This window comes from Argopecten irradians, chromosome 8, assembly GCF_041381155.1.
Source record: "Argopecten irradians isolate NY chromosome 8, Ai_NY, whole genome shotgun sequence".
Taxonomy (NCBI): domain Eukaryota; kingdom Metazoa; phylum Mollusca; class Bivalvia; order Pectinida; family Pectinidae; genus Argopecten; species Argopecten irradians.
In genome coordinates, this window is record NC_091141.1 from 2,558,334 (window position 1) to 2,630,422 (window position 72,089).

The following is a 72,089-nucleotide window of genomic DNA, read 5'->3' on the forward strand; positions in this document are numbered from 1 at the left end:
AAAATTCAAAGCAAAGCGTCACTTTCAAATTTTCGGCCGTGCAGAACAGATCGCGCTTGTTCGCAGTGAAATTCAACAAAAATTCTTGCTGGTTTTGGTACATTCGGCCTCAATATTCTTGCTATATTTTGGAACATTTTATCACAGACGATCTAAGCATTCAATATTCTTGCTATTCAATATTCTTGCTGTATTTGGATCATTTTATCAAAGACGATCAAAATTTGAAAACTTAAAAATGCCAGAAAAGGAAATACGTTCATTCTTTAAAATTCCAAATGACGTTTCCTTGGACACATACATGATTCAGAGGTTGGAGAGCATCATGAAAACGGCAACATCCGTAGAGCAGGCATTGTTTGCCATTCAGCTGGACTGTGCGGCCTTTTGTGACGGCTGTTACTTTTGTGGTCAATTTTAATTTTGGAACATTATCAGTCAATTTTATAAGAAAAAGAACATAAATTCAACTTTAATTCGGCCTGATTTTGGAAAAAAAATACTAATCATGGATTCCTCTGATTTGAACGCGGAAATGAAAAAAGTGGAGATCTGGGCAACACAGAAAAAAAATAACTGAGGATTCACTAAATTTACTGTTCAATTTGGGATTTTGTTCAATGGAGGCCCTATCTTGCCTCACTTCTGAGGACCTGGCCAAGTCCAAGATCCCTGTAGGCCAGGTCAAACTCATTGTCAAAGCTGTGAAACAAACTTTTTCGACGGATCCGGTAGAGGCAGTACAGCGTAGAGCAGAAGGAGCCACAGGCGGCTCCACATCCCAGATTCAGGAATCGGCTACAACTGATGAGAATTCCCAGGATGAAGACTTACTGATCAGGGAAGTGTTGAACAACCTGCAGAGAGGTCAACAGACAACAGCTGGATGCCGTGAAAATACTGATGAAACACTGCAAGGTGGGTTTTCATGGCAGGACCCTCAGGTACATTTAAAATCACTCGGGCAGGCCCGTGATAATAACTATTTAGATATCACAGATTTTGTTAATGGGGGTATGCAGACTGAGAAAATTGTGTCTGAAAATGAGGTCTTTCAATTTATTTATAAAGCTGGGCCCCAAAAACCTAAATTAGAAAATATCTCTTTGTCACAATGGTCCAATGCTAATTTGGCTATATTACATAAACTTGTACAGGATGGTACTCTGTCCAAAGACCACATTTTTGATTACCTATCACACACTTCTAGGATATATCGTTTAATATCAACACATGATATGATATCTGTCTTCCTATATGATAGGGAATACAGACGTCTCCAACATGTCCACAAGTTCCGTTGGGGTACAGCTGTCTCTCACCTATCGGACGAATTTTTGCGCCTCAGACCATATCAGTCATCAAATTCTCAGTCTGCAAAACAGAGGAAAAAACCTTTGGCCCCCGGTACTCAACAGAAATTTGCTAATTTTACACCCCAAGGGAAGGAAATATGCAAAAGATTCAATTCTAAAGGAGGGTGTCAGGCACAGCAGTGTCGATACGAGCATGTTTGTTCAATACCAGCATGTTTTGCGTCTCATGCTAGAGGAAACCATAGTTTAAAAAACTAGGTGTAGCTAAGCAACCTAAGCCCTCTGCTTGTTTGAACATAACGGCCTGGGAGAATGAATTAGGCAATGATTTTGACAAGTCTTACATCTTAAATGGAATTAGGAATGGTTTTGATATTATTGATCCTGTATCTAGTCCTGCCAGAGCTTATCTAAAAAATCACCCATCAGCTAGACCCTCAAGTCCTTTATATCAGAAAGCAACAGAGCAAGTTTTGACCGAAATTGAGAACGGTAATTATGTGAAAGTGCCCTTTACACCCAAGATAGTCAGTCCTTTCGGGGTCATACCAAAGCCTGACGGAGGTGTACGACTGATACATGACTGTAGTAGACCTGAGGGATTAGCAGTGAATGATTACGCTGAAAACATTCCTAAACATAAGTACAGCACGGTTGACTCTGCTGCGAGACTAGTATCCCCTAATTGTTACATGGCCAAAGTAGATCTCAAAAGTGCATATCGTGTTGTCCCAATCAGTGACAGCAGTCAAACAGTAACGGGGATTCATTGGGAATTTAAAGACGGAATTCGTTACTTCATTGATAAAAAATTACCATTTGGCTCTCGTTTAGCACCTAGTATTTTCCATAGACTTTCTCAGGCAGTGGTTCGGATTATGAATCGTAAGGGTTTTAGTAACATAGTAGCATATCTAGATGATTTCTTTATTTGCGAGTCTTCTAAGGCTCAATGCATCCAAAGCCTTAACACCCTAATTTGCCTCTTACGAAGGCTAGGGTTTATGATTAGCTGGAATAAAGTTGTGGATCCAACACACAAGCTGACCTTCTTAGGTATCGAGATAGATTCCCTCGGAATGCATCTCAGACTTCCTGACGAGAAGTTACACGCACTAAAATATGAGCTAGACAATTTCAGCTCTCGCTGTCGTGCTAGCAAAAAGCAACTACAATCTTTAATAGGGAAACTAAACTGGGCATCGTCGGTAGTATATGGCGGGAGAGTCTTCCTTCGCAGACTGATCAATGCTATGTCTTCCCTGAAAAAAGATTCCCATAAACTCCGGTTTAATGCGGAAGTCCTCCGGGACTTAGCCTGGTGGCATACCTTCCTTCAAACCTTTAATGGCAAATCCCTCCTCTTAGAGAAACGAGCTGTTACAAGTGTATACACAGATGCTTGTAATGAAGGGGCGGGGTGGTCATTGGGGTAATGACTGGTTTTATACAAACTGGTCCGCTGACATTCCTACTGCGTTACATATGCACATAAATGAAAAGGAAGTTCTAGCTGTATGCCTCGCAGCACACTATTGGGCTCCGGCCTGGGCAAATAAGCGTATTATTGTCTTCTCTGACAATATGGTCACAGTATCTAGTATAAACAAATGTACGTCTCGCAATTCTACAGTTATGCATTTTCTAAGATACCTCTTCTGGTTGTCAGCCAGATTTAACTTTCATTTATCTTCCAAACATATCAAAGGTAAGCATAATTGCTTAGCAGATTGTGTGTCCCGTTTGCATGAGGGCAAGGCATACACTTCATTTGTCTCAACGCTCCAAATGCCAACCCCTTTATTCTCTCTGTTGTACCATATGTCTATTAGGTCTCTTTCCCTTCTTTTATCTAGGCACGGCCCGAAATATGCGGTTGCTGGATGATCAAGTGTCCCTGTTACGTGCGAATGCTTTGGCGCCATCAACCAGACGAACATACCATACCTACCTAGATACCTATCTAAAATTTTGTTGTGATCATAGTATAAAACCTATCCCAATATCTTATATCAATTTAGGGCGGTACATTGCCTTCCTATCTATGAGGTTACAGTTTTTCCTCAATAAGAAATTACCTGTCGGTTGTAAGGCTTTTACATCTTGAGGTCGGGTTAACTAATCCTGTTGACAATTTCCATATAAGTAGAGTACTAAAGGGAGCACGTAGATTGTTGGGGGACTCATCCTGCCAGAAACTTCCGATTACTCCCATTATTTTAATGCAAATCTTACCCCAGCTTGATATTAAGTCCCCTCGTGATATTTGCTTTTGGGCTGCTTGCTTGGTTGCCTTCTTCTCCTTCTTCAGGAAGTCTAACCTTTCCCCCCCCCTCCTTGAAGGATTTTAATCCTAACATACATCTAAGTCGTCATAATGTGTCCTTTAGTCCTAATGGAGTGATCCTACATGTGCATTGGTCAAAAACTATTCAGTTTAGAGAGAGGTCACTCTCTGTACCTTTACCATTAATTCTTTCCTCTCCCCTCTGCCCCACCCAAGCCCTCCTTTTGCTGTTCAGGCTGTGTCCCTCAAAAAACTTAAAGATACCGGTCTTTATGTTCCCTACTCCAGGGGGATGTAGGTTGCTTAGCTATGATATTTTCCTCTCTCGTCTTCGAGAGTGCCTTGGACATCTCAGGATAGATCATTCAAAATACTCTGGGCATAGCTTTAGGCGGGGTGGAGCATCCTTTGCGCTTGAGTGTGGCTTACCACATGAAATCATTCAAGCGCAAGGGGATTGGCGTAGTGATGCATATAAGAAATACATAGACACGTCTCTCGCATATCGTCAACACCTCAGTACTTCACTTGGGGAAGCTATAAAGAAAAAATTCTGAATTTTTAAATATGTCTGTGGTCAGCCATGAAGACCCATCTCTGTAGTGTGCATGTAATAACAGTGACTCAAAATATATTTGTACAAACATTCTGAACAGTGCGTGGTCTGTTCGATCACAGACAGTACATGGACATCAATGGACCTCTTAAACCGAGTTCAGGAGAACATAATGTTAATCAGTGATTATTTATGGTGTCGACTTCCCGTGCTGCTGGTTATATCATTGAACTTCATATTGTTTCATGGATTGACTTTGGATTTATTTTGTGTTATACCATGTGGAACTGTGTATGATATATCGTGATGGATATGTGTACGTATATACCATGGACCTGTAATTATATGTGTCTTATCGTTGCAGTAACAGGCAGTACAGACTGAATTCATTAATGGTCACTGTGCCTACTCTCCTTTGAACCTTTTTTAAAAAACTACTTTATACAAATATGTAATTTTACTTTATATACTTACCAACTCAGGTTTGGGTGTTTGGACAAATTACTACCTGGTTTATTACATGTGGTTCTTCCACTTACTGTAATCATAATTATAAAAAATATGTTATGCAATAATATTTTGCAATATTGTGTCATGATTATATCATCTATCTATAATTATGTAACATTACATAATACGATGATACAGTAATAATAACCTTGGCTACATTATCACCCAAACCTGAACGACTTTAGTTTTTATTTATTGCTTTGTAAGGCAGAAAGTTCGTTTTATCAACTTTCTGCTTTGCAACATGACGACTGTACTATTAATGTATGTATTATCTAGATAATATTTTATTAATTGTAGGCGGAAGAATCATTTGTAATATGTATACAATATTACATGCAATACCCGTCTCGCTACACACCACACTTGTTCTTCGGCAGTGTACTGTACTTACACACGTGTGTCGCGTCTGTGTATATTTACGTCTGTGTGGTGTAACTTCCGGTTTGGTGCGACTCCTCATTTTATTATCTTTCGTTGTACATGCCCCCCTTTTAAATTTAGACTACAGTTTAGGAATTCGCTTTACATGTACACACTTTCTAGATATTTCCTTTTTAACGAAATTAGTGTTTATTAACAATGTTTTACCAAGTCTCGCAAGGTCTCGTTAACGTGGTTTACTGTCGTTCGAGTCTCTCGGACTTTTCCATGCGTCGTAGATATGTAAACTAATGGAGAGCGTGTTGTGATTCCCCTTGGGACACAACAACTCTACGATAGGGTAGGTAGCATCCAATCGTTTTAAAACTTGCTCCAACCTCTGATATGTATAAAGAAAATTCAAAGCAAAGCGTCACTTTCAAATTTTCGGCCGTGCAGAACAGATCGCGCTTGTTCGCAGTGAAATTCAACAAAAATTCTCCCTTCCCTTCCCGCCCGGTATTTACGTTAACTGTGTAGGTTGTGTTAAACTTTGTACCTTTATATGTGTAGAATAGCTTAGAATAGATTACTTAGTTTAGTCCTTAATTAGTCGAGGTTAGTCGGTCCCTTAGACGGACAAATTACTACCTGGTTTATTACATGTGGTTCTTCCACTTACTGTAATCATAATTATAAAAAAATATGTTATGCAATAATATTTTGCAATATTGTGTCATGATTATATCATCGATCTATAATTATGTAACATTACATAATACGATGATACAGTAATAAACCTTGGCTACATTATCACCCAAACCTGAACGACTTTAGTTTTTATTTATTGCTTTGTAAGGCAGAAAGTTCGTTTTATCAACTTTCTGCTTTGCAACATGACGACTGTACTATTAATACGAGTAACTCCCAAAAAGCCACATGCTAGGTTATTTAGTCATAGTTTAGATTGTAGGGTTTTATTTGTAAATTTCATAGTATGATTTAATTGCTTTTGAATTAGATAGATGTATCAGTAATAAAACAATTGGAATATAATTTTGCCTCATTGTATTGTGTGTAAAGTGAAATAGAGTCACCGCTTTTGTATAAACAAGTTCTGTATATTTTACAGTATATTTAGTGATTAACAAGTAACACAGTGCGCCTCAGTGGCGGCCTAATCTAACAGTATCCAAAGAACGATTATATATCAATATTTTCAAAACGTGAAAACACATCTTTATTGTGCTTATTTTTGTCCTTATGCAGTCTTGTAAATGCATCCTATACCTTTAGTTTCATGGCCAAAAGGACGCAATTCGAGTTGTCTTCGTGACCGGGCGCGATCGTGTATTTAACTTTGATGACAGTATTTTGATGGCAATATTTCTGCCATTTTGTATTATATGACCTTGCAACTCAAAACTGTTTTAGACATCGTTCCATAGTATATACCTACATGATAACTTTGATGACAGTATTTTGATGGCAATATTTCTGCCATTTTGTATGATATGACCTTGAAACTCAAAACTGTTATAGACATCGTTCCATAGAATATACCTACATGAATGTGCGACAATTGGCCATTTAACAGCAAATTGTAAATTCGCTGAGTTCCCGTTAAAATCATCCAAATGTATGTACCATATTAGTTCTTGTCTTTACGCTTTATGTATGTTAAGATGAGAGCCTTTGTGAAAAATGTGTAAAATGACCGACAAACTTGTCGATTTAGCTACCTACTGGGTCTAGACAGTGCCCATAATTGTGGTTTAGTTGATGTTATCTGTTAAATGTTTCTAAGTTTTAAAAGATTCTTTAAATTGCACTTAAATGGAAATGATGCAATAAAATCAACTGAATGGATCACTACCTGTCGTGTCTCTGGACTTTCAAACTTCAAACTTTATTATTAGTCAATTTTCAAAAGACAACTGTGTACAGAAACATATTTACAACATTCAACAAATGCAACATAGATAGAGGACAAATTACAATGTATGTAACTTTTTGTGAAACATACATGTGCATTGAACGGATCACTGCCTAAGATGGGGTAATAAGATATACTATATCTATAAATGAAACCTCAACATTTTGTGTGGTTTATGTGAAATGAAGCCGCCACTTTTGTATAAACAAGTTCTGTATATATATTTTATATGTGGTTATTAACACGTAACACTGCGCGTCTTAGTAACGGGCAGATCTAACAGCATTCAAACAACGATGTACATGTATATGTTAATATTATGAAAATTTGTGTCTTTATGCAATTCTATACCTTTGGTTTCAGTAACTAGTAAGCAAGTTAAATGATGGTCAAAAAGACACAACTCGAGATGATCTTGGCGAACGGTCGCAATCATATTTAACGTTGATGATCAAATTGCCAATTTTATGAGCCAATATCTCTGCCAATTTGTATGATATAACATTGAAACAAAAACTGTTCTAAACATCGTTCCATAGTACAGTATATATACCTACATGTATGTGCAAAAAATGACCATTATACACCAAATTGTAAATGCGCTGAGATCCCGTGAAAATCATGAAGCTTTATAGGCACTCGTTACAACACAGCATTTATGCATCATATTAATTCTTGTCTTTATGCTTTATGTATGTTTAGATGAGAGTATACGTGAAAAGGTCACTTTATAATTACTGATACCATTGTAAAAATGTAAAATAAAATAGCAGACCACAACTTAGCTCATGGTCGGACCGTGTGTATTTATTCTTCCGCACTGAAGTGGCAAATATCATCACTTTTAGGCAGTAAATATACCGCAAAAATTAATTTTGAACACTTATTTGACTTTGTTAAATTAAATCCTGTGCATTGTAAATATTGCAATTCTCAAAATGTTGGTAACTATTGGTGGTGAATAACATATTAAAAGCTCTTCTTGTTTCGTGAGTATGAAACTTACGACACATATAACTTGAACTATGTTGTGCTCTTGGGGCAAGATTTGACCATTGTGACCTTGAATTCATGTCAACGTAATTCGATTTTAAGCATATACATTTATACCATACATGAGCTCAGCTGATGTTTCAAAGGAATTGTGTTAATGTAAAATGATATTTCAGCATATATATTGTAATTCAACATTTTACTATCGTGACCTTCAAGAGTGATTAAGGTCATACAACAAAAACTTATTTTGACATGCGGCAATCAGTCTTTGATGTAAAGATGTTCTACAACAATTGTACTGATGTAGCATATGTGACTTGTATGACCTTGACTATAATTTTAATTTTAATCTTAATTCATGCAGGCACACATGTATGCCATAGGTGTATGAAATATGAAATATGTATAATCGAGTTTGATGACGTAACATAGTCACAAAGTTTTGGCGTAAAACTGTTGTAGATATCTGTCCATGCTATGTCTATGCAAAATTAAGGCATGTATGTTAAGTATTAAAGGCGCTGAAATCTTGTGCATTTTTGGCGGGGAAAACGGCAAAATCGCAGTTTTCCAAGGTCTATATCTCTGCCATTTTGGTTCCAATGAACTTTTCTGTGGCAATTTTCGCTTTTGACATTTGTTTGACACCGTAGCGAGCTCTTGACCTTGTCACCTTGACATAATCTCTGATAACATGTGATGAACAAAAATCGCGCTATGTCACGATCTACCTTAAAGACAAAACGGGGACAACGTACAGCGTACGGTTATGAAGTAAGGAACGTTTAAAATTTGGTCTAAAAAAAGTAGTTTTTTACGTTTGTGGCCTTGACCTTGAACATTTTTTACAAAAAAAATCGAACGTACGTTTCAAGATCTCATGTACCTACATAATGTGTCAAAAGTTGAGCGTCGTACTGTGTTTCGTTCGTGAGATATCCTGCTAACAAGATTTGTGGAAATAAGGGGGAAAAAAAGAAATAATAACTCGTTTTGATCGCGATTCAAAACACGGGGTTTCCACCTATGTAATGATATAAGTAATGTTAGCGAACAGACGATTGCTTTAATACTCTTTTCCTTCGCTTCAGGTCGAATGAATAAACGAACGGACGATCTCACTCAATATTAATCAAAAAGCGTTTCTTACGAAATTAGGCTGGTCCAACCGTAAACAGATTAAGGGGCAGAAGATTTCATAGAGAGGTGAATATATCGGAGCCTGCTGATTGGATATATTAAAGGTACATCAGTTAATGGTTAATGTGTGGGTCGGGCAATACATGTAGATGTAAAATTTGTAAAGACTTTTGATATGAATTTGTTTAGTTCTGTGGTTTCAAAACTGCCGGGTATTTTCCCCAACATAGCAACGGTTTTGCTTAAACATCCGGTGTCACAGGTGACAGCTCTGCCACACACATACAAGGTTTTGAACCTGTCAGTTATTGGGTTTGTGCATTACCTTTGTTTGATTAAATGTACGTCCTATTAATAGCTAGGTTCACGTAAGGACGGCCTCCCATGCATGCGGTGTAGCTACACATGTACATGTACGTGTATTAACGCAAACAAGGCGATTGTGTACATTGATCGTGTAGAACTTAAAACATCTCGAAATTAAAGTATTCACGTTGGGTATAGGTAACAACCAGCCAAATGAAAAAAAGACCTTCGAAACGGCCCGTGTGTAACGAAGATTGAGCACAGGACAGAATTTTAACCCGGCCGCTGATTGGCTAGCTAATTATGAATTTCAAAATTAAAAATGTTTTCTGTTTTCATTTTGAATCACCTGACGTTGAAATTAGTCATTTTCTGTGTCTGAGATCATGCTCTTTAACATCCAATTCAAAACATTTCTCTTTGAAATTTCATAAATTACGGTAAAATTTACGTTAAAAATTGAACGAAATGCCATATTCAGAGGGCTATATTTCCGCCATTTTCGAATTCATTTCTTTAAAATTAAAACATTGTACAGAGAATATGCCAATGTCTATATTTACAAACAATCAACACCTTACAATAAATGATAAAGGCGCTACGAGCTCAGAAATTACGGAAAAAAATAAGGAAATGAAACAAATTGCCATATTTGGAGAGCTATATTTCCGCCATTTTTCTATATAACCCCTTGCAATTCATAGCCTTTGAAAACAAAAGTTCCTACAACACAGGTACGAAAAATCAACACTGTACATACAGGTGCTGAAACGTCTCGCGCAGGGACAAATATAAACTAAAATTTCGATTTTTGATGTCCTATATCTCCGCCATTTTGAATCTTATGACCTTGAAATTGGTCATTTTATGTGTCTGAGAGCATGCTCTTTCACATCCAATTCAAAACATTTCTCTTTGAATTTTCATGAATTTCGGTAAAATTTACGTTAATAAAATGAACGAAACGCCATATTTAGAGGGCTATATTTCCGCCATTTTCGAATTCACGATTTTGAAATTATCACCCTGTACAGACAATATGCCAAAGTCTACATTTGCAAAAAATCAACACCCTACATTTAATGATAAAGGCCCTACGAGCTCACAAATTTCGGAAAAAAATAAGGAAATGGAACAAATTGACATATTTGGAGAGCTATATTTCCGCCATTTTTCTATAGAACCCCTTTAAAATCCATAACTTTTAAAGACAATTGTTCATACAACATAGGTTTGAAAAATCAACACTGTACATACAGGTTAAAAAGCGCTGAAACGTCTCGCGCAGGGACAAATATATAAACTAAAATTTCGATTTTTTATGTTCAATATCTCCGCCATTTTGAATCATATGACTTTGAAATTGGTCATTTTATGTACCTGAGAACAAGTTCTTTCATATGCGCCCTTCGAAACATTTCTATTGTAAAGTTCATATTTGACCTTTGTTTGACCTCATTTGACCCTCTAGCGAACTCATGACCTAGACATAATCTCTGATAACATGTAATGAGAAGAAAACGTTCAATATCGCGATCTACCTGAATAACTAAATATGGACGATGTATAGCGTATAGTTATGAAGTTATGAGCATTTAAAATTCGTTCGAAATTAGTAGTTTTTTACGTCTGTGACCTTGACCCTGACCTTTATCGTACAAATATCGAACGTACGCACTCCAAATTTGAGCGTCGTACCTTGTTCCGTTCGTGAGAAAAGGTGTTAAGAAGGTTTCGTGGAAATATTAAGAATAATAAGAAAAAAAACATAACAATAACAATAGGGATTTCCATCCTGATGGAAATCCCTAATAATAATTAACTTACATTATATATGATAATAATAATAAAAAATACTGTAAGAGATATCTTCATAATTCCAATTGTTCTGAAATCAGTACGATTTTTTAAGTGTTCCAGCAAAATTAATGTAGTGTAACTTACTTACTTTTGGAGAAAATCGTCTTTTTGTCTCCCAATTTCCCTGATGCAAATTTTCACTTCGAAGGTATTTATCACTACGGTGTTTATTCACGTTGAAAACAAGCGTTCTGACGCCCTTCGCGGGTTAAGTTCATTTTACGAATTTAAAATCAACAAAAGGAGCGGAATAATATCAAGAAACAATGCATTTTCAGGTGTAATATCGACATTAGTCGGGCACAAAACCCGATATCGGATAATAAGAATTTCCTGTAATAGTTGCAATAGGAAAATATTACGATGTCAGCAAATAAATGTTTAATTTCTTTCGTTTGATTCAATTTCTAAATTTGATTGACTTGATCCCCAACATTCCAGTGACGTCACTTTTAGTAGGAGTGAATGAAACGGCAGTCAGTCCCGCCAAACAGTGACGTCACAATCATCGGAATGACGTCGCTTACATATTTCCCACGGTAGTGAAAATGAGTACACACTCATTCGGTTTAGTGAATGCAACTTTTATTGATCATCAAAGAAGCGTTCCGCTTTAAGCGAAATCGTGTAAATAACAGACAATTTGCTTTCGTTTTGAATACCATCTTCTGTATGTATAATGAAAAAGTTACAGGATAAACAGAATGCCCGGTCACTATCTTACAATACAAGTTTTATATTGGTGTCGACAGGGAAAACAGATAACTCTGCAAAACCTCCTCATCTCATCTCATCGCAAAAACGATAGCAGCATCGATATTAATCATAACAAAATAAAAATGTCCAACGTTGGAAATATTGCAAGTACATTCATTATTTACATAAACACGTAATTAGAATAATCATTTATTTCATCTAGACTAAATAATTTACGAATCCCATACACCGCCTGCATGGAGACGACCTTGGCCTATCGCTAGTCACGATGCTCTCGATCGTAGTCTTATATTATGTAACTTTTCATGGGATATTGAATATAGATATATCTGTTTTCGACAGTTAAATTTCTATGAACACGTGTAAAACAAGCAGTTTCAACTGCTATTCCGAGGCCGTAAATGCAATCTTGATCACCTCAGCCAAAACACAGGGGCACGCAAATTATGACAGAAACGTTTACTAGTAATTTGATACGTATGTCATTTTAAAGTATTGGAGACCTTTTGATATGCACGTGTATATATCATGACGTTTCAAGTGGCTGCCCGTATTATTTTTTTGTGAAAAATGAATTATATGTATTATATATATGTTATAAAATTCGGTTAGCTTTTTTATTGTCATTATTGTTATATACACTTACATAATATCAAGGATTTATAAGTGAGAAGGATTCGTGTCTGTCTCTTTACATTACTAAACACCACGCGAGACGCCTATGAACCGGGAATAAAAACCGTTTTTTCTCAACAAATACTTGTCTTATCGAGTCAAACGAAACACCATTGTAAAGTTTATTAAATTTCACGACGTTTATAACTTGCTTTAAAGACGGAATGTTTAGGGGATATGTCTTAAATTTTCGTTAAAAAAATCGACAGCTCATGAAATGACAGCACCGCTTCAGAAAGTAAGACGGTAACCCTCGCACCCGCAAGCTACATCAAAGGCTGCGCCGGCGGATATCAAAGGAAAATCAGTCGTCGCCCAACGTCACGGTCAGTGCACAAACACAAAAGCGCCTGCCTTGGACTTCCATAAAACCCAGTGTGACTTATCCTTCTCATACACTCTCAACTGCTGTAATTATACCAGTTTATAAGAAAGGAGACCGTAGTGACCCTGCCAATTATAGAGGTATTAGTCTTCTTAGCTGTATGGCAAAACTTTTTACATCCATTTTAAATAATCGTCTTATACAATGGTCGGAATCAAACAGTGTTGTTACTGATGCCCAATTTGGGTTTCGCCCTGGATTAAGTACAGTTGATGCTATTTTTGTGCTCCATTCTATTATTACTAAATCTCTTAATGATAATAAAAGATTATTTTGCTGTTTTGTGGATTTTAAAAGAGCTTTCGACTCTATAGATAGATGCAAATTGTGGTTTAAATTATCTCAACTTGGAATTAGAGGAAACTTACTTAAAACTATTAAATCAATGTATAGCCAAGTAAAATCTTGTGTAACTGTAAATGGGAGATGTTCAGATTTTTTTGTAAACAATATGGGCCTCGCTCAAGGAGAAATTATGTCACCGATAATGTTTTCGTTGTATGTTAATGACTTTGAAAACTATTTTATAGAACATGGAGTAAATGATTACCAATTTGGTGAGTTAAGCCTTTTTCTCATGATGTATGCTGATGATTTAGTTTTGTTTGCGGAATCTGCCAGAGATTTACAAAACATGCTGAACAGCCTACATAATTATTGTGAAACGTGGAATCTAACTGTGAATGTTGAAAAAACTAAAATAATGGTTTTTAGAAAAAGTGGCAAGTTACGTAAAGAAGATTGTTGGTTTTATGATGACAAACAGTTGGAAGTTGTACACCAATTTACGTATTTGGGAGTTGTTTTTAAATTTAATAATAAGTTTAATGCATTACAAAAAAAGTTGTCAGAACAAGGGCGAAAGGCTGTGTTTGCTTTGTTTTCAAAATGTAAATCTATGCAAATGAATTTTGTTACTCTTTTAAATTTATTTGATACATATGTTAACAGTGTATTAAGTTATGCATCGGAAGTCTGGGGTGGCTGTAAAGCTCCAGATATTGAAAAGATACAGCTTGAATTCTGTAAAAAGGTATTACATGTTAAAAAATCCACATGCAATGTAATGGTTTATTTTGAACTTGGGCGTTTTCCTCTTTTTTACACCAGAAAGTATCGAATGATAAAATACTGGTTGAAAATTATAGATTCTAATAACTGTATTTTAAAAACTGCTTATAATGTTTTATTGAATTTACCAAAATCGAACAATGTATTTAATTGGGTAGAATGTGTTAAAGATATATTGTACAGTCATGGTTTTGGTGATGTTTGGGTAAACCAGCATAAAGTTGTTCCATCAAATATTTTACCAATAATCAGACAAAGAATTAATGATGTAGCTTTTCAAGAGTTGTCATCTATATTAGAAAACTCTTCTAAGTGCTATTTATATCGTCACCTGGTGAATCAAGTTGTTTTACAAACTTATTTGACAAAGTATATTCCAAACAAAAATCGTATTGTATTGACAAAAATAAGGTTATCGGCACATAACTTGTGCATTGAATCTGGACGTTTTTCAAATTTAGATAGAAGTGAGCGTGTTTGTCAGTTTTGTGACCCTCATCGTGATATTGAGGACGAATATCATTTTATTCTCATTTGTCCAATTTATCAAGATATTAGAAAGAAATTTATAAAAAGACATTATTGGGAAAAACCATCTGTATTTAAATTAACCAAACTTTTGAGTACTACAAATATAAAAGAATTAAATCTACTTAGTAAATATATTTATAATGCAACTATTTTGAGAAAGTCATTAATGTAATGCTTTGTCCATTCTCCACTTATCCTGTATGTATGCAAATTGTATTTTGATATTATTCTTTGTAAAAAGCAAATAAGTTGAAAAACTTAATGCAAATAAAGAATTTGAATTTGAATATACGTCCTTGATAATATATAATAATAATAATAAAAATACTGTTAGAGGTATCTTCATGATTCCAACTGTTCCGAAATCAGAATGTTTTTTTTATTGTTCCAGCAAAATTAATGTATTTTATTTTTCTTACTTTTTGAGAAAATCAACTTTTTATGTCGATGAAAAAAATCCACTTGGAAGGTCTTTATCACTACGGTGTTGATTCCGGTTGAAAACAAGCGTTCTGACGCCTTTCGAATTTTCGAATTCAAACTCAACAAAGTAGCGGAATAATATCAATAAACCAGATATTTTCAACACTAAATATCGAGATTAATCAGGCATAGAACTCGATACCAGGTAATAAGAATTTCCTGTAACAGTTGCGATATGAAAATATTGCGATGTGAGTAAATAAATGATTAATTTCTTTATTCTGATTACCATTTCTAAATTTGACGATTTGATCCCGAACATTCCAATGACGTCACTTTTTAGTCCTCTATATATGAGCCCGAATGATTCGACCTTGCAAGCTGACGTTTTGAAGGATTGAATAAGCACTCATTTGCGGTATTATGGTGACAATTTGCACTCATATACAGCTTAACATAGTTTTAAATAATGGTGTTACTTTATCTTGAAACATTTCATTATTTAAACGTCACTTTGACAAAAAGAAACAGTAGGCATACGTAGGCTACAATGTAAATCTTACAGCGTTTGTGGATACAAGGCTTCGTTTAGTAGATGAATTTCATGAAATATTGCACAAAAAACATCATTAACATGCTTCTGACACATATAATTAATGAGTTGAATTGAATATGTTTGACATTGTGTGTAAAAAATCTATTTTGGTCTTTCGCCGTCGAAAACCGATGAACCGCGGTACCACTGGGTTGCGAGCAGCTATCGTGATTTTTTTCGTGTTTATTTCTTCTTATTCATTAAAAAAAGCGATCTTTGACTATCTCTGAGTTCAAAAGGTTTCGGCTATTGCATTCATTTCTTTATATTTGAGTTGAATGCATCAAATCGGATCTGTTCTCGACATCGACTGTGCATTGTATAACATTAGGCCTACTATACCTGTACCTGCAGTTATCGTGATTTTTTTCATGCAACTTAGTAGAATTTTACGATGCATACGCAGTAGAAAGATATAATCTAAAAAAGATTGTATTGTACAATTTCTCAATGCATAATATAACTTTGATATTCCATGGTATAAAAATGAAAACTGTCGTTTTCTCCGTATCAACGTAACACGACCTGTGCTTCGTCTCGGCGAAATCTAGCTCATTCCTCTCAGGGGGTGTCTTCAACGACGTTCGAGCATATCAGAAAAAATCAATAAAATAACAAAGATTATCGTATACCAGGTATATTAAAGAACAACAAAAAACTTTGTGATTTGTTATCAATGTGTTATTATCCTTTTTTCACTTTTCTTCATGCTGAAACAACAGCTACATGCACATTACATTTACAATTTTTTATTTTTCCTATAAGGAAATACTCTATCATACAACAATGTTATCTGCTTCTTATAAAAAAATCACTGTATATAAAAAAGCAGATATCTGGTTTAGTGTTAACGTGCAGATCTTCTGATCTTTCGATTCTCCACCGGCGACAATTTTTTTCAATTTTTTTTTAATATATCATATAAACATGCCTATTCAAACTATTCACAATATCTGGCCAGGGCTACATGTACATGTAGCTCTATTACTACAGAATAAATAATTATATATCTGAGGATTTACATCGGATATATACATGGTCAGTATCTTACAGTAGCTAGGCCAAGGACGTGTCCTTGAATAGGCCTGTTAGTTTTATTTTGGTGTGTTGACACGGAAAGACGAGATGACTCCTGTCTCATGGACATTAAAACAAATCATTTATTTCATCTAGGCAAATAATAATTTGAAAATTCCATATACCGCCTGCAAGGAGACGTCCTAGGCCTATCTCTACCCACAATACACTTGATCGTGGTCTTATACATATGTATTATGTAACTTTTCATCGATAATTTGATCCAGATATATCTGTCTTCGACAGTTATATTTAGAATTATGAATATGTGGAAGGAACGTATGTACAAGATAAAAACAACCCATCTCAACTGCTATTCCGGGACCCTTAAATGTAATATTGGTCACCTCAGCCCAAGCACAGGGGCACGCAAATTATTCATTATGTAAAATAATTCCTATGTACGTCATGTCCACATGACTGAAAATTATATATTATGTAAGTATCGGTTAGCTTGTAATTAACTTACATTATATATAATAATAATAATAATAAAACTGTAAGAGATATCTTCATAATTCCAATTGTTCTGAAACCAGAACGATTTTTAAGTGTTCCAGCAAAATTAATGTTGTGTAACTTACTTACTTTTGAAGAAAATCGTCTTTTTGTGTCCCTATTTCCCTGATGCAAATTTTCACTCGGAAGGTCTTTATCACTACGGTGTTTATTCACGTTGAAAACAAGCGTTCTAACGCCCTTCGCGGGTTAAGTTCATTTTACGAATTTAAAATCAACAAAAGGAGCGGAATAATATCAAGAAACAATGCATTTTCAGGTGTAATATCGACATTAGTCGGGCACAAAAACCCGATATCGGATAATAAGAATTTCCTGTAATAGTTGCAATAGGAAAATATTACGATGTAAGTAAATAAATGTTTAATTTCTTTCGTTTGATTCAATTTCTAAATTTGTTCACTTGATCACCAACATTCCAGTGACGTCACGTTTACATGTAGTAGGAGTGAATGAAACGGCAGTCAGTCCCGCCAAACAGTGACGTCACAATCACCGGAATGACGTCGCTTACATAATTCCCACGGTAATAAAAAGGAGTAAACACTCATTCGGTTTAATGAATGCAACTTTTCTTGATCATCAAAGAAGCGTTTCGCTTTGAGCGAAATCGTGTAAATAACAGACAATTTGCTTTCGTTTTGAATACCATCTTCTGTATGTATAATGAAAAAGTTACAGGATAAACAGAATACCAGGTCACTATCTTACAATACAAGTTTTATTTTGGTGTCGACAGGGAAAACAGAGATGACTCTGCAAAACCTCCTCATCTCATCTCATCGCAAAAAACGATAGCAGCATCGATATTAATTATAGCAAAATAAAAATGTCCAACGTTGGAAATATTGCAAGTACATTCATTATTTACATAAACAAGTAATTAGAATAATCATTTATTTCATCTAGACTAAATAATTTGCGAATCCCATACACCGCCTGCATGGAGACGACCTTGGCCTATCGCTAGTCACGATGCTCTCGATCGTAGTCTTATATTATGTAACTTTTCATGGGATATTAAATCTAGATATATCTGTTTTCGACAGTTAAATTTCTATGAACACGTGTAAAACAAGCAGTTTCAACTGCTATTCCGAGGCCGTAAAATGCAATCTTGATCACCTCAGCCAAAACACAGGGGCACGCAAATTATGACAGAAACGTTTACTAGTAATTTGATACGTATGTCATTTTAAAGTATTGGAGACCTTTTGATATGCACGTGTATATATCATGACGTTTCAAGTGGCTGCCCGTATTATTTTTTTGTGAAAAATGAATTATATGTATTATATATATGTTATAAAATTCGGTTAGCTTTTTTATTGTCATTATTGTTATATACACTGTATGTGATATTTAAACGAAAACACATATTTTACCTAAGAAGCCAATTATATATATAATGTAAGTATCGGTTAGCTTGTAATTAACTTACATTATATATAATAATAATAATAAAAATACTGTAAGAGATATCTTCATAATTCCAATTGTTCTGAAACCAGAACGATTTTTTAAGTGTTCCAGCAAAATTAATGTTGTGTAACTTACTTACTTTTGAAGAAAATCGTCTTTTTGTGTCCCTATTTCCCTGATGCAAATTTTCACTCGGAAGGTCTTTATCACTACGGTGTTTATTCACGTTGAAAACAAGCGTTCTGACGCCCTTCGCGGGTTAAGTTCATTTTACGAATTTAAAATCAACAAAAGGAGCGGAATAATATCAAAAAACAATGCATTTTCAGCTCTAATATCGACATTAGTCGGGCACAAAACCCGATATCGGATAATAAGAATTTCCTGTAATAGTTGCAATAGGAAAATATTACGATGTCAGTAAATAAATGTTTAATTTCTTTCGTTTGATTCAATTTCTAAATTTGTTGACTTGATCACCAACATTCCAGTGACGTCACTTTTACATGTAGTAGGATGAATGAAACGGCAGTCAGTCCCGCCAAAACAGTGTACATCACAAAGTGAAGTAGTAAAAAGGAGTAAACACTCATTCGGTTTAATGAATGCAACTTTTCTTGATCATCAAAAAAGCGTTTCGCTTTGAGCGAAATCGTGTAAATAACAGACAATTTGCTTTCGTTTTGAATACCATCTTCTGTATGTATAATGAAAAAGTTACAGGATAAACAGAATACCAGGTCACTATCTTACAATACAAGTTTTATTTTTGTGTCGACAGGGAAAACAGAGATGACTCTGCAAAACCTCCTCATCTTATCTCATCGCAAAAACGATAGCACCATCGATATTCATTATAGCAAAATAAAAATGTCCAACGTTGGAAATATTGCAAGTTCATTATTTACATAAACAAGTAATTAGAATAATCATTTATTTCATCTAGACTAAATAAATTGCGAATCCCATACACCGCCTGCAAGGAGACGACATTGGCCTATCGCTACCCGAGATTCTCTCGATCGTGGTCCTATATTATGTAACTTTTTATGGGATATTAAATCTAGATATATCTGTTTTCGACAGTTAAATTTCTATGAACATGTGTAAAACAAGCAGTCTCAACTGCTATTCCGAGACCATAAAATGAAAATTTGGTCACCTCGGCCAAAACACAGAGGCACGCATATTATGACAGAAACGTTTACTAGTGAATTGATACGTATGTCATTTGCACGTGTATATATGACGTTTCAAGTGGCTGCCCGTATTATTTTTTGTGAAAAATGAATTATATATATGTTATAAAATTCGGTTGGCTTTTTTATTGTCATTATTATATACACTAGTATCGGTTAGCTTGTTACTTACATAATATATACTAATAATAATAAAAATACTGTTAGAGGTATCTTCATGATTCCAACTGTTTCGAAATCAGAATGATTTTTTTAGTGTTCCAGCAAAATTAATGAATTATATTTTTCTTACTTTTTGAGAAAATCAACTTTTTATGTTGATGCAAAAATTCACTTGGAAGGTCTTTATCACTACGGTGTTGATTCCGGTTGAAAACAAGCGTTCTGACGCCCTTCGAATTTGCGAATTCAAACTCAACAAAAGTAGCGGAATAATATCAATAAACCAGATATTTTCAGCACTAAATATCGAGATTAATCAGGCATAGAACTCGATACCAGGTAAAAAGAATTTCCTGTAACAGTTGTGTTATGAAAATATTGCGATGTGAGTAAATAAAGGATTAATTTCTTTATTCTGATTACCATTTCTAAATTTGACGATTTGATCCCGAACATTCCAATGACGTCACTTTTTAGTCCTCTAGGAGCCCGGGTGATTCGACCTTGCAAGTTGACGTTTTGGAGGATTGAATAAGCACTCATTTGCGGTATTATGGTGGCAATTTGCACTCATATACAGCTTAACATAGTTTAAAATAATAGTGTTACTCTATCTTGGAACATTTCATTATTTAAACGTCACTTTGACAAAAAGAAACAGTAGGCCTACGTAGGCTACAATGTAAATCTTACAGCGTTTGTGGATACAAGGCTTCGTTTAGTAGATGAATTTCATGAAATATTGCACAAAAAACATCATTAACATGCTTCTGACACATATAATTAATGAGTTGAATTGAATATGTTTCACATTGTGTGTAAAAAATCTATTTTGGTCTTTCGCCGTCGAAAACCGATGAAACCGCGGTACCACTGGGTTGCGAGCAGCTATCGTGATTTTTTCGTGTTTATTTTTTCTTATTCATTAAAAAAGCGATCTTTGAAGACTTAAGACTATCTCTGAGTCCAAAAGGTTTCGGCTATAGCATTCATTTTTTTTTTATATTTGAGTTGAATGCATCAAATCGGATCTGTTCCCGACATCGACTGTGCATTGTATAACATTAGGCCTACCTGTACCTGCAGTTATCGTGATTTTTCATGCAACTTAGTAGAATTTTACGATGCATACGCAGTAGAAAGATATAATCTAAAAAAGATTGTATTGTACAATTTCTCAATGCATAATATAACTTTGATATTCCATGGTATAAAATAAAAACTGTCGTTTTCTCCGTATCAACGTAACACGAGCGTGTGCTTCGTCTCGGCGAAATCTAACTCATTCCTCTCAGGGGGTGTCTTCAACGACGTTCGAGCATATCAGAAAAAAAATCAATAAAATAACAAACAAAGATTATCGTATACCAGGTATATTAAAGAACAACAAAAAACTTTGTGATTTGTGATCAATGTGTTATTATCCTTTTTTCACTATTCTTCATGCTGAAACAACAGCTACATGCACATTACATTTACAAATTTTTATTTTTCCTATAAGGAAATACTCTATCATGCAACAATGTTATCTGCTTCTTATAAAAAAAATCACTGTATATAAAAAAGCAGAAATCTGGTTTAGTGTTAACGTGCAGATCTTCTGATCTTTCTATTCTCACCACCGGTGGCAATTTTTGTTCGTTTTTTTTTTAATATATCATGCAAACATGCCTATTCAATTTATTCACAATATCTGGCGAGGGCTACATGTACATTTAGCTCTATTACTACAGAATAAATAATTATATATCTGAGGATTTACATCGGATATATACATGGCCAGTATCTTACAGTAGCTAGGCCAAGGACGTGTCCTTGAATAGGCCTGTTAGTTTTATTTTGGTGTTGACACGGAAAGACGAGATGACTCCTGTCTCCTGAACATTAAAACAAATCATTTATTTCATCTAGGCAAATAATAATTTGAAAACTCCATATACCGCCTGCAAGGAGACGTCCTAGGCCTATCGCTACCCACAATACACTTGATCGTGGTCTTATACATATGCATTATGTAACTTTTCATCGATAATTTGATCCAGATATAGCTGTCTTCGACAGTTATATTAAGAATTATAAATATGTGGAAGGAACGTATGTACAAGATAAAAACAACCCATCTCAACTGCTATTCCGGGACCGTGAAATGTAATATTGGTCACCTCAGCCCAAGCACAGGGGCACGCAAATTATTCATTACGTAAAATAATTCCTATGTACGTCATGTCCACATGACTGAAAATTATATATTATGTAAATATCGGTTAGCTTGTTACTTACATAATATATAATAATAATAATAAAAATACTGTTAGAGGTATCTTCATGATTCCAACTGTTCCGAAATCAGAATGATTTTTTTAGTGTTCCAGCAAAATTAATGTATTTTATTTTTCTTAGTTTTTGAGAAAATCAACTTTTTATGTCGATGCAAAAATTTACTTGGAAGGTCTTTATCACTACGGTGTTGATTCCGGTTGAAAACAAGCGTTCTGACGCCCTTCGAATTTGCGAATTCAAACTCAACAAAAGTAGCGGAATAATATCAATAAACCAGATATTTTCAGCACTAAATATCGAGATTAATCAGGCATAGAACTCGATACCAGGTAATAAGAATTTCATGTAACAGTTGCGATATGAAAATATTGCGATGTGTATAAGTAAATGATTAATTTCTTTATTCTGATTACCATTTCTAAATTTGACGATTTGATCCCGAACATTCCAATGACGTCACTTTTTAGTCCTCTATGAGCCCGGGTGATTCGACCTTGCAAGCTGACGTTTTGAAGGATTGAATAAGCACTCATTTGCGGTGTTATGGTGGCAATTTGCACTCATATACAGCTTAACATAGTTTAAAATAATAGTGTTACTTTATCTTGGAACATTTCATTATTTAAACGTCACTTTGACAAAAAGAAACAGTAGGCCTACGTAAGCTACAATGTAAATCTTACAGCGTTTGTGGATAACAAGGCTTCGTTTAGTAGATGAATTTTATGAAATATTGCACAAAAAACATCATTAACATGCTTCTGACACATATAATTAATGAGTTGAATTGAATATGTTTCACATTGTGTGTAAAAAATCTATTTTGGTCTTTCGCCGTCGAAAACCGATGAAACTGCGGTACCACTGGGTTGCGAGCAGCTATCGTGATTTTTTCGTGTTTATTTTTTCTTATTCATTAAAAAAAGCGATCTTTGACTATCTCTGAGTCCAAAAGGTTTCGGCTGTAGCATTCAATTTTTTTTATATTTGAGTTGAATGCATCAAATCGGATCTGTTCCCGACATCGACTGTGCATTGTATAACATTAAGCCTACCAGAGATTTAAATAGTATTATTTAAATCTCTGAGCCTACCTGTACCTGCAGTTATCGTGATTTTTCATGCAACTTAGTAGAATTTTACGATGCATACGCAGTAGAAAGATATAATCTAAAAAAGATTGTATTGTACAATTTCTCAATGCATAATATAACGTTGATATTCCATGGTATAAAATAAAAACTGTCGTTTTCTCCGTATCAACGTAACACGACCTGTGCTTCGTCTCGGCGAAATCTAACTCATTCCTCTCAGGGGGTGTCTTCAACGACGTTCGAGCATATCAGAAAAAATCAATAAAATAACAAACAAAGATTATCGTATACCAGATATATCAAAGAACAACACAAAACTTTGTGATTTGTGATCAATGTGTTATTATCTTTTTTTCACTTTTCTTCATGCTGAAACAACAGCTACATGCACATTACATTTACATTTTTTTTTTCTATAAGGAAATACTCTATCATACAACAATGTTATCTGCTTCTTATAAAAATAATCACTGTATATAAAAAAAACAGAAATCTGGTTTAGTGTTAACGTGCAGATCTTCTGATCTTTCGATTATCACCACCGCCGGCAAATTTTTTTTTTTTTTTTTTTTTTTTTTTTTAATATATCATGCAAACATGCCTATTCAAACTATTCACAATATCTGGCGAGGGCTACATGTACATGTAGCTCTATTACTACAGAATAAATAATTATATATCTGAGGATTTACATCGGATATATACATGGTCAGTATCTTACAGTAGCTAGGCCAAGGACGAGTCCTTGAATAGGCCTGTTAGTTTTATTTTGGTGTTGACACGGAAAGACGAGATGACTCCTGTCTCCTGGACATTAAAACAAATCATTTATTTCAACTAGGCAAATAATAATTTGAAAATTCCATATACCGCCTGCAAGGAGACGTCCTAGGCCTATCGCTACCCACAATACACTTGATCGTGGTCTTATACATAATGTAACTTTTCATCGATAATTTGATCCAGATATATCTGTCTTCGACAGTTATATTTAGAATTATGAATATGTGGAAGGAACGTATGTACAAGATAAAAACTACCCATCTCAACTGCTATTCCGGGACCGTGAAATGTAATACTGGTCACCTCAGCCCAAGCACAGGGGCACGCAAATTATTCATTACGTAAAATAATTCCTATGTACGTCATGTCCACATGACTGAAAATTATATATTATGTAAATATCGGTTAGCTTGTAATAATAATAATAAGAAGAAAAAACAGAACAATAACAATAGGAATTTCCATCCTGAATGGAAATCCCTAAATATCACATTGACAGCGAATGGCCCTGTCTAAACACAGAAAACGTACGAAAAGCACTATGTTTATGGCGTGCCGAACGTTGCAAAATTCAATAAGTTAAGTAAAATGTGCAAAGAAAAAAAATGTTTTGTAATATATCGTTATATGCGTTCAATATGTTTAATTTATGTGTAAAAACAATAAATGTTTTTGTATTTTTTTAATATTTATATGTAAAAATAAAATATTTGTTCAATAATTTTTTGTGTGTGTGAAAAATATACATTTGTGTGTAAAAATATATATTTATGTGTGAGTTTCACACACAAACATAAAACAACATCACACACAAATATATTTTTACACACAAACCATTTTTTTCAAACACAAATATAGAAAAAAAAATACACACAAATATTTTTTCACACACAAATAAAAATAATGAACACATATAACGATATATCACAAACACATTTTTTCGCACAAATGTTTTTACTTATTGAATTTTGCAGCGTTCGGCTCGCCATATATGTTCGTGCAAGGACGTCCTTGGTTCGTGTATACTACCAATTCTACTACGAGCAAAATCGCTTCGATTTAAAACTTTGGTCAGAAGGTTACAGAAAAGTACAGAGCGTTGCAACACAACTAAGGTATCGGTTTGCCTAGAATTATGTATAGCATATGCTCGTCACTATAAAATGCCGATACAAAGGGTATTTTCAGTGACTTACCTTCTTTTCTGGCAAAACTGCTGGCGGCCGCCATTTTGATTCGTGTAACACACAAACTACAAACCACGTGATTCCCCACCATGGTAATAGACACTTTGATTTTGGAAATGCTGAAGATCGTTCCTCACTTCCTACTAACACCTGCACCATTGCACCAGTACCCTTCTCTCTTTTACATACCTAATTATAACCACTTGCAACTTACACATACTTTTTATAGTATGTTTTAATAATATTCTTGCAAAACGATATATTTGACTAATTCGATTTTTTCATTTTTTCTATCCATTATAAGTAGTATTAGTTATCTGTTAAGATCTGTCCTTTATTTCTCTCAAAAATACATTTTTCTATTTACTAACAAGCGTTGACGTAACAATAAATATATGCCCTGTTCTGACCTAATGCCACGCTTACTTTTAGATTAGATATCCGTACTTACTCCATGTCCCTAACTGCCGAGACCCATTTCATAAGTGTCTCCCTTGCTTATGAAGTGTTGATGTGTAGATGTTTAATTAACTAGTCACTGATATTATATTTGCGGTTCTATAGACTTTTATAATTCGACTACATATATAACTTCATTCGTATGCCTTTATGTTTAACCTTCAGAAGCATCCATAACAATCATCCATGTTAGATCAGTATCAACGAGAAGCTTGCAAAGCATGTGATTCTTGCGCATGCGCAATAGGGCTGGTGCTTAGACCAATAACCCTACAGGACGCTTTTATTGTATATTGACACGAACAAATGACTTCCATTTACAATTTCTGTTATTGCGCTACGTCAAAACAGAGATTATTTTCACCCGTTCGTATGTCTCTTACATTTTTCAAATCCTGAAAGCAAGAAACAAATACAAATTGTAAATGTGTTTCTATGATCTCTATTGCGTAATGTCTAGTTTTTATAAAACCATAGTCATCAACCACAAATCATGTTACACTGTAATTTTATGGGCTGGCACATTTTAACTTGTAAAAGCACGCAACAAACACACCTAAACATAGGGTGCAATCGGAGGGCCTCCACGTGGCGCACCTGGAATTACTGGACATTTACACCGATACAGATTTTCTGTAGCAGGTTTTATGTTAAGTGGCTAATCTCCATACAAATGTCCTTTTAATTTAAATTCAAATGTAACTTCTTGCTTAAGTTTGATTTAACTTTGATCTTCTATCGCTCTTTTTTCTCCATTTGATCTGTGACATTCCGTTAGGTGTCACCCCACTAATTAATGAAGAAAATAACTAAATTTTCCATAAACGATTGATATATATCGTTGTCGGATTGTACACATGTCATGATGTAGAGTACATATATATGGTACCCAGAATCTTTCACACCTAGGTTTTGTATAAATTGAATCTTCAGTATTAGGTAATCTATACAATTTTAATGACTTTAATTTCATAAACCTGCGTTTTTCAGGCGATCGCGATCGATTTATTAGTAAAGACGAACCGCCATCCTTCCATGAAGCGTAATCACATGGCTGTCGGTCAAATTGATCATGCATCATAAGCGTCTCTGTTAACCCATCCTCGATATTCCAGGGGTTCCGATCATTACGATCTCTACACCCCTGGACTATATAGCTATCTCATAGTAAAACTGGAGGCAACAGAATAGAACATGCAATGTAGTCATTTGATGTACATCAAAAGAGCCGTATAACGGTACACTGTGGTTGACTGTGGCTTTGATGTTAGGCGTCGCTCTCTCTGTTGTCTTCAAAGGAAATCTTTGCTGGCCTGTGATTGGTCAAATGTTTTCAGCTGAGCTGCCTTCAATTTCACTATGAGATAGTCCAGGGGTGTAGAGATCGTAAGTGATCGGAACCCCTGGAATATCGAGGACGCTGTTAACCCAGAGCGGTCTTCCCCGAACACCAACTCTGGGTAGGGTGGTTTCATAGGGTGTTATAGTCTATCTCAGAATTGTTCTCAGTGCAAGATCACAGGTAAATCTCAGGTAAATCAACTCACCTGGTAGGTGATCAGCAAATCAGTAACTGTTAAATACATGTATTGTCAAGATGCTGCAGAATGGTGTATAAAACAGTGGCATACTTCAGAAAAAACCATATTTGCCATGATATTTGAATTGAACGTTAAATTATCAACTTGACATGTATTTGTAGACTTTATTGTCTTAGTCTTAAGCTATACATTTTTGTGCTATTTCTCAGCGTTATAAGTGTAAATATTTAATAGAAATACTATACTAGATCATTCAATGTCTCATCGTCTTCTTAAAATTTCTGACTTATTTTAGTTTTCAGATTTAGATTAATATATACTTTGTAAAACATTTGTACTAGAATTGTCGAATTTACAGTTTCTTAGTGATCTATACTTGACTGTGTATTTTTTTCAATTTTCAAGGATGGGAATCTTCCTCTGTAATTCAGAGGATTTCTTCTGATTGGACAATATTTAGGAGAAACAAATAATGTCAGATTTATCATAAAATGACACTTAGTGGAGGGATTTCTCTTATAAGTCAAGATGTTTCCTCCCTTTGTTGATAGGATCAATCACTATTTTCATCTGTTTTCTGTGATATAAGTAAGGCTTTTGATCGAGTATGGCATTTAGGCTTAATGTATAAGTTGAAAAAAAAATATGAAATTAAAGGTAAACTGTATGATTGGTTTGAAGCCTACTTATCTGACAGAAAACAACTCGTAATCATAAACAAATATCAATTAATCCGATGAAAAACCGATAAATGCTGGTGTACCGCAAGATTCAGTGCTTGATCTTTTCTTTTCCTATTGTTTATAAATGGCTTAACACACAGATAATATATTATGTAAAAATATTTGCTGATGACACATCTCTATATTGATAATGACGATGACCTTTTACTGACAGTAACACATGCAGAGTTCTTGAATGATGATCTATCGTCAATTTCTTCAAGGGCTGATCAAAAAAGGGATCATGGTCGGATCACATCTTTAATATTTGTGAAAAACCTCCATCAAGACAGAACTTATTAAGAACATTGAAACATAAACTCTCTCCTATATCAGACTAATTTTAGAATATATAGACATTATCTGGGATACCAGAATAGAACAGTTGACTTGATGACATATGCCGACTCATGATCAGCATCACAGCTGCTGCACCTTGCTTAAATTGGCAGGAACTATTTTGCATATCAATCCAATTAAAATATTTTATTGTATATAAATTATACATTGTTTGTTTGATTAATTAACGTCCTATTAACAGCCAGGGTCATAAATTATAAACAATGGAATTGGGTAACAGGCAGTGCCTACATAAATGCATATCAAACCTTTCCCTTTTCCACTAATGTACAACATTTATACAAATTAAACTTCAATTAATTAATATACACATCCTTACACTCTCTCACACACATCCTCACTTTCCTACGTTTTGAATTATATTGATGAATCAGGGAGCCAGTTGATTAAGTAAAGATAGTTAATTATATAGGGAGATGTATAAATGAATGTATCAAGATACTAGGGACTCTGGAATTGGGCGATCCTCCAGTATTAGAAGCAGTGCACGAGAGCAGTTGTGCTTGCCTGATACGCTGGATGAAACTTCAGATGGTTTGCGTCAATTAGGCAATATACGTCCTTGGAATGTATTTATTAATTAATAATTAAGTATATGAACTATTTTGCATATGAGCAAGCTCTAATGGTAAATTCCTTACTGTTTTAAAATACGACACTTTGGTAATATCTTATTATTATATGATTATTTCGGAAAATATTGAATTACATGAGTGCTAGGATATTTTAATTACTGTAAAATATATACCAATTAAAATATCTAATTAAAAAATACACATTCTGTTTAACTAGTGCTTCCATCAATTACTATTGTAAAAAATGTGTGACACTCTAATAAATATTGTACAGTGTGTTTTTATATAATGATTTAAAAAAAGTAATAGTAATTATATAATAAATTTTTATATAATGATTTAAAAAAAGTAATAGTAATTATATAATAAATAATATAAAATATATTAATGAGTACTTGACCTTCCTTAACAAAACTGTAGCATATCTTATGATGTATCTTATCATAGGTACATGTATGAGTATAAAAATTACCTGGTTAAAAAGTTACCTGAGTTAGTGTTAGAGTTTGAATCAGACTATAACTAAACTTCAAAGGGTTCCCTATATTTACACCTCCCATTGTATTAACCAGAGTTGGTGTTCGGGGAATGATCCCGTATGGATGTTATAGCTATTTACTGTCATACCCTTGCATTTCGCCCATGGAAACGACTAACTCACATGACCTGATATCATTACGAGTTAGTGGATGTATACAGGTATGAATATGGATGACTGGTTAAGACATTCATACAATGTAATTACTGGTGTTCAATCGCCTATGGCATCCCATTAGCTATCAACTTAACATAGCAAACATCACATGGACATGAAATGGAGTTTCTATATTCTGTCAAGGACGTCTCAGATCAAGGACGTATATGAGAAGGGTTTGTTCCTCTTTCTCCCACTTTTTCGAGATCAAAGGAATTTTAAAAACACTGGAGAACAATGACACACCAAGTCACAATGGGTTTTGGGGGAGTACAAGGCAGGAGCTTTTGTGTTTGTGCACTGACCGAGACGTTGGGCGACGACTGATTTTCCTTTGATATCCGCCGGCGCAGCCTTTGATGTAGCTTGCGGGTGCGAGGGTTACCGTCTTACTTTCTGAAGCGAGCCGTCATTTCATGAGCTGTCGTATTTTTTCAACGAAAGTTTAAGACATAGCCTCTAAATCTTCCGTCCTTAAAACAAGTTATAAACGTTGTGAAATCGAATAAACTTTGCATTGGTGTTTCGTTTGACTCGATAAGACAAGTATTTGTTGAGAAAAACGGTTTGTATTCCCGGTTCATAGGCGTCTCGCGTGGTGTTTAGTAATGTAAAGAGACAGACACGAATCCTTCTCACTTATAAATCCTTGACTAGATGTAGAAAAAAGTCAGTCATCTATTATTTCCGAAGACTGTCAGCCATAGTCAGCTAAACCTGCCTAGATATTGTTAGTCTTTCTATTATATATTAGGTAAAAACATTTAAAATGCCTAATAAAGCGGACTATGCCAGTCATCCTCAGAGATGATGCAATAGCAACAGATACACACACATATATATATATATCATGGTTCTTAATAATAAAATGTCATCTTAATAAGATGGTCATTTCAATTCATATTATCTTTGAGTTTTATGTGGAGCAAGCATTAGTGTATCTAAAATTTCCGGTATTTAATTTCTCTTTATGACTAGTATTGAATTAATGCTCGAGTCTCTGCCATTTATAAGAAAGGGGACAAAAGTGATGCAGGAAATTATAGACCAGTTTCATTAACGTCAGTAATATGTAAAGTTCTAGAATCCATCATAAGAGAACATATAACTAAATTCATGAGGATAAATAACTACTTCTCGGATAAGCAATACGGTTTTATATCAGGGCGATCAACATCTTTACAGCTACTTGAAGTATTCGATAAATGGACTAAAGCTTTGGATAATGGACACTAAAGCTTTGGATATATGGATTACCAGAAAGCTTTCGATACGGTTCCTCATAACAGATTAATCAACAAACTACATTCTTATAATTTTTCCAACCAAATAATCTCTTGGATTTCGTCATTCTTAATAGGTCGACAGCAAAAAGTATCGGTAAACGGCATAGATTCCGAATGGACCAACTTAACATCAGGAGTGCCACAAGGTTCTGTACTAGGCCCTTTAATGTTTGTTATTTACGTGAATGACCTCCCTGAAACAGTAGACTCGGATATGTACTTATTTGCTTATGAAATGCTAAAAATATTTTGAATAATTGAAAGTAATCAAGATAGCCTAGATCTTCAGAAAGACCTAGACACTATGTGTAAGTGGAGCGACACTTGGCTGCTAAAAATGCACCCTGGAAAGTGTAAGCATGAGGATAGGCAGAAGACGTAGCAGGAACCACAATGAAACTGAATGATTTTATCATCTCAACGGAAACAACATGCAGAAAACCATCCAGGAAAAGGACATAGGAGTAAATATAGACTCGGAATCAACTTATGATGAACACATATCAGAAAAAGTAAAGAAAGCAAATTCTATGTTCGCACTTCTCAGTAGTACTTTCCAGTTTATTTGTAGATCTAAATTCATTATTTCAAAATTATACTAAATCCTTCCTTAGTATATTCATTGTCGATCCTTTTGTATATCCGAGATTTAATAATATGATATATGAACATTTATCGTATAATCCAAAAAGTAACCACATATAGTGTTCAAATGAAAAATGAAATTACTTGTATACAGCCATTATAAATAGATATAATATCTTGTACCTTTTTAAAAAATATACTTAGTGATATTTAAATTAAGTATATTTAGTGTGGTAATGCTGTAACCCTTCTTGTATGACTATACATGTAGATTCGAAACGGTGAAAATGCATGCTTAGAATTTTTAATAATACCTTAGAAATTACGGAAGATTGCTATATGCAGAAACATATATACATTTATGTACATATGTATTTATGTTTCTGTTATATGCCACGATTCCGTAATTACAGTACTAAATTGGAATAATTTGTAAGGTTAAATCTTTATAATTAGTTGAAATAGTTCTTATAACCATTTTTGTTTCTGAATAAGCCAACTTCCATTATTGTTTTATCTGTGTACGACATATATATAATATATATATATACATAAAAACAAAACACAACTATAAAACAGTTTTTTCCTCCCTAGCGCTTTCTCGGCTCATGCCGGTCTTCAGGGGTTTGAAGGAAAAAACTGTTTTATAGTTGTGTTTTCTTTTTATGTATATGGAAACCATCACATGGACACGGTTCTTTTTTACTTATATATATATATATATATATATATATATATATATATATATATATATGTATATATGTAAATATATATATATATATATAATATATATATATACATATATATATATATGTAATACTTGTATATATTCCTAGGTATGATCAGAGATATTTTATTTCTATTTGCTTTTACATCTTCATTTTAAAAATGGAGGTGACAATAAAAAAAACCTAGAGCATAGATGTACGGGGTGTCCATAATTCAAATCGAAAATCCAATTAACGGATGTCCTAACCTGATTGACAGTAAGACAATAATAGCAAATACCCGATATAGTCCACCGAATAGCATATTGCCCGCGGCCAGGTAATTACAGGTGAGTTCGATGATTGGCGTTGTGTACAGATAAACAACATCCTGGTTCAGGTATTACATAACCATCAATTTCTTTCAATTTGTTTATTTCCGTAAGCCTTGCGGCTTATAAGACACAAAGTACAATTTTAATACATATTGAACAATTTAAACATGTACAGGAGAGTGATTGTATACAATAAAACACAAACATTAGTACACAATTATCATACATCAGATACTATACAGTTACTGTGTATAAGAGACTGAGAACGTTTCTGGAATGCAAGTTTTAAGAATTTTCCGAGATTATTTAAAACTTTAACATTATTTACACTGAGTAATTGAACAAGTTTGAACACACTTGGATGATAAAAATAATAAGGTTTAAGATATCTAACTCGTAGTTGGGTATAAAGAGGACATTTAAGGATGAAGTGAAACTCATCTTCTATATCATTGGTATTACAAACTGTACAGATTCTATTAGGTCGTGCTACATTTTGAAACCAAGGACGTACTTATAAATCCTTGTTGAAACCTACCACTTTCAATATTTAACTTATGACTACTTAATCGTATACTTGTAATACTGTTTTTATACTTTTGATCAATGGGTTTCTTTAAATAATATTGTAAACCAAAATTGTCTACTAGATGTTGATATAAAATTCCTTTTGAGGAATTCTGTATCCTGTTTAAAATTTCTTGAGTACATACATCATAAAATTTTTGTTCAATTAGTTTATATACAATATTACTCTCATACGTACTATTCCACAAATACCCCAATCCTAGCTTATTCAGTTCGGCTTGTACATTCATGATCCAATCATCATTATCTAATATTCTTTGCTCATAACATGCTTTTAAATATACAATTATCGGTTTCTTTAAGTTTTACCCAGTATTTCAATATTTTCATTTTCCGGATAATATGCATAGGCAATCTACCTAACTCATAGCTATGTGTTATGTTGAAACCTGTGTGAAAGCCATGAGGAAATGGGAGGAAGAAGAAGGAAACGAAGCAAAAATTCTGGTGTGACCCCACCCAGTAAGTCACGAGTCGGAACACACGTGAGTACGAACGATACAGGTACGCAGCACGTGAACATTTCTGATACAGGTATACAAACCGGAATGCAGACATCACAAATATTATCGAATGCCCACTGCTCACTATTCGGTTCACCAAATGGAAGTTTACCCATTTCGCATAGTTTTGACCCAAACTCGCCAGTTATATATCATGTACCTGTGGAACCAGGTACACAGGTAAGTGCACGTGAACCAGCGCGTGCATTCCATCATAGCACTCCGAATAGGACGAGTGAGACGGGGACCGCAACAACAGGACTCAATACACCGCCTCCTGCACAATATATATGTTAATCCTGTCCCAATCCCGTACCACGTACCCTACTCCACACCGGCCCCGCAAATGGCCAGCATGGAACCGCCTCCCCCCGCGCCTCCGCCTCCACCGCCCTCGCCTCCTCCTACGCCTTCGATGTTTCTTATCAATGATCTACATACTAGACTCTCACAACTAGACCAAATTCTCCCCAAACTGGACATTCTAGATCAGATAAATGAAAAAATAAATACGTTTGAAAACTGTATAAGAAATATCCAAAAAGATTTGGGTGATGTTAGGGAAATGGCGGAGAGAAACAAGGCTACAAACGATAAATAGGAAGATCACCACTGCAACCTGGAATTCCGTGTAAGTGAGTTAGAGATAAAAAATGAAATGTTACTTCAAGAAAACCACGAACTATCTGAAAACTTCCTGAGACTGCAGACACAGTCCATGAAGTACAATTTGCTATTCTCAGGAATCCCTGATACTTATGACCAGGCTGAAAACGCTGAAGATACGGTGAAGGACTTTCTCCGCGATTCCTTACAAATCGAGCGCGCGGATGAGATAGCATTTGACAATGTTCACCGACTCCGACAGAGGAGCGACCGCAAACCTCGCAGCATCATTGCTAAATTTTCAAAGTACAGTGACTTAGAAAAAGTACTCCAGGCGGCGCCTACTACTAAACTACGGGATAAACCGGAGATCAGCATACAAAAACAATTTCCTCAAGAAATCGCGCGAAGGCGCGGCGCGCTATACCCAGTGATGAGGGAACAGAAACGCCGTGGTAACCGGGCTGTGCTTAATTACGATACTTTGTATGTTAACGGAGAGCCATACCGCGACGCACCCCCGAGATATCTTGCAACCGAACGACCACCTCCCGGAAACAACGGCCGTCACTAGGGACGCGACACAAGGGGTCATGTGACCAAGGACTTAAAATTTACCTACCTCAATGTATGTGGTATCAAAATCAAAACTGTTATTACCTGAATTATTTGTAGATGTTATCAAATCAAATGACGTCTCTATTTTTGTAGAAACTAAAACAGATGACTATGACGTCCTAGATTTACCCCAGGGATTCAGTTATATAGCGAAAAACAGATCACATGCTAAGCGTAAGTCAGGTGGTATAATATTGATCTATAAGAACGAGTATAAGTCATCATTAGTGTTTCATAAAACTCCTTCAGAGTTTGTTCAATGGGTAGAAATAAATACCTCTAAAAACTCGCATAATCTACTGATAGGCTGTGTTTATGTACCGCCAGAAACGTCAAAATACACTTCGAATGAAGCGTTTGACGATATCGAAAATGAAATGACCAATCTGGTTAAGAATGAACAAAAAATAATGACTATTGGTGACCTAAATGCTAGAACACAATGCCATAATGATTTTGTTGTTCCAGACGGTCAGCTGGTAGAACTTTCTAATGCAGTTGAAAGCAATGATTTGAGAAATTATTTTTACGATTATGAATCATTAATTCGGGCTGGAGTCCCATTACTAAGAGTTAGCCAAGATCAAGCTAGACCAAATACATTTGGAATCAAACTTCTAGAATTTTGTAAAAATAACAATCTTTACATAGCGAATGGTAGGGCCGGTAAGGACATTAACATTGGTAGAAATACGTGTAAAGTAGGGATGTCACGGTTCATGATTTTTCAGCTCGGTTCGGTTTCTACTTTTTTTGACCGGTTTTCGGTTTACTTATACACTATTTAAGTCTATTTTCTATCAAAAGCAAGATTTTTTTTGTTTAAATTCAAACAAAAACAATTAACAGTTACATATCTTTTAATATGCAAGTTGTAAACAAAAAATAAAACAAATAAAAACAAATAAAACAAATGAAAACAAATAAATCACATCAGTCCACTTGACTAAAATGACTCTGGCTAATTAGTCAATAGTCATCAAACAAAACATTGTAGATTGAATTTTGGCACATAGTTCTTTTTCATTCAAGCTGCGATTGATATGATACTTTATACCATATTTTTTTTCAAAAATATCAAGCGATCAATCTGATCAGAAGATAGCAAGGATCTTTGTGCTGACACAAGATCCCCTGCTGTTGAAAACACACGTTCACTTGCCACTGATGTGGCAGGGATACATAAGTATCTCCTTGCTAATGTTGATAAAAGAGGGAAGTTGAGTTCCTGTTGTTTCCACCACAAAAGAGGATCAGCATCAAGAGGCATGTTCTGTGTTGACTTATAATTGACCAGTTCCAGTTCAATTCTAGTTTTCAGGGACACTGCAGGCTCAACACAAGTCACAAAAACCTCTCCAAACAGATCCTGCAGTGCTGATTTTGATTTTTTACAAGGAGTCGCACTGTCGTCCGAATTAGCATCTGAAGCCTCTGTATTGGTAAGAGCTGAGGTTGATGAAGCTGACATACTCGGAAGAGGAGGTGTGGGATCAAGATTGGGCTGCTCATCATCACCCATTTTCTCAGTCTTGATCTGAATTTAAAATAGAAGTTAGAAATATATATGTATATATATTATTAATTTCTGTGTTATATGTGTAGTGTTTGTTGAAATTATTGTGCTGTGTGATTTAATAAATTGAGATATTGTCTACAGTCTACACTCTTTTTAGTTGTTATTATTTCAAATATTTAACTCAGTAAAATGGATACCTATCTTACCTTAGAAATCATCTGAATCGTTTTGACAACTTGTTCAGTTTTCTGTGCCAAGGATTGTACACTTCCTCTTTTGCTGCATCATCCAGGTAGGGCATAGCTTTAAACCTTGGATCTATGCAGGAACTTTCATGTAGAAACAGCTTCATGGTATGGTCCGTATACCTGTAAAATGTCAAATGAATCATGTAAATACTTGCAATATTTTCATTCCTAATGCTTTATGAATTATATATGATAACATTTTATTTTAAGACTTCGATAATAAAGTTATATCAATAAAAGAATTTTGGCGTAAATGTATGATAATTAAAATCGTCTTACTCATCGGTAACCTTGACTAAACAGTAAACACTATAACTTAATACAACATAATTTCATTTATAAATTTAAAAAAAAATGAATTTCAACCAATAGAAAACTAATTACCTTTGTTCCAAGTCCTTTATCATGGCCTCTTTTGCTGCAGTAACAACATTTCCATCGTCATCCTGGATAACCCTTAGTTGTTGGAGCAGCATTTCCTTAAGGGGATGAATTAATGAAACTGTTGGTGATTTCTCTGCACATAGTATTGTAGTTACCTTCTTTATGGGTTTTAAAACCTCCATTACTCTGGATGCTGTTGATATGTCATCTTCAGACATTGTGTACACATCTTTGAAGTTTTTCTTCAAGTCCTTGCTCAGCAGGGTAGCTTCTATCGCTGGCTGTTGTTCTAGGAAGCGCTCCAACATGTCAAAAGTTGAGTTCCATCGCGTGGAAACATCCATAATCAGTTTATGGTGTGGCAGCTCCAGCAAGGTTTGTTTGGTGTTTAGAATGGCCATTGCTATGTTACTTTTATGAAAATATGTCACAACTCGTAGAATCCTTCCCAGGAGCCTGTCCAGCTGTGGAACTTTCAATCCCCGTTGTGTGGCCAAATTTATGGTGTGGGCAATGCATCCAATGTGTGGCTGAAACCCAGCAAGTTGTCCAGCATTGATAATATTCTTGGCATTATCAGTAGTGAGAGAAGGCATCTGATCATGCCGTTTCAAGTTCCATTCATTTACAGCATTAATCAATCAACAGCTCTGATAAATGCTCTGCTGTATGGCTTTAGTACATTACCCTCGTCTGTAGCACAAATGATTTAAATTCCCAGTTGTCAAGGAAATGCACTGTAATAGTGTTATAACTCTGGGTTGCTCTGGATGTCCATGCATCGGTGGTAAGGGCCATAAAGTCAGCTTTCTGCAAACATTCAGTTACTGGTTTTTTTGTATCATCATACAAATGCGGAATAACCTTTGTAGGAAAGTGTGTCCTACCTGGCATGTCATATTTCGGTTCCAGCACAGTTACCATATTTACGAATTCCTCGTTTTCTATCACCAAGAATGGTCGCATATCTTTGGCAATAAAAACACCAATAGCCCTTGTTATTTCTCTATGTCTTGTCGAGTTACGTGAAAACTTGTTTTTCGCCGAAAATGTGTCATTAATTCGCAATTGACTTCGGTCTGAAGGGGGGACGGCAACTTGAAGTTAATTCCGTAGGCTCCTTAGATTTACTGGAAACACAAATCCCGTGTTTTCTCGACAGATGAGCTGACATTGAAGACGTCGATCCTGTAGAGTATTTGAACTGCGTTTGGCAGATTTTACAAATGGTAATACTTTTGTCATTATTCAGAAATTCAAAGGAATCCCAAACTGCAGATTTTAGTTTTGCGCACTTGGCAGCCATTTTGTAAACAATCCTAAACAATGCGTACGTGATCACACTAACGTAACAACAAGCGGCACTACGTATGTGTATCGTTCAAGATAAAACAAAAACGGCACACGCCTTTGACGCATTGCAGATGATTACGACCTATTTTTCGAACCGAACCGAAACATAAAAATAGCGAACCGAACCGAACCGTATGATTACATATCTCGGTTAACCGTATTTTCGGTTAACCGTGACACTCCTAGTGTAAAGATGTAAGTCTGATAGATTATTTAATCGTCTCCTCAGATATATTTCCTATATTAACTGATTTCGAAATTCTGGATTTTGACCCACTTATATCTGATGCGCATTGTAGAGTATTGTATAGTATTCAATACACAGAGGCCATATTTGAAAATGAAAAAAATACTTCAACCTCGGAGAAAATAAGAAAATGGGTAAAAGTAAAACAAACTGATTTTGTTAACACTCTACAATCTGAGTAAGACGGTATCATAATGGAAATAAATGAGAAAATAACAAGACTTTAGCAGTCAACAACACCAGTACTAAAAACTGATATAAATGATATAGTAAATATGATTACGGACATGTTTTAAAAAGGCAGCTAAAAATGTTTTTGGTACACAAGAAAACAGAATTAATAGAAGAAAATCTACACTAAATTGTGACAAACCTTGGTTTACACGCGACTGCTCACGTAAAAGAAAAGAATTTCATGAAGCGAAAAAACGTTATAATATTCTGAAAAGTAGTGCAAACCGGAAAACACTAGTGAAAAAGAGCAGGGAATATAGGAATCTCTTGAAGACAAATTACAAGAAATTCCAAGAAAATATCGAAACTGAAATTAGAAGCACATCAGTTAATCAACCAAAAGTATTTTGGGATATGTTGAATAGACTTGATAAGAAGCATAATGAACTTAATGTTGATTTACCTATCGAAGACCTCTATACATATTTCAGCAATCTAAATTCAACCCAAGATAATGACACAGAAGAATTTGAAATTCCTATTTTTACAGATAACACATATGACAATATACTGAATAATAAAATTTCTTCCAAAGAAATTGTGGACGCAATTAAAAAATTAAATAATAATAAAGCATGTGGCATTGATAATATATATAATGAATACATTAAGAGTACTGTAAATGAAATGTTACCTGTATGTGACAACCTTTTTAATATTGTTCTCGACACTGGTATTATTCCGGAAAGCTGGAGTACGGGGATTATTAAGCCTATCTTTAAAAATAAAGGTGATCCCAAAAGATCTAGATAATTACAGGGCAATTACACTCGTTTCGTGTCTTGGAAAGGTTTTTACGTCTGTTATCAATGCTAGGTTGTATAAACTATCGGATGAAATTGATCTCATCAGTCACGCACAGGTGGTCTTCTAAAAAGGTCATTCAACCGTAGACAATATATTTATTTTACATGTAAATGGACTTATATCGTTGTACTTGTCTTCAGGTAAAAAAAAATGTACTGTGTCTTTATTGATTTCAAAAAGGCCTTTGACTCGGTTTGGCGTGTTGGCCTGTGGCAAAAGTTAATCAAGAGTAATATAACTGGCAAAATATTTAATGTTTTATATGCTATGTATTCGAACACAAAATCTTGTGTACAAAATGGAAATGAAAAATCAGAGATGTTCACATCCAATATCGGTCTAAAACAAGGGGAAAATTGCTCACCTTTTTTATTTGCCCTGTATCTGAATGATTTAAAAACTTATTTTGCTGATAAAAATGTTGATTGTCTAAACAAAATCCATGAGTTATGTCGAGAGAACCTTAACATGTATATGTTCGACTTTTTATAATTCTATATGCTGACGACACCGTTTTGATGTCTGAATCAGCTGATGGTTTGCAAACAATGTTAGATATGTTTCAAGATTATTGTCAAATGTGGAAACTTGTGGTGAACACTACAAAAACTAAAGTGATGATTTTTTCGAAAAGAAAAAAAAAACAGCAAATAACTTTTCCATTTTTGATAATAGATTGGATATCGTAGAAACTTTTTCGTATCTTGGAGTAATTTTCAATTATAATGGAAGTTTTAACATTGCTAAGAAACATTTATGTGATCAAGCTAAAAAGGCACTTTCGCCTTGTATCGTAAAATAAGGAATCTGCACCTACCTATAGATATACAATTAAAACTATTTGATTCATTGGTTAAGCCATTTTTATTGTACGGGAGTGAAATATGGGGTTTCGAGAACATAAATATGTTGGAAAAAATCCACCTACAATATTGCAAAAGAATTCTTGGTGTGAAGAAAAATTCTACAAATTTCATGATATACGGAGAAACTGGCAGATTCCCTATTTCAATCGATATTAATTAAGTTTACTAAGGTTTTGGTTTTCTCTCATCTCAAATGAAAAGAAATTGTCTAGCTCTATGCATAAATTAATGTATGCCCTCCATGTAACAGGGAAAACTGAATTCAAATGGCTTAAGTGCGTTAAAGAAATTCTAGATAATTCTGGTTTAAGTTTTGTTTGGATATATCAAAAAAGCTGTTTACCTGATATTAAGTATCTGAAGTCAACTATTACCCAGAAATTAAGGGATCAGTTCATCCAGTCGTGGTTCCAACATATTGAAAACTCTTCGAGAGGTTCTTATTACTCTATATTTAAAAACCATTTTGGACTTGAAAATTATTTAATACGATTGAATGAAAAAGACAGAAAAACAATGTGCAAATTCAGAACTTCAAATACTAAATTTCCGGTTGAAACCGGAAGATGGATAGGAGTTCAACGTAACAATAGAATATGTCATTTATGCAATACCGGTATTGGTGATGAATTCCATTATTTGCTTTTATGTTCAGATTATAATGTAAGTCAGCTACGTGGGGATTACATTCCTGCTTACTACACAAGACATCCTAATCACATTAAAATGAAAGGCATGTTCTCCATTTTTCATAAAAAAATGTACGCAAATTTATGCTTATTTGTTCAGAAATTATGCAATTTGTTATAGTATTAATTACAGCTCAAAATTATCTAAAATATATGTATTGTTCTAATGTATTAATATATATATACATATGAATAAGTCAATTATTACTATAATCAATACATGTATATTAATATCTCCTATGTTACCAATTTTAAAGGTGAAACAATTTGTTGGAAAAAATGTTATGACACACTGAATTTTGTTTGTAAAAGTTTGAATCTTTATACAAATAATGCATCTAATTTTGCCTGTCATGCTTTAAAATTGAATTATATATGTATGACCTCTTGTTATACACAATAGTGTATCTCAATTGAATTGAATTGAGTCATAGTATACAAGATCGTTACAAGTGTTTTTACCGACGCCTAGAATTCTTTTACAAAAAGTAACATGTACCTTTTCAACCTCAAGTGCTCTATGAAAACCCCATACTTCACATGCATAACCTAATACACTACTTACGTAATTGTCATATACTGAACACAATGTTTCGGTGTTAAAACAATGACTTTTTAATTTATTTGATAATGCAAAATATGCTTTTCTGCCCTTTTCAGCTACATGTTGTTGAGTTTTGTTAAATTTACCATTATAATTAAAAAACATACCTAGATAGTTAAAATCATCTACCACTTCTACTTCTTTATGGTTGTAAAACCATTTTTCTTCTTGTCTTACAATACCACCATTTCGAAAAACTACAATTTTAGTTTTTAGCTTCCATTCATTATTATACAAAAACATTGCATCCAACATAGTTTGTAAAGCATGCGGACTTTCTGCAATAAGCACTGTATCGTCCGCGTACATAAGTAAAAACAGGGATATCATACCAATTTCAACCGGTTGACAACTTTCTTTTATAAAATTCATTTCACAATCATTCACAAAAAGACTGTATAAAATTGGTGAGAGAACTTCGCCTTGGAAGAGACCGATTTTGTTATCAAAATATTCTGATATATGACCATTGTATTTCACACATGATTTTACATTTTCATAGAGAGACTTAATAATTTTTAAAAATTTTCCCTGAACTCCGTGTTTTATAAGTTTACACCAAAGTTTCCCTCTATCAATAAGATCAAATGCCTTTTTATAATCAATGAAACAACAGTACAAACGTTTCTTTTTATTAAGAGTTCTATTAATTAGTGATTGAAGGACGAATATTGCATCTACTGTTGAGTGACCAGCTTTAAAACCAAATTGAGCATCAGTTATAACAGAATTTTCCTTATCCCACTTAATCAGCCTTCTGTTTAACACTGCGGTAAATAGCTTTCCCATACGACTAACTAAAGTTATACCTCTATAATTATTGACATTATTTATATTACCTTTTTTATGTACTGGGACAATGGAGCCACGTGACCACACTTCTGGAAAGAACCCGGATTCAAAAATTCTACTAAAGAGTTAAAATTAGATCTTCACTGCAACTTTTATCTCTTTTCAGATTACGAATTGCAAAATGTATCTCCTCTTCAGTAAATGGTTCATCTAATTCATTAAATATTGTTGAATCTATATCGTTATGCGACAATTCGTCACTAGTGTCATCTGTATCAATGTTACTACTAATATTACTAAAATAGTCTAAAAATTCATCCATACTAATATGTGGTTGAGATACATGATTTTTACGCTTTGAAAAATATTTATAGAATTTCTTGGGGTTATTCTTTCTTAGTTTAAGCTTTACAACTTATTACTGGTATCTAAGAACACAAATCAGTTATCCTATTATGTAATATTGTAACATGTAAACGCTCATACACTAATACTACATTGAACATTCACACACACATACACACACCCATTTTAACACGGACGGACGTACGCACGCACACACGCACCCTCACACACACGCACGCACACCCTTACACGCCTTCAAATACATATACAGTCTCACACTCTCTCACTCATCCATATACAACATCATGGCATACTCTCTCTAGTTTCTAATTCTTAATTAGTAATTATCAATGTACATGTCTGAATGAATTGTCTACTACGAAAATCATTTAATTGGTAGGAGAGTGAAAAGGACTGTTCACTTAAACAATTATAACAGCAATGGCAAATTAATGTTACAAACTATAAGATAGTATTTAATCTAACTATCAATATTGTAATACTCAAAATTTCATAAAACATTTTCCCGGCGCTTAAATGCTAAGTGTAAATATTTGCCAAGGTTATGAAGCTCTTTGACATTATTCACGAATAATAATTGAACAAGTTTAAAAACACTAGATTTACGCAAGTAGTATGGTTTAATATATTTTTTCCGAATATCTGAATAAAATGGACATCTTAATATAAAATGAAACTCGTCTTCCACTTCGTTTTTGTTACAAAAAGTACATGTTCTATTTTCTCTCGGAGTGTTGATATATCTTCCGCTTTCAATTTTTAGATTATGTGATGACATTCTTATTCTAGAAATACACTTCTGATATCGTTGTTCAAAAATTTTCTTAAGATGATACTGTAGATCAAAATTATCTACTAAATGCTGATATTAAAAGCCCCTAGAGGAATTACTGATATCACTTGTCAGGTCTTGAAAATATATAAGACAAAATTTGTTTTCAATTATCTTGTATATTGTTTTCCCATCTAAATAACTATTATAGAGGTATCCTAAGCCTAACCTATCTAATTCTGATTTTATATTTACAATCCAATTGTCGTTGCTAGACTGTCTATTTTCGTAACAGGCTTTCAGAATGCAGTTTTCAGTGTTTTTGACCATAATGAGGAAAAACGGTATAAAGCTAGTATATTAATAATCCGAAATAAAAGGCCAAAATAAATAAATTCAAAGTAAAATCAAAATCATTTCTATGGAATATATATTCAGCCACTATAGGAGATTTCAGAAAAGATGGCGATGACGTCACACAAAGGTACATCCGGGCGCTCAAAGGTACAACTCTTATATCTGTACACATAAACATTGTGGGAACACAGCCGCTTGTGATGTTTGTTTACATTTTATTGTAATAAATAGTACGCCAATCAGAGAACTATTGCGTTATTTACATTTCAAAAAGTGTAAATAAAAATATTTTACAATAATATACAAATTTAAACATATAGTATTAATATTTTACTCTGTTTATACTCCATTTTCTACCGCTACGAGAACACACGGTAGCCATTACGTATAAACATTGACAGATATATTGCAAATATCAACTTGAAATTAAAAATTAAATTCAAAGTCCCTCAAAATATAATTATAAGCAATAACTGTTTTCGAAGTGTTTCTTGATAAAACACTTTACGATGTGTGATTAGTGCAAAATTCAACATTTGCTTTCGTAGATTACCCCAAGCCCACGGCAGCCATTACAGTACAGCCGAGAACCCGAATTTCGTCCATTTTCAGTGTCATTAAATTACGTATTTTGGTTTTTTTTTGTCATCAATTTTGGGATTTAGTTTATAACATACAAATGAGTCAGTTTGTAGGTTCTTTTTATCATATTTTTAAACAAAACTTTGAGTATTTAGGATTCTCGAAGCCGTGCTCAATGTATCGGCATTTACAGTACTACGATCTGTAATTTATATCAATTTAAATGAAGTCTACCTAATATGTATTCCAATTATCTCTAAAAGTAATACCACTTCAGTTTGAGACTTAACATAGCAGTCCATGGCATATAAGCGGCTGAAAATGAAATATCGAAAATGAAATCTGCAGCATGAAATTCACCATATTATTTTACGAGATCGGCAGCCATACTATACGTGTACGTGTAAAACAGTAGTTTAATTACTATTCGTAATTTTGTTATGATACAAGAGTATTTCATTAAAACAACATGTACATATTAAATAACGAATATATATCTTAAACAAGTACTTTTTGAGATAAAAGTGTTGGTATTTATAAATATGATTTATTTCCCCAACAATGCTGTGGCCTGCGGTGATCTACCAGCGACGAAGCCATACACGAGCGGCCGTAGTCTGGTCTGGTGGTTCACGTTTTGTTTATATCATATCGTATTGTGAACAGTTTTTCATGTATAACAGAAACATTATACATTGAAATAGATCATACACCTTTTCACAACCTGAATTTATACGTATGAACAAAATCGGGTAGGTCTACGTGTGATGGCCCGGAAGCGCTTCGATAGGTGGCTTCGACACTAAAATTTAGCAATAAACAAATGAAAATATAAAAATGTTAACATCCGTAACCTGTGAAACAATAAGAAACCATTTCAAAATCAGAATTTGCAAGTATGAAAGCGTAAACTTTTGACAAAGTATCGATTATGAAGCATGGATGTACGTATCTATTATTGTTTTTATCAGTCGCCATACTGTGTTTGTACCTTTGAGGACCCGGATGTAAACTTTCTGTGACGTCACGCCATCTTTTCTGAAATCTCCTATAGGGCCTTCTTCAGTCCGAAATAACACTAACACAACGTGTTCGTCTACATGTTTGTTTACATCTATTGTGTGCAGGTACGAAATGTCTCGGTCCGTTTGATGTATACGGCGAGTTATTTCGACCCAACATGCTATGTGCACTAAATCAACCCCAGTGTTTCAACCCCAGTGTTAGTGTCAGTGTCCCAGTCCCAGGCCCAAGTGTTTTTGACTTTAACCCAATATTTCAAAATTTTTAATTTTCTTTTATTTTGTAATAATAATCTTCCTAGTTCACAATACACCATATCATGACAAGTCTTTTTACCTACCCCTAAAATATTTTTGCAAAAGTTCGAGTGTACCCTCTCGACATCTTGTGCCTTGTGAAATCCCCATATTTCACTAGCATAGCCTAAAACACTAGCCACGTATGTAATAAAAACTGAGCATAATGTCTCTGCATTGAGATAATTATTTTTCATTTTATTCATGATTCTGAAATAAGCCTTCCTTCCTTTTTCGGCTACATGCTTTTGTGTTTTATTAAATTTACCATTGAAATTAAACAGCATTCCAAGGTAATTAAATTCATTTACAATTTTGATTTCGTTATTGTTGTAAAACCATTTCTCATTTTCTCTAACATGACCAAAATTTCTAAAAATCATAATTTTTCGTTTTTGAATATTAAAGTGAATAGTCGGGCAAAGAAAACCAGTCTAAATGCGTTCATTGTCCTTCCAAAAGTTCTCACATATTAATACGACGGTCAAGTTCTGCTTAGTTTCCCAGTTCTGACCATTAAAGTAAAGGCTGCGAGTAATTAAAGTAAAAGGAAAGCGAGGCTGCGTGGAAATGTAACCACGGACATAGTGAGCCGGGAGGACGTTTTAGAATTTCCATACTTTAAATTAATTTCTTCGTACGCAGACAGATTTTGACGAGAGATTTTATTTTTCATTTCATAAGAAATTATACTGGATACATTCACACCATTTTTACCGACTTTAGCCATCCTTGCCCGATTGTTCACTTTAAGTGTAAGCTTCCATTTATCATTGTACTTCTGCAATGCATCTAACAATGATTGCAGGGTACTTGGCGATTCGGCTAACAAAACAGAATCATCCGCTTACATTAGTAAAAATATAGTAATCATGCGTAATTCAATTGATGGACAATTTTCATTTATAAAGTTAATTTCACAATCATTTACAAAAAGACTATGCAAAATCGGTGACACTATTTCGCCTTGGAAGATTCCGATTCTATATTAGGGAAATAATCTGAAATATGGCCTTCGTATCTAACACAAGATTTGACATTATCATACAGCGATTTTATAATTTTTAGTAGTTTTCCTTGTATTCCCTGTTTAATTGATTTGCTCCAAAGGTGACTTCTATTAATCAAATCGAAAGCTTTTTTATAATCTACAAAACAGCAATACAGACGATTTTTATTTTTTAAAGCTCTATTAATTAATGATTGGAGAACAAAGATTGCATCCACTGTTGAACAACCTTCTTTAAAACCGAACTGTGCGTCAGTAATGACGTTATGTTTTTTTATCCCAATTTAAAAGTTGTCTATTTAAAATAGATGTAAATAGTTTACCCATACAACTAACCAACGTGATACCTCTATAGTTACATGTTTTATTGACATCGCCATTTTTGTAAATAGGTATTATATTACCACGTGACCGCATCTCTGGGAAAAATCCAGAGTCATATATTTTTGTGAATAGGTTTGTTATATGTGGAATGAGAATGTCCTCAAAGTCTAAGAAAAGTTCTTTTATTCCGATTGATTTTTCGAATAGCGATGTGGACTTCGTCTTCTGTAATCGGTTTATCCAATTCGTCGAAGACAGTGGATTCTACGTTTTCGCCTAAGCGACCTTTGTCAACAATGCCATCGTTACCCCTCCTAACATTTTAAAATGTTCCACAAAATCATCCATATTGATATTTGACCGAGGTATTAGGCCCTTTTGAAAAATACTTATAAAAATATTTCGGGTTAGATTTTCTTAGAGTTTCCCTCATGTTACCTTCTTGAAGTTTGTATTTCCTTTTAAGTCTACATTCTAATTTCTTATATCGTTTTTTCTTATCAATAAGTGTTGAGTGTTTTTCAATCGATTTACATTTATTATAATCTTTTAAAGCATTTTTGTATTCGATGTAGTTCTTTTTACATTGATCTGAAAACCAGGGTTTGTCTTCTTTATCATTTCTGTATTTCCTTTGCCCATCATTTGGCAAAACTTTTACAGATTTTACGTCACAATTTGGCAAGACGACTTCACTAATCAGAAAAGATTTCAATACAGTTATCAACATCCTCTTTAGAGTTAAAAGACATATTACAAACTTCATGTAAAGTTGCTACTATATCTGATAAATCATCTGCTATAACGTGATTATTTTCAATGTTCCATTTGATATTTCTGAAAACTTTCCCAGAATAGGGTTTAACATTATCTTTTGCAACAGTATCTTTACCAACTGAAAAACTGCAATCAATCTTAAAAGAGATTGGAGAATGATCTGACAGAGTATTAAATTCACCTGAGGTAAACGCTCGTATGGACGACATACATCCACAATCTACTAGTAGGTAATCAATTAGACTTGCTCCATTAGTGGTAAAAAATGTAAAATTGCCTTGTTTATCGTCCTGATGGCGACCATTTACAATGCGCATGCCCGCAGACTTACAAAAGGCGATCAGTTTTCTATCAAATGCGTTTATAGTTTTGTCCATATTGTTACGCTCTTCTATATCATTATCATTTTCGTAGTTCAAATTGTTTGTATTTTCTAACCTACCTAATCCGCCATTAACAATATAATCTGTTCGCAAACCCGTTCGGGCGTTAAGATCACCCATAACAAAAACGTTACCTTTTGTTTTGTAACTCGCTATAGACTCTTCAAGTTGATGGAATAGATCTATTTCCCGATTCTAATAAAAAAAAACCACTGTTTTCTGGAGGAAAGTAGCAAAAACATAGGTAAAATGGCTCAAGTAAGGCTTTGAATTTTAACCAAAAAATACAATCATTCAATTTTTCGACAATCTGTATGTTTGGACAATATATGATTTTATAGAAAATAACCACACCGCCTCCTTTACCCGTGGTTCTTGGAAAAATATGAGAAAAATAACCAGGTAATTAGATGACATCATTGCTGGAAATCCAGCATTCAGATAAACATATAATATCATGCTTATACACAATTTTAAGAAAATCATTATCTTTCAATTAGTAACTGAGTCCTTTACCAATGTTCCATGAAAGGATTGATAACTCATCACTCTCCTCTGGATCCTATCTGTTGTCTTGCTGTCCGTGTGTGTGACGCCGTTGGTGCTATAGCCTTTGGTTGCCTCTGTCAATGTTTTGCTCCGGGTATGTTGCATGGTTATGATTCTGATGACTATGCAGTACTTTCCTAGGCGAATCATGGCCATTCTGCCTGTCCGATGCCACATGCCGATTGGTGGAGGGAGGGGGTTGCTTACTTCCATTTCCGGTGGAAGTAGTGGACCTGTCGTTTCCAGATCTGTTTGTTGTTGCGTATGTCTTGTTAAGTTGTGAGTAATTGATGCTGGGTCCTTCGTGGCCATTTTCGGGCGGATGATGTTCAATGTACGGTCAACCATTGATGTATAGTCTATCCCGGACTAGCTTTGCGTCGTTGCCGGCCTGCTTATTATGTTTGAGAACCGGGTACAATTTTTTCCTCCTTTCCTCAATTTCACCAGGATACTGTTCATGAATACCAAATGAGTCGAAATGACTGTCTTTTCACATACTGTAGGTCCTGTTGGTATATGAACCTGGCCACAATTGGTCGCGGTTTCCCATTTGCACTTCTGCCAAATCTATGTACGTTAGCGAACTCGATTCTTTCTTGTATTCCAAGTTCGACGTAGATAAAGTCTCTGAGGAGAGACATAGTATTTTCATTACGAGATTCACCAGCTAACCGTGTAAATACTAGGTTGTATTTCATGGACCTACATTGAAGATCTAAAATGGTTTGCTTTATTTCATCCCGTTCCCTTTTGAATGCGTCCACGTCAGTAACTCTAGCTGTCAAACGAGAAAGATGTTGTTCAATTGCATCTAACTTATCTAACTTTTGAATTTTTTCAAGTATGAAGTCAAGTTTTCGACTTGTTTCTGCGTGTTGATTCTCGCTTAGAATGACATCCGCACTTTTTGTTTCAATGTCTTTCCCACATGCTGCCCTTGCTGGGTTAGGTGTTGATGTTACCGGAGTGTTCGTTGGCTTAGGCGGGCTTCCATACAACACACCACTTACAGCATTTAATATACTGCTTACTGTACTTGTCGAGTTATTACTACTCCCAGTAGAATCACCGTCGTCTGTATCTTTCTTCTTTCGCTTCTTACTTTTACTCTTGGTCATAGTTAGTCAGATACAATAACTCACTGTTTATTCACACAAAATAATCACCAAGTGGTTAGGTAAGGTGCGCGTCAATAGAGCGTGACGAATTCTCTGTCGTCACACGTGCGAAAAAACCTTGTGTCAGTACATGCGATAATAAAGGTCATAGTTCAAATTTTAGACATACAATAGATATAGCTTCAATATTTGCTTCGCTAATAACTACTAACGCGCATAATTATGTGGCTCAACTGGGATATCAAATCATCTCAGAGACGTGTATCCATCATGTAGCGCAGCGAATTCATAAAATATCGTGTAGAAATACCTTAGTTAGACCTTCTGAAAATGAGCTCGTCCGAACGAGACATCATAGGGCGCAGCCAAACCAAAGGCATGACTAATATATCGGAGTATCTACTCGTATATCGATTAAAAATTGAAAGCGACCGCACGGTCTGAAAAATAGTTTATTTTACTTAATATCTCAATATTTAGATTTTTTATAATATCAAAAATAAATTCTTTCTACCATATGTTGAAACGTTTTACGGTATCTCAATTAATTCGGTTAGCAACACACAACGCAATGATCAATCATCGGTGTGTACGTATGTCAATACTTTAATCAAGGATTTCTTAAATTGTTACGTAAAGTCACAAACTTTGTAATTTACAATGTATCAAAGATACAGACTACAGGGAAATATTATCTAATTAAAGCTTATTCGTTGCTGAACTCCTGGACAAAAAATCCGAAACTTTTATTTCTGTGTGGATTTTCTTTCATAATTACACGAAGATAACTGCTATTAGAGCATAAACTAGAGTATTTGAAACATCGAATTTCACTCTTTTAGTTATTTACATTCGAGCCAAAATTATTGTATTATTAACTTCATTCAAAAGTAATCATAAAAAATCGTTTATCGGCTTTTCCTGTGACCGTCGATAGCACATCAGTTATGGTACAGCTATAAGCCACGGACTATTATGACGTCACACGGTTTAGAGCTAAAAAATATGCATAATCGGGCGGTCAGAATTTTGGACCTCGATATCGACGGCTTACAGGTTATTCCGGTCGCGCGCGGCACGGATAGGTTTCTACACGTGCTAATAAATATCATTTTTGACTGCACAAATCCTTTAACAGTAACAAGTTATTATAATGACGGTTAGCCACTATGGGGAAGCGCATGTGATTCTATCTGTGGTCTCGGCAAGCTTATATATAATTTTGGCTCATTCCCCGATCACTAACTCTGGTTAATACAATGGGAGGTGTTTATGTAAGGAACCCTTTGAAGTTTAGTTATAGTCTGTTTCAAACTCTAACACCAACTCAGGTAACTTTTCAACCATGTGATTTTTATACTCATACCTATGATAAGAGTTTGGTTAATTAAGTTCGACCACTCACTAAAATGTATATTATTTATTCTATAATTATTATTATTTCTTTTTAAAATCATCATATAAAAACACACTGTACAATATTTATTAAAGTGTCACACATATTTTACAATAATTAAAATTTACCAATAGCGCATGCTCATATGCGAAATAGTTCCTGCCAATTTAAGCAAGGTGCAGCAGCTGTGATGCTGATCATGAGTTGGCAGTTGTCATCAAGCCAATGGTTCCATTCTGGTATCCCAAATAATGTCTGTATATATATAAAGTTCTTGGTGAATTTCTGTCTAGTTTATGTTTTAATGTTCGTAATAAGTTCTGTCTTGATGGAGCTTTTTTCACGGATATTAAAGATGCGACCCGACCACGTTACTTGTTTGATAAATGTTAAACCTAAGTGTCTATGAAATTGATGTTGTGATATTTGGTGGTTATTTAAAGTGAGTGGTGGGTGAAGATCTGTATGTTTTGTTGTAAGTGTAAAGGATATTGTTTTATTTAGATTAAAAAGAATTAGCCATGGATTGATCAGCCTATAAAGAAATTGATGATAGATCATCATTAATGAACTCTGCATGTGTTAATGTCAGTAAAAGGTCATCATCATTATCAATACAGAGATGTGTCATTAGCAAATAATTTTATATAAGATATTACATTTATCGGTTAAGTCATTTATAAACTATAGAAAAAGAAAAGACCCAAATACTGAACCTTGCGGTACACCAGCATTTATCGTTTTTTGATTGGATTAATTGATATTCATTTATGATTACGCGTTGTTTTCTGTCAGATAAGTAGGTTTCTAACCAATCAATTTACTTTAATTCCATATTTTTTCAACTTATACAATAAGCCTAAATGCTATACTCGATTAAAAGCCTTACTTATATCACAGAAAAAAAAAGATGGAAATAGTGACTATAGGACTAGACTTCCGGTTCCGGTCCTGGTTGGTTGTACTTTTCCAGCTGCTCCTCTATAATGTAAATGTATTTACAAACAACAACATTATGGAGTCGTTTTAAAACTAAATTTATTAACTCTCTAAAACTTCATTATATTGAAGTCTCCTCAAGTGGGTTTTGTTGCTTGACACGATGTTAGAATAATTTTCACCGTGAAAACCGATCACTCCTGGCTTGTGTCTCACCTTGGACTCACCTTGGAATCACCTTGTTTCTCCATGTATCTTGATTGTGAACCTACAACTGTTAGCTTACTTTTATTTGCTGTCCTGACTGTGTCTGATTCCGTTAATTCCGGTCATCATGGGAAAGAACTCCAACACTAATTCTCGTCGAGGTAACCACGACAATCAACAAGCTAAACGGCAACGCCAGGACGATGAGCAGGTCAGTGAGATCTACGACTCCATAACATCCATTGATAATAGTGAAAGCATGGACAAACTCATAGATAAACTGCTCAAAAGCATACATGCTAAACTGGATATTCCTAATACTCTGAAGGACGCAACTAAACCGCTCCTTGAACAGCTATCACACTTAATCCGTCGTGTCGACGACTTGGAACAGTATAGTAGGCGCACTTGTCTTAAAGTTGCAGGCATTCCTGAACAAAGTGGTGAGAATACAGATGACTTACTTATAAATTTGTTCAAGGATAAATTGAACATCCCGCTCTCTTATCAGAACATCTCACGATTCCATCGAGTTGATAGCTTCCGACGCTCCTCCAATCGTCCTAGAGACATTATTATTAGACTTAAATCCTTACAGGACTAGAGCTCAAGTCTATGATGCGCGTTCCCAGCTTAAACCTTCGCATCATAATACTGACACTCCTCGCATCTTCATAAATGAGGCACTCACTGCTCAGCGAGCCAGAGTTTTTGCTAAAGCTCGAGGTCTGGTACGAGATCGTGTGGCCCACAAAGCCTTTACTACGGATGGCTCCATCATTGTCCGAGATCTAAGTGATAAGAACCACAAATTAACAACTATTGAACAGTTGGACGCCTGATTTCCTCTGAACTCTGACGAAGCTCCTCGATCCTTTGCCCCAGCCGCTGCCCAGACTCTTCATCCAACTCATCTCCTGGACTCCAATCTCCAATTTCGCACAGTACTCCACGCTCCGTTAGTACACCTGTAGCAGCGGCCGTCAAGTAGTGTACATGCTATTCTTACCCTGTGACTTTTGGTGACTAACTCCTAGGTACAAGATTTTCACCTAGTTTCATCCATGATCGCTTGTGACTTTCTACGTTCTGACAAGCACGTGCTCGTGTTCTATAATCTCTAACCAAACGGTTTGATAAACATACAATTGATCGTTTCTCTTCTGAGTCATTGATCATCAATTTATGATAGATGTTGTTTCTTAGATTTTATAAGATCAATTGTTAATATGTTAGTCTAGTTTCTTACTAATGCATACTGAATCCGTGCCTTATATGAATGGGTTTTTTTAGATTATCTAGCCATCTGTGTCAATCAGATGCTTGATTGCATCAGTGACCTAGTTTTTGTGCCACAATAAAAGAATGGACCTGTGTCATCCAGGAACTGTTATTCAGTATGTAGGCCTATGTGCATGTTCTCTGTCTTCTATAGGCTTCACGTTTTATATCATAAGCTAATGTTTTACTATCCCAATCATCTGGACTTGTTTACATATGTTTATAAGGCCAATGCACAGCTTTGCTGTTTACATATTCTGACTCTGGGTGTACAGTCTCTATTACCGTAATCTAACTAGCGCGCCAACGTAGAGATGTGTGACTGATGTTACTTTAAAGTACGTATACATTTCAACTATTACTAGTCTATTATCATAGTTCCTCACTATATACATATACTGATATATATTAATTGATATATACTTACATGCTATTTTCTGAATCATTATTTTATACCTAAAACAATTATCAGACCAATCTTTCTCATCACCATATGATTTATTCTGCTCGTACACTATATGTACATGTATCATAAAAAAATATATCAATTATATAAACTAGTTACATCAGCGAGTTCATTTTCCATTATTTGACCATGTCAAATGAAATGACAAGACCTCTACCTACCTCTATAGCCTTATAAATTATACGACTTCAGTAAATTATAAATACAAGAAAGACAATTCGTTCGTAATAATTGTATTCTTGGTATACATTTAATGCATATGTTCCAAATGTTTCCTACATGAACATCATCAATCCATCTATCATTAGCTATTGTTACGTTTAAATCTAATGCCATTAATTCACTAAATTAATTAACTCCATAGTGTTTAATCCTGCTTAAGGATTTTGTACTTCATATTGTTTGAACTTTAGTGCTTTTACTTTTTCTTTCATTATTTTTGTGTTTTTTTGCCTTGTTTTTTTTTTTTTTTTTTTGTCTTTATTTATTTTTTCCCTTCTTTTTCGCTTATTTTCCATTATCGTAAGTTGTTGTTTACTTTTTCTTTTATTGTTTTTGTGGGTTTTTTTTTGCCTTTTTTTTGTCTTTATTAATTTTTTCCCTTCTTTTTCGCTTATATTCCCTTGTCGTAAGTTGTTGTGAATGTTCTCTCAATTTAGCAATGTTCTTCATAGCTACAAGTATAAGAATGTATGGTTTGAAAGTGTACCTTTACTCAGTGTTCATACTTATTTATATTCAATTATAATTGATAATACCAGCTACTGCTTATATATTTTGTTACTGTTATTATTATCAGCAGGTGATATCCATGTTACCCCTGGTCCTAACCACATTAACAATGATAGGTATATAACTGGAAATCTGTTTTTTCTTCATCTAAATGTTCGTTCTATTCGTAATAAAATTGACCTAATTGAAAGTGAGTATTTAGAAACTGATATTCTCTGTTTTACAGAATCTCACCTTAATAATTTAATCAATGATAAAGATCTGAATCTTAAGTCTCATCCCACCCTTTTTAGAAGTGATAGAACTGGTAGACCTGGTGATGGAATTATTATTTACACTAAAAACAATGTACATGCTGTTCGTAGATCTGATCTTGAGTCAGTCAGCTTAGAAACTCTGGTGCTTGAACTAAAAACAGCTAATAAAAAAATTCCCTGTGTTGTATCTATAGACCACCTAACTCACACGCTGAATACTGGAACCGGTTTGATACCCTGTCTAATGAGCACTGTAACTTGATAATTACTGGTGACATTAACCAAGACACACTGTCCCTTTCCTACCTCTCATCTTACTCGTATCCTTTCTAAGTACCAGCTTCACAGTTTAATAAATTCTGCAACCAGAGTAACTCCTACGTCTGCCTCCTGCATTGATATATTTTATGTAAACAATCCTAACATTATACAGAGTTCTGAAATATTATCACCATTGTGTAGTGACCATTGTCCAATCAGTATTAATGTTTGTTTTAAAACTTTTAAAGAGAAGTCGTATAAACGTATTATTCATAAGTTCAATTAAGCTAATTGGACTGAAATGAATCGCTCGCTTTCGTCAGTTGAGTGGCAGGCTCTTATTGATCCTAATGATAATGTTGATGATATTAATAATCTTATAATTGATGAAATCCACAGGTTAGCTGCCTTGCATATTCCTGTCAAAGTAATTAGAATTCGTCCTAATGATAAACCATGGATGACCCAGGAAATAAGGAGAAATTTGAGGGTTAAAAATTGATTACATAAGAAAGCAAGATCTACTAATAGGGAGAATGACTGGCTCAGATTTAGGATTGCACGTAATGATGTTATTGACCTGATAAGACAGGCAAAACAAAACTATTTAAATAAATTTCAAAATACCCTATCTGACAAGTCAATTCGGCCTGGTAAATGGTGGCGTATTGCCAAGTCTAATAGTAACTTCTCTAATAAGCCTTCTTCTTCTCAACTTTTAAAATTGGTGATAATATAATTATTCATCCTATGGGCAAAGCAGAGGCATTAAATAACTTCTTCTGTTCTATTTCAAATTCCACAGCTGAAGTTGATGATTCTGATCCTGACTAACCTCCCCTTAGTCCCATTAATTTTTCCAATATCAACATTACTGATCAAGATGTCTTAGATCAAATTAACCTAATAAAACTTAACAAGCCTGCTGGACCTGATAATGTTTCTCCTACAATAATTAAAAATCTTGCACCTTCTATACTTACACCTCTGAAATTACTTTTTTCAGAAAACTATTTTAACTGGTAAGGTACCACACTCTTGGAAATCCTCAAATGTTACTGCTATTTATAAAGGTAAAGGTTCTGTTGATGATCCCAGTAACTACAGACCTATTGCTATTACTTCCTGTCTAAGTAAACTATTACAAAAAAAAATGTTTTTAAATATTTATTTAACTTTGTAACGAAACATCATTTTATAAGTGAGAATCAGTCTGGATTTCAACGTAGGGACTCTACTGTCAATCAACTTATTTCTATTAATGATGTAATTTCCAAAAACTTAGATAATGGTAAAGATATTAGATTAGTCTTTTGCGATATTAGTAAGGCAGAGTATGGCACAAAGGACTTCTTTATAAACTTAAAAAATATGGTATTTCTGGCAGTCTTTATAAATGGTTTGAGAGCTATTTATCTGACGGGAAACAACGAGTTATCTTTGAAGGTTATGTGTCCAATTTTAAATCCATTTTTGCTGGTGTTCCCCACGGCTCTGTTCTTGGTCCTATCCTTTTTCTTCTTTTTGTTACTGACATCACTCATGAAATTAATACTAATGTAATACTTTTTGCTGATGATACATCACTTTATGTTATAGTTGATGAAGATGTTATTACCCCAACTTATGATCTCAACGATGACTTAGAATCCATCTATAATTGGGCAAAGCTTTGGAAAATTCATTTTAATTCACCAAAAAAAACTGTTGCTTTATTTGTTTCAAGGAAAAAGAGATACCATCCACCACTTATTTTTAATAACCAGATAATTAATGAACATGTTTTCCACAAACATCTTGGTGTTATTTTTAATTCAAATGGAAGCTGGGGTGATCATATTAAATATATATATGATACTTCTTGTTAAAGACTAAATATCTTGCGCATGCTTAAACACAAAATTGACAGGAAATCGTTGGAATCTTTAAATCTCTCTTCCATTCGCCCCATCTTAGAATATGCCTCTTCTGTGTGGGATAACTGTAATATTGGAGACGACAAACTTCTTGAATCTGTCCAAATTAATGCAATAAAAATTATTACTAGCCTCAGAAGTGGAACGTCTCATCAAATGTTATATTATGAATCTGGGTTTGGAAAATTAAAAGATAGATGTAACAGACATAAACTCATTTTAATGTACAAAATAATTAATCACCTAACTGCTGACTATCTATATCACACTATTGAACACTACATTAATATTAATGTTAATCACCGACTTTGTACTAATAGATTCTTTAATATTCCTCCATTCAGAACCTGCACCTATGACCGCAGTTTCTTTTCCGATACAATGCGCCTATGGAATAATCTTGACCATTCTATTACCTCTTCCCCTTCTCTTAGTACTTTTAAAAAGAATCTAAATAAAACTCAAACACACTCTAATAGTTATGCTGTTAACTTCACCTCCTGTAATCCAAGAAAACTTAATAAAATTCTATGTCAATTACGTAATAATGCGAGCAATCTAAACTTTCTACTGACATAAAAACATCTGTTTCCTTGTAAACCCCTAAAAGTTGGATTACTTGAACTGTCCTGAGAAGCTAGTTCTAATTCTTTCATTCTAAGTTCTGTTTCAGCTTGAATTTTATGCTTCTCTAGCTCTAACATCTGATCTCTCTCTTTTTCTTATTCCCCTTCTCTTAGTACTTTTAAAAAGAATCTAAATAAAACTCAAACACACTCTAATAGTAATGCTGTTATCTTCACCTCCTGTAATCCAAGAAAACTTAATAAAATTCTATGTCAATTACGTAATAATGCGAGCAATCTAAACTTTCTACTGACATAAAAACATCTGTTTCCTTGTAAACCCCTAAAAGTTGGATTACTTGAACTGTCCTGAGAAGCTAGTTCTAATTCTTTCATTCTAAGTTCTGTTTCAGCTTGAATTTTATGCTTCTCTAGCTCTAACATCTGATCTCTCTCTTTTTCTTTTAATTCTCTTTCAATTTCTTTTTCTCTTAAATCTCTTTCTATTTCTCTTTCTCTCATTTCCTTTTCTTTGTCTATTTCCATTTGTCTTAGTTTCATTTCATGTTCAAGTTCCATTTGTCTAATTTGAATTTCTGAACTGACTGTTTCCTCTATACTATCTAATGCACTAGAGTCAAATTTGCTATTGTCAACAAAATATCTTATAATTACATTCCGAATTTCAGCTTTCCTCAATTTAGTTTTGATAGCTAGGCCTAAATGTTTACTCAATAACAGTAAATCCTTCTTATTTACTTGCAAAAGAACATCCAGGGATGGCGCTTTAACAAACTGTTCTACCTGCATAGAAGTCATGTCTATCTAGCTGTTGGTTTCAAATGTAAATTCCAAATTTGTACACAAATTTTGAAAATTTCTTAATTAATTTTTCAAAGTTAGATTTCACAAATTAAATATCGATCCCGGACGAGCCCCCAATTCTGCTATGACCCAGAATAACAGAAATGAGAAACCAGCAGCTAAATTCAAAACACAATTTAATTATATACACAATATTATACAGAGATGATTTACAATATCTAAAGTAATTGGTGGTGGTACAAGAGTAATACGATGATTTAAAGTGTTACTTATCTGTATGCGAATGTCCTGGCATAATCCTTGATCCTTCCAGGTTTCAAATTAACAATAATCACAAATCCACGAGGAAAATGAAAGTCCACAGATGATTTGTAAAGTTACAGGCAATATGAATAAATCCACACAAAGTGTTGTAATAATCCACAGATAAAGTAACAATAGCTCTCCCAATAGAATCTTATATGGCGCTGTACAATTCTTGATATGTCTCATTACAGTTCTCATTGCAGTTCTCATTACAGTTCTGATTAGCCTTGGACAGCTGGGGTATATATAGCTAAACCCTAATTCAAGAATATTGGAAAACCTTCTACTTCTAGAAATATCTAACTAAAAACAGTAAACAAATAAACACACAGAACTTTCTAGAAATAGATCATTCTAGATCTCTACTTATAATCAACATGTTTACAAACATATTTGTTTATACATGATAATATTCTAGAAAGTTCTATAACCTGAATTAATGCTATGACCTTTATAGGCTGTATTGACATTTATTTCATCTTCTGGTTATATTTTCCATTGTGTCCCGCCAGAATCTCAAAAGAACAGAGGGAGAACTTGAGGAATGGATGATGAGCCATATATACTAAAACACAACGCGAAATACCATCTCCACTATACACGGAAGGCACACCCATTCGCTGAGACCCCCTCCTGCTACATAAGTACCCGGCCTACTACACCTTTCGGCCGGCCACGAATTGGTCCCTTTGTGTCGTAGTGAAGCACTGCCTCCGAAAATCACTCGGGTACACTTTTCTATACGTTTTTGTAGGTTTCCAATTATTTTATGCGTATACATGCATTTACACAAGGACGTAAATAAGATTTACATATTACTTTTGTCCAAAAACAAACATAACTTCGATTCTTAATATCTACCGTACCGCTCAAGACGTCAAATTCACAATTGACTTGCCGTATACATTCCCTTCAGAAAGACCTTCATATGCCTAGTAGGTAAGCGATATCAAACAAGTACGATAAAATGCAAACAAACGTTATATAATGGTTTGCATAATCATTACTTTGCTCCATTAGCAGCAATAGGTACCAATTGTTGCTCTAAAGACGACACCATTTCTGTCTCAAAGTCTTTTGATCTACAATATTGCAGCTACTTTAAGGTATGAACATTATATGGACATATTCTTTGATTGTTACAGGGAGGAAATATAATTTATCTAAAAATCCTTCAAATCCGGAATATTAAGTCATTAGGACTTATCTTTAAGCAACCATGGAAGGAAAAATAACTTTATACTTAAATAATAATTACTTTCTCTATCTTATTACTTAGGTTTTCATGTAAATCTAATATGTCAATTGTACTACTAAAATTATTACTAAGAGCAGGTGATATCCATACTAACCCTGGACCAACTACAGCATCTGATTATGATGATTTATCGGTATTAAATTTGAATGTAAGGTCTCTCAGGCATAAAACTGACATTATTTCTTCTGAGTTATCTGAATATGATATTCTGTCTTTTACTGAAACTCATCTGAATCCTGATATTGCTAATAATGATATTGAAATCAGTACACATCCAAGTATATACAGACAAGACAGACAGACACACTAGGGTGGTGGTATCTGCATATATACAAAAATAACATAATAGTTACTAGTAGAAATGAGTTGGAAACTGAAAATATTGAAGTTATGATTCTTGAACTAAATACTACAAACAAAACAAATCTTCTATGCTGTCTTTATAGGCCTCCTATCTCTCTTGTTGACTACTAAAATAAACTAGATAATATATTTGACAACTTATCTAATACCAACTTAAATGTAATAATAACTGGAGATATTAATTCTGATCTGTTGACACTTACTAAAACCTCTCATTTATCAAGGTTGCTAACAAAATATCACCTACAGGATGCAATTTAAGCACCAACTCGCATTACTAATACCTCTGCAACTGAAATTGATATATTTCTTACAAATAATTCTGATCTTATTACCTATGGTCAAATATTATCTCCCTTATGTAGTGATCATTGCCCAATTATAATACATATTTCTTTCAAAACATTCAAACACAGATCCTATAAAAGAGTTATATATGATTTTAGTAAAGCTTATATATGATTTTAGTAAAGCAGAATGGGATACCATTAACAATGAACTACTACAATTAGATTGGGACACCTTATTCATAAACTGCACCAATATAAATGACTCTTACTCTCATCTTATTAACACAATTAATGATAAAAACAAACATGCACATTTCTCATAAATCTGTTACAATTCGTCCAAATGATAAACCCTGGATCACCTCAGATATAAAACTCAAGTTAAGATAAAAAAAATAGAATACATAAAAGAGCTAAAACCCTCAATAGGGAACAAGACTGGTCAAATTTTCGATTAATCCGTAATGAAACTGTTAGTCTTATTAGGGAAGCTAAAGAAAACTATATCCAAAAATTACAAAATGAACTGTCTGATAAGTCAACTTCCCCAAAGAAATGGTGGAATATTGCTAAGTCAATAATTAAAATGAATAAATCTAACACACCCTCTAATCCTCTAAAAGTGAATGGTAAAATACTAACACATCCTCTTGATAAAGCTGAAGCACTTAACATATCACTGACACTAATCTTCCAGAATTACCTCCCTTTATGCCCTAGAAATTTCTGAAATAACTATTACTGAACAAGATATCAAAGACCAATTTAACATTTTAAGAATTAATAAGCCTGTTTGTCCAGACGTCATATTGCCAAGAGTAGTTAAAAACTTGTCGCCATCACTAATCTATCCTTTAAAATTACTATTTAAGACTTTATCATTGGGTGAAATTCCAGACATCCTTAAAACAGCTAATGTTAATGCCCTATATAAAGGTAAAGGTGACGTAAATGACCTAAATAATTACAGACCAATTGCAATTACTTCTATATCTATTAAAATGTTAGAAAAAAAATATTTTAAAATATACTTTTAATTATATCACTAGATATAACATGTTGAGAAAAAAACAATCTGGATTTCAACCCAAAGATTCTACTTCTAATCAACTTGTTGATATTTTGAATATTATTAGTTCAAATTTAGATAAGGGAATTGATGTGCGCTTTGTTTTCTGTGATATAAGTAAGGCATTTGACAGAGTTTGGCCTTCGGTTCTTTTATATAAATTACAAAAATATGGCATAAAAGGTAAATTACTTGACTGGTTCAAAGCTTACTTATCTGACAGAAAACAAAGAGTAATCATTGATGACTATAAATCAAACTTGAAATCAGTAAATGCAGGAGTACCTCAAGGGTCTGTTCTTGGTCCTTTTCTTTTTATATTATTCATAAATGACATCACAGATAATATTACATCCAATATAAAATTATTTGCAGATGATACTTCTTTATATGTAATTGTTGTTGCATCCTCGATATTCCAGGTGTTCCGATCACTTACGACCTCTACACCCCTGGACTATCTCATAGTAAAACTGGAGGCAACAGAATAGAACATGTAATGTAGTCATTTGATGTACATCAAAAGAACCGTATAACGGTACACTGTGGTTGACTGTGTGGCTTTGATGTTAGGCGTCGCTCTCTCTATATCTTCATTCCTAAGGAAATCTTTGCTTTAGCCTGTGATTGGTCAAAATGTTTTCAGCTGATGCTGCCTTCAATTTCACTATGAGATAGTCCAGGGGTGTAGAGATGATCGGAACCCCTGGAGTATCGAGAATCATGTAATACCAACATGAACAATACTATCAACAATTGGTAGTTTATTTTCATAAACTGTAACATTTCAAGAAACATTTGGCTTATTTTTGGAAGTAAATATGACAATCTTCAATTTAGAAGCGGAAAATATAAACCTCCATTTTCTATTGTAGTTCTCACAGATAGAAAGTAAGTATTGAAGGTTAGCTACATTATTGCTAATAACACATATGTCGTAGGCTTGGGTTGGTATATTTACCCGCGATGAATTAATTACCGAACCTTTACCGCTGAATTCTACTTCATTAACCAAGTCGTTGATGAAAACGAGGTACACTTTTGCAGATAAAGAACCACCCTGTAAGATTCTTCTTTCCATTATTACTTTTTCCGACATAAAACCATTAAAGACAACATTACTGGAGAAGCGGGAATACATCTGTTTTAGAATGATCCATACCTTTCCATTGATACCCATTTGATAAAATTTATAGAATAAGCCTTCTTGCCATACAGAATCGAAAGCCTTATTGCTATCTAAAAAAGCAACGAGTTCATCTGATCCATTATCTAGGTTATAATTGATACTTTCCTGTAGGTTAAAAGAGGTGCATAAACTACACGTTTTTTTACGATATGTTGATTGATGTCTATTAGGAAATGTCCGTGATTTTAAAACTGGACTCAAACGGGAAGACAGAAGTGATTCAAATATCTTGAAAAATATTGGAATTAATGTAATACCTCTATAACTGTTAGGGTCAATGTAATGACTATTTTTCAGTCTTTAGTGAAATTCGAGATGGCGGCCATCTTGATGACGTCATAACCGGAAGTTCATCCCAGTTTATACAATGTTTCTCGATTTCGTTATCAGTGGGTCTTAAGGCTTCAGAAAAACATTGATTCGTCAAGTTGTGTGGGTGGGGGGGAGGGGGGTGCAAGTGGACCCCCCCTAGATCCCGGCCTATTTGTATAATTGCCAAAACAGAGCTTGGTCTACTTCGCCTGATTGATTAATTTCTTCAAATTGACGTCTCATGTATTCGTTAAAAGCACATCTCAACTTTTCTTTTCATTTCTATTATATTTATATACTGAGACAACACTATCTATATTCATTTATTAATAGTTAATTAGTTTAGTAAAACCGGATTTCTGGAGAGGACCTATATAGGCTTTGCCTGTTGTCTAATCCATTTATCAATATAATAATATCTTTCTCCGTAATTCCTGTATAACTAGTATTGTTTAATAAAATATTTTGAAATGAAAAAAAAAGGAACAATAACCCGGTGACATATGATTTTTATGTTGTTTTTACAAGGACGTATGTCTCACTTATAAATCCTTGGGTTTTTATGATTAATCAAAATATCAAAAAATGAATAATAGGTTTGAAAAGCCGTTATTAATACTGTATATGTCTATGGTAAATATGTTTTAAGTAAGTATCATTTTGAACCCATGACCTCTACTACGTACACGGTCTTGGCGGTCAGACTGACCACAAGGTATATATATGTATATTGTGTTTACATGTATACGTGTATGTGTGTGTGGTTGTTCATAATGTAGCTTGGTCCGTGGCCTGACTAGTAAGAGGCCAAGGTCAGTCGGGTATAGTAGTAAAACCCGTTTATGAATTGGACGTACAGTAATGTACTGTGTATATAATAATTATCCATTGGAACTTCCTAATGGTTTCAGGTGTAGTAAAGTATACGTAGTCTATACATGTGCGCCGTAGAAATCTAATACAAAGAGTTCATTCATAGAACAAGCCAATGTCAATATCATTCTCGTTTATATCTGAAATCGATTGCCGACACACCTTCGGCTGTACTGTCTTGTTTGGAGCGAACCAACCATCCGTATCGAAGAGAGCTAGCTAGCACGCTGGCTGGAGATTTCACGATTTCGTTTCAACCAACGTTAACGAGAGTGGGCCTTATACGGATTAATGTGAAGTTTAAAAAATGTCGGTGTCGGTGAAGAAAGTGTTTGTGGGGCTACTGTCCATTGTGGCTTTGTTTCTTGTCGGATTATTAACCACGACACATGTTGGACAAGGTATGTTACGTTTGACATTATATTACACACATGTCAGACTAATCCATGCCCTAATTATAACCTGTGATGCTGTTTATTTGTAATCTATTGTCAATAATCACTCGCGACTATCTGTTGGTTTTTTTTTTATAAATTGTGTCGTTAATGGTAAGGGTCGATATCCGTGTTCACCTGTGTTATTTATTGAGCAAAACGTGGGGGGGGGGGCGTACAATATTTAATGTGAAGCTTACTATATTATCAAACCTCGGGAATATTCCATTTCCATAATGTGATCTAAAAGGAGACGAATTCGAAACGAAACGAAAAACGAGATGAAAAATGATGGTCATATAATAATCCATTTGAATATGTTTCTGTATGATTAAAAATTCACTAGGTTTGTGGATTTCAAGAAGCAGCATAACGAATAGCAAATGTCTTAAATGATATCATAGACATAAATTCGGAGGGGGGGGGCTAAAAGAACACTTGAGAGATTGAATTTAAAATGTATAATTTATTTATAGCTGTAAGAATCCCTCTTCCTTTTACAGCTATATATATGACAACAATTGCTATTTTAACAATCTTCAACAGTACATTTATTGGTCATATAGATTATCATTATTGGTATTATATAATGATCGATATTGACCAAAATTCACAACGAATTGGATATCTGAAATCTAGCAACAATCAGAAATATAAAAATTCTGACATTGAACATTATATTTGCATTGTTCTTTCTCGACATATCGTTTGTAGATAATTTTGTAGTTTCTGTTATAAAATACATTTACATGTAACCAGAAACATATATACAAGACAAATGTATGAGTCTTTATGAAATGTATACATCTAGTGATTGATACATTTGTTATATGTTATGTTCGAACGGTATATTTTACTGTAAACCAAGGATTTATAAGTGTAAACAAATATGACATTATACAACAATTACATGATGGTCCATCGCTAATTTACCTGCGATCTCACTATTGACACATGACGCGAACTAATCAACAAAGCGAGACAGGTCACTAAACACCATTCTTACGTAATCTGGTTAGCCACCTTATTAGTCTCGATTGACTACGCGTTTTAGTTACTGTAGTATACAGGTATAGAGATTAACGCAGCACGACATTGGCTATTCAGAAGTACAGTTCTGATTTTGTTCTGTACTTGATATCTACTACTTGGATTAGACATAGGCATGTTTAGTCTCATCTTTCTTGTCTCAACCATGCCTGATTTATTTTTCAATTAAAAACACTACAGTGCACTGTAATGAATGAACTTGAGCGAAATATCAACAAGTCGTCGAATGTATTTCGTCAAAAAACAAATGGATCGATTTCAGATATAACGCAATTAGTGAATGCATTTACATATATGCAAAAAAATTCTGTTTAGAATCATAACTTAATCGTATGGGTAGGTTTTATGAAAAAGTCAGAAATTTGTAAAGCTGGTTTGACCAGTAGACATTCAACGACCCGAGTCGGGTTTTGGATAACATAATAAAAAATCCTTGATAAAATATTCATGTATATGTGGCTCCAAACACCGCAGATATACAACGTACGTGGGTTATTATGTACATTTTATTGTATATAATTATGCAGAAATCGCGCAGAGATGTTCATTTATCTAAGACAGGTACATGATGATGACCGTACATCAATATGCATGGTATAAATCCCTATTTTCAAGCGTGTTCCAAACTCATATATGTGATTGAGGATAATATTAAATAGGTATCGGACATGTATACAAGTATTTGTGTCTTTAAAATCGATATTTACAAACAGATAGTTTCGCCACTCTATCTTATGGGAGTAGAGTACGTCCCGTTGTCCTCGTGACGTCACAGGTCAGGGGTCCCTAATCGGGGTCAATGACTTGGGGCTTCAGGTGTGTTCTAGAGAAAACGCTATGATACTCGTACTTTCTCCATTCTAAATTTTATCGAATGACACATTTATCAAGCATTGTATACCAAACCATTCCGTGTACAGGGCGCATTCAGTAAATATGAATCATTCACGGCATAGCAAGAGCGAAGCTCTACTTGTTATGATATTTTGAGTTTACATATCATAGATAGATGATAGGAAACCGTACTTTACATACTATATGTATATCAATTGTTACTTGTCTTACAGAATTTTAACTTGATCTCTGCAACTCATTCAGAGAGGGTGGGTGTGAAGGTTGGGGGAGGGGGTGAAACGTGAAAGAAAAATACATTAGAAGTGTCGTCGTTACGGTTTAAATGACAGGACTAAAGAACTGATTGAGCGCATGCGCAAGTAGTGTACATTCTCTAAATATTTAGAAAACTATACCTCCGTTGTTTCGTAGCATTGAAACAGAATTAAGATACAGTAACCCTGATGTGGTTTTGTTCTGACATGCATGACTGAAATGTTTGGCACCCAAGTAAACAAATTGAATACGGATTTAGCCCGTTGATTCATATACAAACTTACCGATATAGGACCATGAAGGACACACATTAAGCTTAAGGCACATGTTTATATATGGAGCAGGAAAGTAACTCAAACAGAAAATGATATTATCAAGGTAGTCTACCCATTTATCGAGCCACACATAAAACAAACCCGCGCACTTGTTATATATTACATGTATCAAAAATCAAAGTCAGTCTCTGTCACTTCGCGGACGGATCATGAAATAAGACAGTCTCTGTCACTCCGCGGACGGATCATGAAATAAGACAGTCTCTGTCACTCCGCGGACGGATCATGAAATAAGACAGTCTCTGTCACTCCGCGGACGGAGCATGAAATAAGACAGTCTCTGTCACTCCGCGGACGGATCATGAAATAGGACAGTCTCTGTCACTCCGCGGACGGAGCATGAAATAAGACAGTCTCTGTCACTCCGCGGACGGATCATGAAATAGGACAGTCTCTGTCACTCCGCGGACGGATCATGAAATAAGACAGTCTCTGTCAATCCGCGGACGGATCATGAAATAAGACAGTCTCTGTCAATCCGCGGACGGATCATGAAATAAGACAGTCTCTGTCACTCCGCGGACGGATCATGAAATAAGACAGTCTCTGTCACTCCGCGGACGGATCATGAAATAAGACAGTCTCTGTCAATCCGCGGACGGATCATGAAATAAGACAGTCTCTGTCACTCCGCGGACGGATCATGAAATAAGACAGTCTCTGTCACTCCGCGGACGGATCATGAAATAAGACAGTCTCTGTCAATCCGCGGACGGATCATGAAATAAGACAGTCTCTGTCACTCCGCGGACGGATCATGAAATAAGACAGTCTCTGTCATCCGCGGACGGATCATGAAATAAGACAGTCTCTGTCAATCTCCGCGGACGGATCATGAAATAAGACAGTCTCTGTCACTCCGCGGACGGATCATGAAATAAGACAGTCTCTGTCACTCCGCGGACGGATCATGAAATAAGACAGTCTCTGTCAATCCGCGGACGGATCATGAAATAAGACAGTCTCTGTCAATCCGCGGACGGATCATGAAATAAGACAGTCTCTGTCACTCCGCGGACGGATCATGAAATAAGACAGTCTCTGTCACTCCGCGGACGGATCATGAAATAAGACAATCTCTGTCACTCCGCGGACGGATCATGAAATAAGACAGTCTCTGTCACTCCGCGGACGGAGCATGAAATAAGACAGTCTCTGTCAATCCGCGGACGGATCATGAAATAAGACAGTCTCTGTCAATCCGCGGACGGATCATGAAATAAGACAGTCTCTGTCAATCCGCGGACGGATCATGAAATAAGACAATCTCTGTCACTCCGCGGACGGATCATGAAATAAGACAGTCTCTGTCAATCCGCGGACTTATCATGAAATAAGACAGTCTCTGTCAATCCGCGGACGGATCATGAAATAAGACAGTCTCTGTCAATCCTCCATGAAATAAGCGGACGGATCATGAAATAAGACAGTCTCTGTCACTCCGCGGACGGATCATGAAATAAGACAGTCTCTGTCACTCCGCGGACGGATCATGAAATAGACAGACAGTCGAAGAATACGTCTCTGTCAATCCGCGGACGGATCATGAAATAAGACAGTCTCTGTCACTCCGCGGACGGATCATGAAATAAGACAGTCTCTGTCACTCCGCGGACGGATCATGAAATAAGACAGTCTCTGTCACTCCGCGGACGTATCATGAAATAGGACAGTCTCTGTCAATCCGCGGAGGGATCATGAAATAGGACAGTCTCTGTCAATCCGCGGACGGATCATTAAATAAGACAGTCTCTGTCACTCCGCGGACGGATCATGAAATAAGACAGTCTCTGTCACTCCGGGACGATCATGAAATAAGACAGTCTCTGTCAATCCGCGGACGGATCATGAAATAAGACAGTCTCTGTCAATCCGCGGAGGGATCATGAAATAAGACAGTCTCTGTCACTCCGCGGCACGGACGGATCATAAATAAAGTACAGTCAGGGTTGAACTCGGCTGTCGAGGAAAACGGACCTATTTTTTAAAACCATGATATTTAATAAATGTTATATACAGTATTGACGGCTTAAAGGATTTTCTTTCCATTGAGTGCTTCATGAACAAAATGCCAAGTATTGACAGTTATGGCTCTGTCACATTTCCTGTCCGGTCGAATGTCGTCTCGGATCTAATGGGCACCTCAAAAACCAAGCCAAAACCATAAGTAAACAGTGCCTAACTGTGTCCACAACCTCCTTTGGAGGTGTCATGACCCGTACTTTGTAGAAACATGAATTTAAACATCGTGTAGCTCACTTAACATCCGCGGACGGATCATGAAATAAGACAGTCTCTGTCAATCCGCGGACGGATCATGAAATAAGACAGTCTCTGTCACTCCGCGGACGGATCATGAAATAAGACAGTCTCTGTCACTCCGCGGACGGGACGTAATCCGCGGACGGATCATGAAATAAGACAGTCTCTGTCTGTCATGACTCTCTGTCACTCCGCGGACGGAGCATGAAATAAGGCAGTCTCTGTCAATCATCGGACGGATCATGAAATAAGACAATCTTTGTCAATCTGCGGACGGATCATGAAATAAGACAGTCTCTGTCACTCCGCGGACGGATCATGAAATAAGACAATCTCTGTCAATCTGCGGACGAATCATGTAATAAGACAGTCTCTGTCACTCCGCGGACTTATCATGAAATAAGACAGTCTCTGTCAATCCGCGGACGGAGCATGAAATAAGACAGTCTCTGTCACTCCGCGGACGGATCATGAAATAAGACAATCTCTGTCAGTCTGCGGACGGATCATGAAATAAGACAGTCTCTGTCACTCCGCGGACGCAGCATGAAATAAGACAGTCTCTGTCAATCCGCGGGCTTATCATGAAATAAGATAGTCTCTGTCACTCCGCGGACGGATCATGATATAAGACAGTCTCTGTCACTCCGCGGACGGATCATGAAATAAGACAATCTCTGTCAGTCTGCGGACGGATCATGAAATAAGACAGTCTCTGTCACTCCGCGGACGCAGCATGAAATAAGTCAGTCTCTGTCACTTAAAACAAAATCTCATACCTCCCCAAAAGCAGGAGCATGAAGAGAAAACAAGAACAGAAATGGCGTTAAATTTAAAATAATGGTTGGCCTAACTTTCCTGTCTGTGGCCGTGAAGTGTGATTATAAGATTAAAAATACTGATGCAGAAGTGAATTTAAATATTTTTGAGTACTAACAGGTCGTAAAATGTCGTAGAGCTTGTTTAATGACGAATATCCAATGATTTATTTATATTGACGTAACGTTACCGTACACTTGTTTAGAAATGCGAGAAACTTTGGCTTCCACGAGTGTCACTGATGTATTAGGCATAGAAATATTGGCTGATCAGATTAAATTGAATTTTATTGAATTTTAATTATTATGTAAACAATTAACGTTCAATATTAAAAGGATTGGGGTTTTCAGGATTGTTATATGGTTATGAAGTGGTGTCTCCAATTCGGTTTCATCTTCAATGTTAAGAAGATCAACTCTAAAATAAATTGATAAATTGCCAATGTTTCCAAGTTCCCTACTCCGGCCATCGCCATATTTGTTCTTACACGTTGTTTGAGCGAGAATTCATGAGAATATGTTCTCGCTTTACCCATGGATAGAAAAAAGGCACCCCGTATGTATAAATACATGTAATGTGCTGCTTCAACAGAATTTTGATTTTACAGAAGTTTTTTTATGTTTCGATAATCGGGGGAGTTCACTTAAAACATTCCACTTCCAGAGCTTTTCCATGGCTTTTGCTGTACTATTTTATTAATGAAATACAAAAAAAAAAAAAAAAAAATGTCGCATAGGCCCACTTTCATTTGAGCGATGGATTTCTGTTTGCTTGACTAGATAAATATTGCTATATTTGTTGTAAACATGGTGTTATACACGTCCAATACATGTACATCTGTTCTCCGATTATTCAAGACGTAGTCGGTAGTGATCCATATCGACCGAAATACCACGATATGACAGTAGGCCAGTGATTTTTCACTGGGTACTCCAGATTTTCTCAACCATCTATACCAGATATTTCCCCAAATGACACTGGTTGTTAATATGACGTTAATCTAATCAAACCAAACTTTACTTTCCTTCATCCAACATTACTACTCCACTGTCAGCATCATACCTCCAGTTCCAACATTACACCTCCACTGTCAGCATCATACCTCCAGTTCCAACATCACACCTCCAGTTCCATCATCACACCTCCAGTTCCAACATCACATCTCCACTTCCAACATCACATCTCCAGTTCCATCATCACACCTCCAGTTCCAACATCACACCTCCACTACCAAGATCACACTGACACTGACCCCACTACCAAGATCACACCTCCACTGCCAACATCACATCTCCACTCCCA

At 34.9% G+C, this 72,089-nt stretch overlaps 2 protein-coding genes and 1 pseudogene across 11 annotated transcripts in view; 2 read left to right on the forward strand and 1 right to left on the reverse strand.

The window, feature by feature from the left end:
• The first annotated feature begins 620 nt into the window (after positions 1-620).
• Positions 621-4,227, forward strand: LOC138329087 (uncharacterized; annotated as a pseudogene).
• A 32,475-nt stretch (positions 4,228-36,702) lies between these two features.
• Positions 36,703-37,772, reverse strand: LOC138328891 (E3 SUMO-protein ligase ZBED1-like). The gene is made up of 2 exons (XM_069275607.1): positions 37,121-37,772; positions 36,703-36,856 (listed from the first exon to the last, which is right to left on the reverse strand). Exons 1-2 carry the CDS (start codon positions 37,714-37,716, stop codon positions 36,703-36,705), a joined length of 750 nt encoding a protein of 249 aa, XP_069131708.1. The 5' UTR covers positions 37,717-37,772.
• A 26,958-nt stretch (positions 37,773-64,730) lies between these two features.
• Positions 64,731-72,089, forward strand: part of LOC138329088 (carbohydrate sulfotransferase 10-like) — a 53,611-nt gene continuing 46,252 nt past the window's right edge. For 6 of the 10 annotated variants that reach the window (XM_069275821.1, XM_069275823.1, XM_069275825.1 and 3 more), the window contains exon 1: positions 64,732-65,178. In XM_069275821.1, coding sequence (XP_069131922.1) covers positions 65,085-65,178 — 94 coding nt within the window. In that variant the 5' untranslated portion in view covers positions 64,732-65,084. Of the gene's footprint in view, positions 65,179-72,089 lie in introns of all 10 variants that reach the window. The other 4 variants (XM_069275827.1, XM_069275828.1, XM_069275820.1 and 1 more) reach the window with 3 other exon arrangements.

Bases quoted from the DNA above. Each gene is read 5' to 3' on its own strand.
- LOC138328891 (XM_069275607.1), bottom strand. From the start codon at position 37,716: ATGCCTTCTCTCACTACTGATAATGCCAAGAATATTATCAATGCTGGA. The intron at 36,857-37,120 runs GTAATTAGTTTT...GACATTTTACAG, and splicing joins ATAAAGGACTTGGAACAAAG to GTATACGGACCATACCATGA.